This window comes from Manis pentadactyla, chromosome 5 (assembly GCF_030020395.1).
Source record: "Manis pentadactyla isolate mManPen7 chromosome 5, mManPen7.hap1, whole genome shotgun sequence".
Taxonomy (NCBI): Eukaryota; Metazoa; Chordata; class Mammalia; order Pholidota; family Manidae; genus Manis; species Manis pentadactyla.
Window position 1 is genome coordinate 98,473,685 of NC_080023.1, and position 72,089 is coordinate 98,545,773.

The following is a 72,089-nucleotide window of genomic DNA, read 5'->3' on the forward strand; positions in this document are numbered from 1 at the left end:
CGAAGAATTAAGGTGGAAATTACCATTGAGTGGATTAACCCTCCCATAACCCTTGTGATTATGGGGGAACTCTTAAGGTTTGGGACATTTTATGTTGCTGTGTAGTGTTCATGACATGGATGTATTTACTTTATTGAAGTTCAACAAGTTGTACAATTATGGTTATGCACCTTATAGAGGTTACACTGCTGTAGAATGTTTTCTAAAAACATAACACTTGTAAACACACAAAATGCACATGTACAAAAACTATTACATAAAGAATCAAATAACATGCTTTTGAGATAAAAAGGAACCAAAATATCTCCAGCCCTCTGAGAATGTGAGAAATTTCAGGATAGTACCTCAAACAATTTCTTATTTTGAAAACTTTCTATCACTCATCTCAACTTTCTACTAAGCTACTAAAATAACTTTAAGGAAATAGCTTTCCCACCCCTAGCCAGAAGGAGGACTTCTTATTTTATCATCAAAACTGCTTAGAAAATCACTGTTACCAGAAGAAAGTCAATTGGTATCTTAAAATATGAGAAATCATGTTGGCCAAAAAAAAATAAAATATGACGATTACATTTCAGCTCTTTCTCTCCAGTATACCAATACATTTCTATTTGTTTAAACACAATGTTCAAATCCCCTATCCAACACAATGCAACTATTAAATATAAATCAAAATCACACTCAACTCTCTTTCAAGAGAGAAGAGCCAGTTGAATTACTGCTGACAGTAGAAAGTCCAAGATCTCTAAACAATGTGTATTACTTCTTGTTTTGAGTTGCTTCAACCATATTTAAAATACCAAGTGATTTATTTATTAGCCCCATCATATGCTATAAACAGTTGGCTAGGCTTTTCCAGGCCATGTAACCCAAATCTCTATGACTTGCAATATTGGCATTTGGATCTTTCTGGATTGCATTCATACTTTTACACACTTCATGAAGAAGAAATACAGTTTCCTCATAATTTTCACAGACAAATCACAATGTTAACATGATAGCTCTTCCCTAAGCCTATTTGCCTAGTATCTTGATGATTCCAATTATCTAGGTAACCCTGTAAGCTTTCGCTTCAGTGGGGAAAAATGTGCCGGTTATATTTAGTTTCCTCCTTTTTATTAAAACCTCATATTTTGTAGAGCTCCATATTCTGGGAAATTTAAATATGTATATTTTCAATGGGCTATTAGATATAATACTGAAAATTCAGCAGTGAAATTTTTATGTAACAAACAACAGATTTGGGATGAGAAGTCAACAGTTTGATGAGAGATTGCAAATGCAAATGGCAGGAATTCAAAGTCACTTGAGGGGTGATTTGTAATTCAGCAACTTGTATCAACTTTGTATTTATCTAAGCTATTTGGAGCATATCTGATAGCATAATGAGAACCATAACAAAGTATCACAACCTAATTGGGGCTGCAGAAGGACATTGAGTCATTGAGACAGGCATGGAGGTTGTTTCCACCTCTTCTGAATTAACATGAATTATGTTCATAAGCTTTATCACATAGAACTGCAAATATCTTGGTGTAAATGGATTTATGTAATGTCAACATTTTTAAATTTCAGTATCATTTATGTACAATCTTATGCTGGTTTCAAATATAGAACACAGTGGCTCAACAGTTATCCATATTATTAAATCCTCACCCCCTCTAGTGCAGTTACTATCTATCAATGTAGAAAGATGTTACAGAATCATTGATTATATTCTGCATGCTGTATTACCATTCCCATAACCAACTTATATTGTGATTGCAAATTATTGTGGCCCTTTATGCCCCTCACTCTCTCCCATAACCCACCCAAAACCCTCCCTTTGGTAAATACTAGTCAATTCTCAGTGTCTATGAGTCTACTGGTGTTTTAATATCAACTTTTTTGAAAGGTTAAAATAAAGACATCTTGAAAAATTATTTCTTTGGAAGTGGTAGAAACTATACACTTAAGGACTTCTTAATTAGTAGAGCTAGTATTATTGATTTAGAGATAATATACCATATATATTTTATTAGATGATGTTGATTCATTAATAGTGGATTGGTCTCTCTCTTATTCTTGATTTTTATTAGTTGGCTTATCCGCAGACATAACTTTTGCATTGTTGAATCAGTTGCTTTAGTGTTAAAATGGAGTTTATAAAAATAATGTTAGATTTGGCTATATGTGAATAGTACAAATGGAAAATTTCACTTTGTACAAAAGTGAAAAAGAAAATACTATGCTTGGGTCATAGATAAGAGGTCATACTTCTTCCTGTTGCATGAACACTATATGTATATATATATATGGTGGATCTAAGAAATGAAGTCACATTTTTCTCCTATAGAATTAGACTAAATTGATATAACTTTGTAGTGTCTGACATACATATAAATATAGTTTTGCCAAAAAAGATAAAATATTCAATACTGTTGAAGGGATGTAGAAGACTAGTGCAACAAGGTTGTGTACTAAATGTAATGTAAATATATTTAGCTTTCTTATGGTGGAAATATAATTTACAAAACAACATGATTTATACTTAATTTGATTGCCTATCCTGTCATTCTATTTGTAGGAATAATTGAAAATTACATCTGTTTAAATGAGCATGCATAACAGGGCTAAACCAATATAATACAAACCTGTGACCTACACAAGTATATGGACTCTGCATTGCTCTTGGCTAGAGGCATTTCTAATCCCTGGGCATGGGTGGAATAGCATTTGACTATCAAGAGACTGCTTATACCCTAAAGCCAAATTCTTAGAGAGTTAAGAAAACATTAATTAATATAAGTTATTAGGATTTTTTACCCCAATAAAATTATCCTGTACGTTTTTTTTTTGATCTTGTGTATACAATTGTATGTGTGTGTGTGCTTAGATTTGGAAGAATTTGAAAGTGTATTTTACAGTCTCTTGAAATAATTTTCAGGGAAAGAATATTGAGTTAATAATCAATTTAATATCAACTTTTACTTGGAGAAATAGTTGCTTATGTACATTCAAAAATGTTGATATCATAAAATATTATAGATGGCAACTATTTATCAGGTACTTTTCTTTTCCTTTAGTTTAAAAGTAAAACATGTATCTTAAATAAAACCTATAGAGTTACCTCATATTTCTCTGTATTATACTTTCATTTTATTGGAATTCTTTTGTCCCGAGTACTAATTTAAGGTGCAGATAAAATCACCTAATATTTTTATATATTATAGTGTCTCAGATGCTAAAAACAGGAGATAATGATATAGCCTTTGACTATATGACTTTCAGTGGTTAATACTTTTATTGAAAGGAGACATAGAAAGACATCAAAATCTTTTGTAACATTTCTGTGACCATATCAGTCTTCAAATATCTTATCAATCTTCCTATAGTACTAAAGTGGAATAGTGTCTTTGTTAAAATGTAACTGAATAATTGTACTGTTTACATTTTACCAAATAAGATGAAAAATGGTAAGATAGATGTTTACCCTCTCTCTTACAGAAGATAGGAAGCTTGTATGGAGAGAAATACTTTTACCTTCTATTAATTTTGACAATTTTCACTAAGAAAGATATTACAAGTTAAATTGGTATGTCATACAAACATTATTTCTTAAATATTCAATATAAGAACTATGTAATGTTTATGTGTTGAATCAAATATATTATTAAAAATCAAGAAATACATTTTGAAGATTAAAACCAAAATGTTCAAGGGACACTTAGGAAGCATAATTTACTAGTCGTTGTATAACTGGACAGAAGGGTTAATTAAAAAAACAAAATTTTAATTCATTTTGAAAATAATATAAATATTTGTACATGTTTATCTTCACATATACATGCATTTCATATATTAGAACTTTTAATGATATGAAATGAATTTTTACCAACAATATAGGTCAATTTTTTCATTTAATTAGTACATATAATAGACATAATATAGTTAAGCATTCTTTTTTAATGTCCATTTAGCTTATCCAATTTTTCACTATTATAAAAAAATAAACCTCCATTTTAATTAATCCAAAAAATGATTTGGACTTTTGTTAAATGCCTCATTGCTTGTTTAAAATTTTCTTAAAGTCTGCAATGAATTATAATGATAGCTATTATCACATTTGGGCATCCATTCTTGTGAGATAGAAGGAAATTACTGGCAATGTGATCTGGGTGGTGTCAGATGGGGAACATTGCTAGCCGAGATAGAGAACAAGGACCCGGTCATAAAGGCACTGGAGAACCTAGTAAAGACCTTGAGTATACTTATTGGACTAATTTATCTTTTAAATATGATCAGTTGCTTGTGTATGAAGAATAGCACAAAAGAAGTAAAAAGTAGTGATGGAAAACTCTTGGTTAAGGGAAGTAGCTGCAGAGTTTGAGAGGCTGTTGAATTCAGAAATTTGAAACTGAGTCAACAGGATTTGTTAATGGGTTAAATTTTGGGGGTATGAGAGAAAGAAAGTTCAAGCATCACTTTAGTTTCTTGGCCTGAGCAACAGGGTGGATATTGATTGTGATGGGAACTACTTGGAAAGGAGAAGGAATTATAGATGGAACTGTATATGCCTAATTTGACATTTAAGCTAGAATTATAAATTTAAGAGATGCCAAAATATACATACATTTAATTAATGGACTAGATAATGTCACACAGAGGTGAATATAGATACTCTTACTATAGCAGTTTGAGAGCTTAATCTGGGAGCACACAAAATTTCCTAGGTCAGGACATGACAAAGACAGAAAAGGAGTTGGCGGTAGGATAGTAGGAAGTCAAGAAACTTGCTAAGAGGGAAGACAAGTAAACATGTTTTAAGACTGGAGTGATAAATGTTCCTGAAGATTGACCATTTGATTTAGCAGCTTAAAGCCCATTGTTACTCTTGACATACATATATTCAGTAGAGTACTAGGTAAGAAAGTCTGATGTGTGTGAAATTAAGAAAAGATGGAATGTGATCAAGTGAAGACAGTATTTAAAACTCAAGGAGACATCAGTAAAGCCATCAGTAAAAAGATCATTCCAGATTGAAATTTGGGATCAAAGTGACGGCTTCAATTTATTAAACTTAAAGTATCTCTCCTTTATCATCCATCTTTTATAGATTGGAGAGAGCAGTAAAGTATGATAATTTGTATCAGTTTTTGTGGGTACCATTGACTTACCTTTTTGATAGGGACAGAGAACTAGCTGTTGCCACTTAGTGATTCTTACTATAATAATCTTAGCATCATTAGCAAGGAGGCTATCATAGGGTTTTGCTATTGTTTCATATTTGTACTCCAATGACACATTGAAGTAGTGAGAAATGTATCACATGATGGCATCTGCACATGACCAAACCTGTCATGAGATTAGCTCATGTCAAAATTCTTCTTATCACTTCTAGAAGTTTGCCTCTGTCTAGTAAATCACAGAGGACAGGTATACAGAAATTAATGTTTATTTAAGAGTATTTTCCATAATCTCTGAAAGATTAGAGGATTTTTCCTTTCTTTACATAAATAATAGCTAATAGACTCAGGATAATGGCTGAAGGTTTGGAGGAACATCTAGAATATTGTTCTTACATGATTACTGCCGGGTACTACCTCATCTTCACCTGGATTCTTTCTGGGACTGTGGGTTGACCCAGTAAATAATTCAAATGTGGGGGCAGGATTATCTGCTCTGGGAGCCCAAGTCAGACCTGTATTTATATTATCTTGAATGTATTGTTGTTGTTACTTTTCTTTGTTATTAAAAATATTGGTTTTATATTTATTTTGACCCAGTGGTACCAGTAGATTGAGCTGCTCTGACACCACTAAAGTGCTGCCTACATTGGTGATCTTACCTTTTCTGTAATGGTAGTATTTCTACCTGACCATTACTGCTCTGAATGCTATCTCCATTGAAAACTGGGAGCTCATTTCAACTGGCTGTTCCCTTCCAGTCCCCCAGCCACAAACTGCTATTCAAAGATAACAGGGCTATGATCACTGGTATAATTCTCAGTGCTTTGTAAAGGAAATGTGTTCTAGATACTGTTTAGCAATTTATCAAATATTTATTGATTCCTACTATATGCCAGGCTCTATTCAAAGCACAGTCAATAGTGAACAACCCGGATAAAAAACCTTGTTCTCATAGAGTTTATATTCCATTTGAGGGGATAGGATAATGTGCAAAATAGTAAAATACAGAGCATTTTAGAAACTCATATGTACTTTGGAAATAAAGCAGAAAAGGGATGCCTTGGGAGGGTGTGATGCACTTTTAAATAAGATGTTCATGGAAGATCTCACTGAAAATGTGACATTTAAAGCAAGACTTAAAGTGGTGAGAAAGCAAGCCATATAGGATATAGGAAATAGCAAATTCAAAGACCTGAATCGAGATCTTCCTGTCATGTTTGAGGAACAGTTAAGGAGTCAGGTGTGACTGGAGTAGTGCAAGAAAACAGGAGAGGCTAAGTAAGTAAGGAGTCGGTTTGGGGAATAAATCATATTCAAATCATCCCCATTTGTCTCTCTTACTGCCTCACTATTATCTTGGAGAGTTTTAGAAAATTTGTGTGACAACTCCAAACTGACACTGGGACCAGTGAAAGGCTAGCTCCGCCTTTCAAAGCATTTATGAATGTCTCTTTAATTTGACTCCCAAAGGTACGTATGTAACTTTTGGAACTAGCTTTTTCCTATTCATTTGTTGTGTGTATCAATATTGGATTCCGTTTTCCTTCTGAGAAGAAATTCCTCCATGGATTTATCAGTTTTTTAAAGTAGTCACTCATTGAAGGCCATCTGGCTGTTTCCAGTTTGGGTCTGTAAAAAATTCACAGAGTTTGTGTGACTGTGTCTTCATTTCTCTGGAATAAATTCCTAAGAGTACTGGGATGCTTGGCATTTTTGTGTATAAGTTTTTTTTTCTGAGAGGGCATCTCTCATATTTATTGATCATATGGTTGTTAACAACAATAAAATTCTATATAGGGGACTCAATGCACAATCATTAATCAACCCCATGCCTAATTCTCAACAGTCTCCAATCTTCTGAAGCATAACGAACAAGTTTTTAAATGGTGAACAAGTTCTTACATAGTGAATAAGTTCTTACATGGTGAACAGCGCAAGGGCAGTCATCACAGAAGCTTTCGGTTTTGATCACGCACCATGAACTATAAACAATCAGGTCATTTATGATTATTTGTTTGATTTTTATACTTGATTTATATGTGAATACCACATTTCTCCCTTATTATTATTATTATTTTTAATAAAATGCTGAAGTGGTAGGTAGATGCAAGATAAAGGTAGAAAACAGTTTAGTGCTGTAAGAGGGCAAATGTAGGTGATCATGTATGTGCCTGTAGATTAAGTATTAATCCAAGCTAGACAAGGGCAACAAAACATCCACGGATGTAGAAGATTTCTCTCAAAACAGGCGGGGGTGAGGTTCTAAGCCTCACCTCTGTTGCTCCCCAATTTCTCACCTGATGGCCCTCTTGCGACTGTGCCTGTCTTAGGTTGTTCCTCCCTTCAGGGATCTTACCCGTCTCTGGCTAACCAGTCATCTTCCGGGGCCATAAAGGGAAATGTAAAGTTGGCAAGTGAGAGAGAAGCAATATTGTTTGAAAAGGTTAGCTTTTTACTTCTTTGCAGATTTATGCCCTGTGGCTTCTATGCCCAGCATTTGTCTTGAGGTATCTTTACCACTTGGAAGAATTATGATACATGGTAATTTTGATATGCGGCACGAATTCTACTTAGGGGTTGTAATTATGAAGGAAGAAGAGAAGCTATAGAAGTAGCAGATGGAAGAAAACATGGGAAGCTTGATTATTTCTTTGACATATCTTCTTGTAGTGTAACATAAGCATCTATAGGTTTTAAATTACTAATTAAATTGTGTGCACACATTAACATAATAGGAATACAGCTACATAACCAAAGTAGACCTACAATTACCATCCATATCCAGTGAAACCAAGAAAACCACTTAGGCACCCTAGGCATTTGTGAAAACTTATCAATGATATGATGGATATTGTCTAACTGAATTTGAATATTTTGAGAAAAATCAGACAAATTAAAGCAACACATTCCTGGGAGCTGTTCACATCCTATGTGTTCTTTTAACAGTAAATAGTCTGTAGTCGCACGATTTTGGAGCACTGCAACTTGCACTTCTCCTAATTATTGGTTGAGTTCCAACAGTATAGATCCAGTCAAATTTGTTGTTTTACTGTATGCACAGGCCAGCTTAGATATCTCCTTCTTCATTCCAAAGGCAAGTCCAGGAACTGGTGGGATGAATGCAGCTACAACTGCAACAGCACCAGGATCTTTCTTCAAGTTTTTTGATGATCATCTTCTGGAATGACTCTTCCAGAGAATGTTGATGTTGGAAGTTCTTCTTCCTATTATATCTTAATTCGTTTTCTGGGTAGCCAAATTAGGCTTCGATCCTCTGTATAAACACAAACAAACCGCCTGCCCACACTTTGATATGCCCTTTATACCATTGTGAAGAACCTATTGGAGATCACCACACAGGAACTGCCTTTTTCCTTTTCTTTTTCCTTTTTTTAAGACAAAGGAATATTACCAGAAAAATGTACTTCCATAGCTGATCATCTGAAACCCTTTAAATGATCAAAATTAGGGATATTTAAAGCATGCATTAATTGATGATTTGCAGTAAGTTTTATCCTATAAGGGAGTAATCCCCTTTTTTCTCTTTTTTTTTATCATTAATCTACAATTACATGAAGAACATTATGTTTACTAGGCTCTCCCCTATAGCAGGTCCCCCCACAAACACCTTTACTGTCGCTGTCCATAAGCATAACAAAATGTTGTAGAATCACCACTTGTCTTCTCTGTGTTGTATAGCCTTCCCCTTTCTCCCACCCCCTATTATGCATGCTAATCATAATACCCCCTTTCTTCTCCCCCCCTTATCCCTCCCTACCTACCCATCCTCCCCAGTCCCTTTCCCTTTCGTACCTATTAGTCCATTCTTGGGTTCTGCCATTCTGCTGATGTTTTGTTCCTTCAGTTTTTCCTTTGTTCTTATACTCCACAGATGAGTAAAATCATTTGGTATTTATGGTATTTCTCTTTCTCCGCTTCGCTTGTTTCACTGAGCATAATACCCTCTAGCTCCATCCATGTTGCTACAAATGGTAGGATTTGCCCACTTCTTATGGCTGAGTAGAATTCCATTGTGTATATGTACCACCTCTTCTTTATCCATTCATCTACTGATGGACACTTAGGTTGCTTCCAATTCTTGGCTATTGTAAATAGTGCTGTGATAAACATAGGGGTGCATCTGTCTTTTTCAAACTTGAGTGATGCATTCTTAGGGTAAATTCCTAGGAGTGGAATTCCTGGATCAAATTGTAAGTCTATTTTGAGTGTTTTGAGAAACCTCCATACTGCTTTCCAAAATGGTTGAACTAATTTACATTCCCACCAGCAGTGTAGGAGGGTTCCCCTTTCTCCACAACCTCGCCAACATTTGTTGTTGTTTGTCTTTTGGATGGCAGCCATCCTTACTGGTGTGAGGTGATACCTCATTGTGGTTTTAATTTGCATTTCTCTGATAATTAGCGATGTGGAGCTTCTTTTCATGTGTCTGTTGGCCATCTGTATTTCTTTTTTTTGGAGAACTGTCTGTTCAGTTCCTCTGTCCATTTTTTAATTGGATTATTTGTTTTTTGGTTGTTGAGGTGGGTGAGCTCTTTATATATTTAGGATGTCAAGCCTTTATCGGATCTGTCATTTTCAAATATATTCTCCCATACTGTAGGGTACCTTTTTGTACTACTGATGGTATCTTTTGCTGTACAGAAGCTTTTTAGCTTAATATAGTCCCATTTGTTCATTTTTGCTGTTGTTTTCCTTGCCCGGGGAGATATGTTCAAGAAGAGGTCACTCATGTTTATGTCTAAGAGGTTTTTGCCTATATTTTTTCCCAAGAGTTTAATGGTATCATGACTTACATTCAGGTCTTTGATCCATTTTGAATTTAGTTTTGTGTATGGGGTTAGACAGAGTTCCAGTTTCATTCTCCAACATGTAGCTTTCCAGTTTTGCCAGCACCATCTGTTGAAGAGACTGTCATTTCGCCGTTGTATGTCCATGGCTCCTTTATCAAATATTAATTGACCATATATGTTTGGGTTAATGTCTGGAGTCTCTAATCTGTTCCACTGGTCTGTGGCTCTGTTCTTGTGCCAGTACCAAATTGTCTTGATTACTATGGCTTTGTAGTAGAGCTTGAAGTTGGGGAGTGAGATCCCCCCTACTTTATTTTTCTTTCTTGGGATTACTTTGGCTATTTGAGGTCTTTGGTGTTTACCTATGAATGTTTTAACTATTTGTTCCAGTTCATTGAAGAATGTTGCTGGTAATTTCATAGGGATTGCATCAAATCTGTGTATTGCTTTGGGCAGGATGGCCATTTTGACGATATTAATTCTTCCTAGCCATGAGCATGGGATGAGTTTCCATTTGTTAGTGTCCCCTTTAATTTCTCTTAAGAGTGACTTGTAGTTTTTAGGGTATAGGTCTTTCACTTCTTTGGTTAGGTTTATTCCTAGGTATTTTATTCTTTTTTGTGCAATTGTGAAAGGAGTTGTTCTCCTGATTTCTCTTTCTATTGGTTCATTGTTAGTGTATAGGAAAGCCACAGATTTCTGTGTGTTAATTTTGTATCCTGCAACTTTGCTATATTCCGATATCAGTTCTAGTAGTTCTGGGGTGGAGTCTTTAGGGTTTTTTATGTACAATATCATGTCATCTGCAAATAGTGACAGTTTGACTTCTTCTTTACCAATCTGGATTTCTTAGTTTTGTTTGATTGCCGTCGCTAGGACCTCCAATACTATGTTAAATAACAGTGGGGAGAGTGGGCATCCCTGTCTTGTTCCCAATCTCAGTGGAAAAGCTTTCAGCTTCTCGCTGTTCAGTATGATGTTGGCTGTGGGTTTATTGTATATGGCCTTTATTATGTTGAGGTACTTGCCCTCTATACCCATTTTGCTGAGAGTTTTTATCATGAATGGATGTTGAATTTTGTCAAATGCTTTTTCAGCATCTATGGAGATCATCATGTGGTTTTTGTCTTTCTTTTGTGTATATGGTGGTTGATGTTGATGAATTTTTGAATGTTGTACCATCCTTGCATCCCTGGGATGAATCCCACTTGGTCATGGTGTATGATCTTTTTGATATATTTTTTAATTCAGTTTGCTAATATTTTATTGAGTATTCTTGCATCTACATTCGTCAGGGATATTGGTCTGTAATTTTCTTTTTTGGTGTGGTCTTTACCTAGTTTTGGGATTAGGGTGATGTTGGCTTCATAGAATGAGTTTGGGATTATTCCCTCCTCTTCTATTTTTTGGAAACCTTTAAGGAGAATGGGTATTATGTCTTCTCTTTGTGTCTGATAAAATTCCAAGGTAAATCCATCTGGCCCGGGGGTTTTGTTCTTGGGTAGTGTTTTGATTACCATTTCAATTTCTTTGCTCGTAATTGGTTGGTTTTACTTTTGTGTTCCTTCCTTGGTCAGTCTTGGAAGTTTGTATTTTTCTAGGAAGTTGTCCATTTCTTCTAGGTTTTCCAGCTTTTTGGCATATAGGTTTTCATAGTAGTCTTTAATAATTCTTTGTATTTCTGTAGAGTCTGTCGTGATTTCTCCGTTCTCATTTCTGAATGTGTTGATTTTTGTTGATTCTCTTTTCCTCTTAATAAGTTTGGATAGAGGCTTATCTATTTGGTTTATTTTCTCAAAGAACCAGCTCTTGGTTTCATTGATTTTTGCTATTGTTTTATTCTTCTAAATTTTGTTTATTTCTTCTCTGATCTTTATTATGTCCCTTCTTCTGCTGATGTTAGGCCTCATTTATTCTTTTTCCAGTTTCGATAGTCGTGATGTTAGATTATTCATTTGGGATTGTTCTTCCTTCTTCAAGTGTGCCTCGATCGCTATATACTTTCCTTTTAAGACTGCTTTCGCTGCATCCCTCAGAAGTTGGGGCTTTGTGTTGTTGTTGTCATTTGTTTCCATATATTCCTAGATCTCTATTTTAATTTGTTCGTTGATCCATTGATTATTTAGGAGCATGTTGTTAAGCCTCCATGTGTTTGTGAGCCTTTTTGTTTTATTTGTAGAATTTATTTCTAGTTTTAAGCCTTTGTGGTCTGAAAAGTTGGTTGGTAGTATTTCAATATTTTGGAATTTACTGAGGCTCTTTTTGTGGCCTAGTATGTGGCCTATTCTGGAGAATATTCCATGTGCACTTGAAAAGAATGTGTATCCTGTTGCTTTTGGATGTAGAGTTCTGTAGATGTCTATTATGTCCATCTGTTCTAATGTGTTGTTCAGTGTCTCCATGTCCTTACTTATTTTCTGCCTGTTGGATCTATCATTTGGGTGAGTGGTGTGTTGAAGTCTCTTAAAATGAATGCATTGCAGTCTATTTCCCCCTTTAGTTCTGTTAGTATTTGTTTTACATATGCTGATGCTCCTGTGTTGGGTCCATATATATTTAGAATGGTTATATCCTCTTGTTGGACTGAGCCCTTTATCATTATGTAGTGTCCTTCTTTATCTCTTGTTACTTTCTTTATTTTGAAGTCTATTTTGTCTGATATTAGTACTGCAACCCCTGCTTTCTTCTCGCTGTTGTTTGCCTGAAATATGTTTTTCCATCCGTTGACTTTTAGTCTGTGCGTGTCTTTGGGTTTGAGGTGAGTTTCTTGTAAGCAGCATATGGGTGGGTCTTGCTTTTTTATCCATTCTATTACTCTGTGTCTTTTGATTGGTGCATTCAGTCTATTAACATTTAGGGTGACTATTGAAAGATATGTATTTATTGCCATTGCAGGCTTTAGATTCGTGGTTACCAAAGGTTCAAGGTTAGCCTCTTAGTGACTTATTGCCTACCTTAGCTCGCTTAATGAGCTTTTATATACACTGTCTGGAGATTCTTTTCTTCTCTCCCTTCTTATTCCTCCTCCTCCATTCTTCATATGTTGGGTGTTTTGTTGTGCTCTTTTTAGGTGTATTCCCATCTAGAGCAGTCCCTGTAAGATGCCCTGTAGAGGTGCTTTGTGGGACACAAATTCCCTCAACTTTTGCTTGTCTGTGAATTGTTTAATCTGTCCATCATTTTTAAATGATAATCGTGCTGGATACAGTATCCTTGGTTCAAGGCCCTTCTGTTTCATTGCATTAAATATATCATGCCATTCTCTTCTGGCCTGTAAGGTTTCTGTCAAGAAGTCTGATGATAGCATGATGGGTTTTCCTTTATAGGTGACCTTTTTCTCTCTAGCTGCCTTTAAAACTCTTTCCTTGTCCTTGATCTTTGCCATTTTAATTATTATGTGTCTTGATGTTGCCCTCCTTGGGTCTTTTCTGTTGGAAGTTCTGTGTATTTCCTGTTCAATTGAACCTGTAAGTCTGTTCAATTATTTCCTCCCCCTGTTTGGGGAAGTTTTCAGCAATTATTTCTTCAAAGACACTTTCTATCCCTTTTTCTCTCTCTTCTTCTTCTGGTACCCCTGTAATGCAGATATTGTTCCTTTTGGATTGGTCACACAATTCTCTTAATATTGTTTCATTCCTGGAGATCCTTTTAAGTCTCTCTATGTCAGCTTCTATGTGTTCCTGTTCTTTGGTTTCTATTCCATGAATGGCCTCTTGCGTCTTATCCATTCTGCTTATAAACCCTTCCAGAGTTTGTTTCACTTCTGTAATGTCTTTCCGGGTGTCTGTAATCTCCCTCCGGACTTTATCCCTTAGGTCTTGTATATTTCTCTGCATCTCCATCAGCATGTTTATGATTTTTATTTTGAATTCTTTTTCAGGAAGACTGGTTAGGTCTGTCTCCTTTTCAGGTGTTGACTCTGTGATCTTTGTCTGCCTGTAGTTTTGCCTTTTCATGGTGATAGGAATAGTTTGCAGAGCTGGGACGAGTGACAGCTGGAAGAACTTTCCGTCTTGTTGGTTTGTGGCCGTCCTCTCCTGGGATAACAGCGCCCTCTAGTGGCTTGTGCTGGGCAGCTGTGCACAGACAGGGCTTCTGATTCCTGCCCGGCTGCTATGGAGTTTTTCTCCGCTGTTGCTGTGGGCATGGCTTGCCTCGGGCCCCTGCTCCGATATGATGGAGCCGCATTGGAGGGGGAGCTGGCACGAGGCTATTTATCTCCGTGAGGGGCCTCCATGCTCCCTGCTTCCCAGGGGTTTAGAGTGCCCAGAGATCCCCAGATTCACTGCTGTCAGACTAAGTTTTCCAGGATGCTTCCATCCAGTTTTGGGGTCCCTGTCCCTTTAAGACTTCCAAAAAGCACTCGCAAAAAAAAAAGAAAAAATTAAATAATTAAAAAAAAACAACAACCGCTCGCTTTTCTTTTCCTCGGGTGCCAGCCTCAGGGACCCGCTCACAGGTCTTGCTGTCCTGTTTCCCTAGTATCCAGTACCCCACGCATGCACTGTGTCTGCGCTCCGGTGCAGATGGCTGGGACTGGGTGTTCAGCAGTACTGGGCTCCGTCTCCCTCCCGCTCCGACACCTCTCCTCCCACCAGGAGCTGGGGGGAGGGGCGCTCGGGTCCCGCGGGGCTGGGGCTTGTATCTTACCCCCTTCGTGAGGCGCTGGGTTCTTGCAGGTGTGGATGTGGTCTGGATGTTGTCTGTGTCTTCTGGTCTCTATTCTGGGAACAGTTGTCTTTGTTATATTTTCATAAATATATGTGGTTTTGGGAGGAGATTTCTGCTGCTCTACTCACGCCGCCATCTTGGCTCCACCCCTTGTGTATAAATTTTTTAAAGAAACTGCCAAATTGTTTTTTAGAAAAGCGATACCATTTTACATTCTCACTGGCACTCCAGTTTCTCTGCAAACTTGCCAGCATTTCATATTACTACTGTTTATTTTAGCCATTCAGATAGTGTGTGGTGATATCTCCTGTTTCTAAAGAATTTCATGCACTTTATGGATTTTGAGTAGTTTTAAAAAGTTTACAGAAAAATTGAAATTTTCTCATATACTTGCTATAGATTTTTGTATACAGAAAACATTGAAGGGTGAATTAGCAATTTTCAAAAGGTGAATTCATTCCTACAGTGCAACCTCTCTAAAGCATAAAAATCATTCCTCTACATGTTTCTAAGGAATTTCTGTTAACCTTCTTACAGGAGGAGTCATTAAATCCGCATTCAGACAACTAACCACACAAATATAAAATTATGTCTTATTTTAATGCTGGCATGTTAAATTCAGATTTTCAGATAAGTGTACCCATATTGATACATATAACAAATAAAAGTATTTAAGTTAGGTTCTCAGTCTCAAAATCATTTGGAAATTGTATTCTGCACATTTTGCTTGTACAATATATGGACTTTTTTCATGTGTTTTCTGTATAATTCTTTTTATATCAAATTTGGACTTGTAATTGACCTACTGATCCATGCTGATATCTAAATTTTGTTACAGATCTGGATAAATGAGGAGTAGTGGAGATGTTTAACTTCTTCCAGCCTAACCTGCTCAATAGACAATTAGGCAGAATGATCATTGCAACTGAAGCACCATAATTATGCAGTAGGAAGGAAAAAAAATCACTAGCAAGAAAATGTCAATCATGTGTGTTTTTGGATTTCAAATACCCCTTTTATGTCCATTTCAATTTCTGGAATTCTGGTGTTTTTAAATCACTGCCTTATCTTTTATTTACTAAAATTTTGGCTAATGTGATACTAAGTTCTGGCTCAGAATTCCAGGTATGAGAGAAAAATTTGTTTTAGCCTTTATACACCCTCATGCCTTGATGCAAACATTTAGACACCTGAGTTTGTCATGAATATTCTTTTCTTGCAACAGTACTGATTCTTCATGACCTTGATCGTGATCTATGGTGTGGAGATTTCATTCCCCAGGGCTTGCCTGTAATAGGCATTTCATAACTGTAAGTCATTGGTGACCACTAGTTAAGTTTTTTTTTGGAATTTCATGACATTTACTGATGAAACATCCTCTCTGTCTCCCTCTCCACTCTTATTACATGTGTAATTTCTTGGTAATTGAGCCCAAGTTAGACCAGACTGCTCTATGACAGATCTCTTCCTTCTTAGTTAATCTGGTTCTAGTTTGACAATTTACTGTACCAATTTTTATATGAAGCCTTTTATATGTAAGCAACTGAAACCAATGTTTGCAGATTTTAGGGAAGGAATGCTGTATTAGAACTTTCCAGAGAAACACCAACAGAACATTTATGTGTATATATGTACACACACACACACACACACACACACACACACACAGATACACACATACAGATATTTATTGTGGGGGCTGCCTGGCAAGTCAGAAATCTGTAGGGTAAATCAGCAGACCGGATGTACAGGGAAGAGCTGGTTCTGTAAACTGTAGTCTGAAAACAAAATTCTTCCTTCCTCAGCTTCATACTTTGCTTTTAAAGTCTTCAGTTGATTAGATGAGGATAGGGTTATAGAGGATAAATATACTTTACTCAGCATCTACTGATTTAAAGGTTAGTCATATCTAAAGTACCTTCTCAACATCTACTTTGTTATTTGATCAAAAATTGCATAGCAAGGCCTATCCAAGTTGACATATGCAATTCACCATCACAAATATATTAAAATATTCATGTAGTTTACAAACTTATAAGGGGGTATAAAAGCAGATGCCTTAATATAAACCTGGCTGAACTGCAGAGGATGCAGCTTGTCCACCTGCTTTCCTGCCACAGGGACTAATGCTATCCAGGATTACTAATGGCATCAGTCTGTTACTGATGTGACTCAACTTTATCTAACGCCACCACCCATGCTACCTTGCATGACCTGTAGACACAGAAACACTAGGAAGAAACTTTGTGGTATTAGTTTCCATTCATAATTTGTTATTCCATACAGATGTATCCATTGATGATTATATTCCAGAATGCTATTACATATTAGGGTATATGAGATCAAAGCAAAGATTCCTGATCTTACAGAACTAGCATTATAAGAGAGAATAGCAGAAAATAAACAAAATTAGATACATGGATAAGTGCTTTAGAGATAAATAAATTAGGAAATGTGACTGTCAGACTACAGTTTTGACTACAGTAGTGAAGGTGATACTGAATAAAATTGCCACAAGCAAATGACAGAGTGAAAATCAAGCTACTTGTGTTGAGTGCCTAGATTGCTTAAGGCCTTTTAGACCATATTAAGGACCTGGCTCTTCCCTTGAAAAGGCTGGGACAGTGTTTGAAGGCTTTAATCAGATGAGTGGCATGACTTGATGTATGTCGAACACAGCCTCTCTGGCTGCTGAGTGGGGCACACTGAAGGGAAACTGCTGGATTGAAGTGGCCGTGCCAGCACCATAGTGAGGGAGAGGTGTTTATATCAGAAATACATTCTGTGGGTGGGTTGACCAGCATTTGCTGCTGAACTAGATGTAAAATGTGTATAAAGAGTCAGAGATGATCCCAGGCATGTATCCTGAAGATCTGGAAGGATGGAGTTCCCAAAAATGGTGAACAAGAATGATTTTCAGAAGTTCAGCTTGGTATGTTAAATGTGTGATGATGCCAATTAGACATACAAATATAGACATTTAATAAGAAATTGGATAGCCGTCTCTGTAATAAAAGGTAGAGATCCTGGTTTGGAAAACAGCAGCACACAGATAGATGTTAAAGCCAAGGTACTAAATAAAGTCACCAAGTAAGTGAGTGTAGACAGAGATGAGATCCAAAAGCTGGGTCCTAAACTGCATCTTGGTGAAGGATTTAGGAGAAGAGAGAGATACCAAGGAGCCATTTATATATAGCAAGAAACAAAGAGGTCTCTCTTTCAGTATTCACACAGCAGAGCCAGAGGAATACTGTTAAATACAGGTCAGGTCATGGAAATCCTCTACTTAAAATCCTCAACTACAACCTCCATCCTCCTCAGACAGTGTGTTGAAAAGAAAAGCAAGTAACTACTTTAAAATTCTACAGGCAGAAATGGGAGCAAACAATAGTGAAATGTTTGGTTTTAGCAAAACATAGTCATTGCTGAAGTTAGCACGAATGGTTTCAGTGGAGTGGCATTGCAAGAATCCTGATTGGGGTGAATTCAGGAGAAATCAGAGGAGAGAATTTATAGTTGTTTCTGCGAGTATCTATCAATTATTACTTTGAAAGGGCAGTGGAGAACAAAGACGGAGCTTGAAGGTGAAATGGAATTAAACAAGGCTGTCTTTTCACATGGGATAAATCATAGTAATGACCCAATTAAGAAATAAAAATTGGTCATTCAGGGGAGCAAGATTAGCATTGCTGGGATGATATCCTTGTGTTGGCAACTGGACATGTGACCACTAGCAAAAATAGAAGGTGAGAGCTTGGTTAAGATCAGCAGCAGTTCATGCAGTGACAGAGAAAGAAATGGGAGAGTTTACAGGCAAAGATGTAGGGGTTGGTCTTTAATGCCAAGTCTGAAATGAATGTGTGTGATTGGAAGAATTCAGGTCAACATATCTTTACTAGAGTTGTAAGGTAGACTGAGAACCCAATTACTTTACATTTTCAGGGGTCAGCATGTGAACTGTGTTTGACTTCCACAGTCAGATGTCAGGGAAATCTCCAAGGACAAGAATGTAGTTCAGATCCTGAAAGACATAACTGTAAACTTTCTTTCATAGTTGCTATCATGAGCAGAGGAGACCTGATTTCCCAGCAGTGGTTCTTGGTCCCTTCCTGAATGGATTAAGTTTAGCTCCTCTTACCCTGCCACAGCTACTCTGCCTACATTCAGAGTAAAACTGGAGACCCGAGGCCCCACAGCCTGGGTTTTACTTCCCTAAACTATTTATTGTTGGACTAAATTTATGCATACTTAATTGATTTTAACCCAAGCTAATTAATTTTAATAGCTAAAATTTGTTTATAGTTATTCTATGTTTGTTCTTTGATTTCTGTTCTTACATTTTTGAGCCAAGCTATCTCTTCATAATATTTAATTTTTATCTATGATTATTCCATGTACAAGACAAATAGAATGATTCAGAGGTCATCTACTGACTGGAAAATTTGGATATTTTTCTGTTTGATATACCCTAGTTAAACCCTTTGACTAACCTATGCAAACTTTTTTACCTGAAGGTCACCAGCCAAAGGTTCAGGGCTTCATTTTTTGGCTGGTGAATTTCATTAACATAGGGTCACATAAATTTATCTTATATACAATTCAGAATCTCTCTTGCTTTATGTGCCCAATGTATCTTGGCTTGAAACCTTGTTCAAAATATCATGTCTTTGTCATTCTTGGACAAAATAAACATCCATAGCTTTCCTAATTTCTATTCAAAGCCAATTTTACCTAGTAGGGGTGGCTGTGGTATGCATGGATGGAGGAAGGATATTAATATTTTCCGATTGAGACTTTGTAATTGCATTTTCTTAAGTTCTCATTTGGTTTTCCATAGTTTGCTGTGTCCTTTTTTCTTCTTCCTCCTTTCCAAAAAAGGAATCTGTTCAAGGAAGATGGATTTTTTTCCTTCGCCTGGTTTGAGCCCTAACAGATTTTTTTTTTTCTTCTGTATGTGCTTTCTTTTCAGTGAAGATTCCCTAACTGGCACGACTGATATCTCTGCTGGGAACAGTGACATTGAGAGACTTGCAGAATGCATTACTGATAAAAATTGCAGCTGATAAGAGCCAAGAATTTTTGACTTAGAATTTATTATAAGTTGTATTTATACTAAAGAATATTTCATATATTCATGAAATTTATTAAGGTTTATCAAATGTGATGCCAAAAAAATCCCTTTTACAATTGTTTATGCTTATGGAAATGGATGTAAAATGTAGAAACAACTAGGGAGTTGTTTAGAAAAACAGTTATTCAAATATAAAGATATTTTATCTAATTTTTTTTCTAATATGCATTTTAAAAATAGTTTTGTAGTATTTAAACTTCATTTTGACCATCATTAAGTTGTTTTAAAGATGTCTATCCTCCACATTCAAGGTAACTTTAATGACTGTTAAAAAATGAAGATATACAGAACTTTTAAGTTGCAATTTTAGAAAATAAAATTTTGAATAAATTGCCTAATATCTAAATCTACACTAAGAGCTGCAGTTTTCAGTCAATGTATTTCATTTCCACTACAAATTCATAAAGCTAGTGCCTTTTTTTCAGTTTCACTGAGCAATGTACTCATCATAAAATGTTTTAGTCACTCATCTCCATAGGTCATAACTTCATCTCAAATAATAAAAGGGCTAGTGAAAAATAATTTAAATAAGTGTATTTTAAAAGAAGGCATGATTAAAACTAATTTTAATTTAATACAAGTGGAATGAAAACATTTTATTGAAAAGGAAATAAACTTTGGAATGTATAGTTCATGTTACTGTATATAATCATTAGAGTCTGTGTTATAGCATATACATTTATTATTAAATATATAATTTAGTAAAATTGCAACTATTATATGTAATGCATAAAAACTAAATCTTTCCCAGTCATTTAATGATGCATTCGTATTAACTAGATGTATTTTTTAACAAGGTTTTGCTATCAATGGATTTTACTGCTGCTATATTTCCTCATTGTAATTGATGCATAATATTCTTTCAATGGTACAATCATTTTTTTCTCTATAACTTTTCTGGTAAATTTCATATAACTGCTTCAAGTTATATGATTCATTTAGGCTGGAATATGAACACTTATCTGAAAGCATTACAAAACTACCTTACATATTTAAAAGATAAACTCAACATGGAAGAATTGGTTGTATCTTATATTCTGGTGTGAAATGTGAGGTATTAAAATTTAAATATGTTTTAGAAAGAAATAAAATATGTTCCATATTATGGATGGGTTTATTCAAGGAGTATTTTTTATTTTAAACATTATGTATGAAAATAAATCCATTTATCTGATTAATTTTTTAGCTTATTTTCAGTTAAGACACTCAATGCTATTTGATCTTTAAATATGAGTAAATTTATGGAATTAATTAGCTGAAATCATTAGAGCACTTAAACATCATAGAGTACTTTTCCATATAATTATCTCATTAACCTTATTTGATGTGATAAAATAATCTTGCTCTTGACATAAGATTATTACCTTCATATGAGAATACTTTGAATATTCATTTTTTTACAATTTCACCATGAAGATGGTGTAGGAGTTTGAGGAAGCAAGTAAAAATACAGTATAACACAAAACTGATCATTTTGTCCTTATCTGAAACTATTAAGCAAAGTTTCTTCCTTTTTTAATTGATATACAGTAAAGTATGTGTCTTAATAATAATAGATTTTGACTCACTAAGTAAATAAAATGCATGGTAGGTGTTGGAACACTGCAATGTCCTGTCAATATTTAACTTTTTTGTCCACATCAGACTAGCTTCCAACTGCCAGAAAAGTGACTCTTTCCCAGAAGGTGTTGTCTGTCCTCTATAACCTGCTATGCCCATGTCACATGGAAGTACCAGTGAATTAGCATGACCCCTGCAAGCATGCATCTACCTGTGGGTAATGGGAATTGGTATGGATTATAACCCAGGTCCCATGCCTCCAACTAAGTTAACAGAGCTGTGGGCTCTAATGGATACCTTAGCTTCAAAGCAGGATTTATCTTCCGTGACACCCTGTATTGGCTTCTTTGGCTTCCCAAAGAATTTTTCTTCTATCCTACCATTGTTTCCTGGAAACACCTTGCAAATAAACTAACTTTATGCAAGTCCTCCTATCACAGTCTACTCCTGGAAAACCCAAAATAATGCAAACAGCTAAGCCAATACAAGGCTGCAACCAAGCTCCATCCAATAGACCTTGACAATCAATAAGCCACTGGGAAATAGGCTTGTTTCTTTTCAAACAATATTAGAAGAATTTGATCAGCAAATAGCTTGCCCAACTTTAATATCTGTCAGAGAAAACAGAAAAAAGAACCTGGTCAGAAGAGGGGGTTCTCTCATGGATCTCTTTATTTCTGGAAGCTGACAAGTATTCCACTCATCAAATTTCCCTTTTGAACAGAAATTAAAGGCTGATTATATGAATGCTCAGTTAATTTATATGTGGTTACTATAGTTTTCTATAATTTTTACTCTAAAATATGAAATTTGAAGAAGTGATCATTCCCTCAAAATATTCCACTCTTTGCCTTGATTCAGTATCAGGATAAGTTTAGAGGGAATGGGTAGAATTTTTAATTTTCAGCTCATTGCAAGCAATGTGCTGACCTCTAGTTGAAATTTTTTTCCGTAGTAGAAAAGACTCAAATCCGACAAAACCCTAAGTTTCAAGGAGTAAAATAAAATAAGGGAAATTTTTGGATACTAGAAAGAGAATCCACTACTTTCAACTCTTGGCTCCTACCCCTAGTTCTCAACCCCTTGGTCTCCTTGGTTCCGACACCTGCACATTCTGTATGGGACAAGTAGTGCCATACATTGGCTGTTAGTTCAGGACTCTTATGGTGCCTAGAATGTGCTTTGGTAAGTCTCACCACTCAATAATTCTGTCTCTCAGCAGCTAATCCCATAATTTTAGCTACCAACATTTTCAAGGTGATGGACCACTTTATGAACCTGTATCTTTACTTCTTTTGCTTTATTCCAGAAGCAGTATTATGGAGAAGCATGATGGTAAATAATGGATTCAGTCAGTGTAGAAATAGCACTGTCAGGAGCATTGTGAATAGTGCAACAGTTCATTCCAGTGAGAAGAAATCCTCCAATGAAAAGTTGAATGATCTCTAAGCAGCAGAGAAATTCTAGATTTTCTTGCCACAATTGCAGGGATCAGACCTTTAAGAAATCTGTCAGCCCAGGTGGGTTTAGACAGTTTATTACTCATGGTGTAGTAGGAGCTTCATGTTTGTGCCAGTTTCCCACGATCCCTCAAGTTCCACAGGTCTGAATACAGTGAGCCCAGGCAAACGCTATACACAGAGGGGTCTTTGTCAAAGCTGAGGATCACGGATTAGCCATCTCCAGTCTTAGAAGGGGAGGGATAGCAAACAAGCCTGATATTTGCTCTGCGGTATGTTTTTATCTTTGTTATATTGGTTATAAAACAAATCTGCCCTCTGACCCAGAAAGAGATGCTATTCTTAACTTCCAAGGCTGTTTGCTATGGAAACAACCTTGAAAGACATTATTGAAGAAGGGTTGTCATAAGACATGTAGAAACACCATGAAATATTGCTTCACAACACCCTCCAGGATGGAGTCCAGCATAATTAGCTTAGTGCTAGGCACTGAAAAGTTGTGTCATACAAGAGGATAGCTTTGCTCTCTGCTTTTTAGAAGTTGGACACTTGGCAATTAGAAATACCAGATAAATTTTGATGTTCAGAAGCCCATGAAATATTTCAGTTCATTACACTGACCTCTTTGTTAATGATCTTACTGAGTAACACTGAGGTGGAGAAAGATACCAACTGATAGCAGAGAGTTCGAGTCATACTGCTCACCTTATTATTAAGTGCCTCACCGTCAGGGCATGTCCTTTGGTGTTCATCCTTACACCTTGTTCCCGCAATTAAAGGCCCACTTTCACTCCTCTTTCCCAGTGCCCCTTGTCATTGTTCCTTTAGTCTTGTTCTTTCAACACCCTCACTAGACTAACCTTTAGTGACTGTGAATGGATTTATATAGATCCATACTTCTGGTCAACTCTTAATTATGAACAACCAAACATACATCTCAAAGTCTTGCTTATTCCACTTCAGATTCATCCCTGAATAGGGGGATAATTCTCCTGAAGTCCATGTGCACAGTGCTAGCATTCCTCAGACAACTGTACATAGGAAACCCCTGAGGCCAGTAGGAGTGAGTTGAGGGAAAGGTATTATTAGGGGCAGTTTGCAGTATTAGTACCTGAGGTACTTGATTATGCTAACAGGATCTGTTTAAATCCAATCCCCTATGTTTTACTTGCATGTAATATTGAAATGTTGTTGTATATATTTCACATTTTATCTTGATGGATCAGTTCATGAGGATCAGTTGAGATTGTCAAGTCAGAGCCTGGGGGCTATATCTCAAGAACAGAATACTTACCTGGAGAAGTCTATAAGTTTTCATTATAGCTTTCTGTAAGCACCATACAGCAACCATATCTGCTACAAAAAATGTGAGTAACATTGTATTTGTGAGTTAAACCAATTAAAGGCCCTCTTTCATACCTCTTTCCCAGTGTCCCTCGTCATTGTTCATTCAGTCTTGTTCTTCCAACAACCTGACCATCGAGGCTAAACATTCATTAGTGACTGTCAGTTAAGCCAAAGAGACAGAATCCCTACCTTACTGTCTGAGCCTGCAGAAGACCTTTCTCTTGCGTTGGTCCCAGCAAAAGCTAGCAAAGTAGCCTTCTCTAGGATCTTTGAAAGATTGTCACAGGAAGCCCAGGTTATAAGGTCCAACCTAAATAAATCCATCAACTTCCCCTCCCCCTGCTTGAATTGCATAGAAAGGAATAGTATTGAACAAGTAAGTTCAAACCATAGTTTTACCCTTGGAATAACCACAAAGGACAGAAAAATAAGTGGAAAATTTTAAGTAGGCCTAAGCCAGGAATCCCTCAGTATGGCCAAAAAATAAGAGTAAATACAAACTAGTGGAAGAAGGAAGTGGAGTTTCAACAAGAGAATAGTTGCTGTGGAAAAAAATAGGCACTGATCCTACATTTAAAATTTTCTGAAGTGGATATATCATGTTAATTTCTTTTTTAATAGCTCACTGGCACAAACAAATAATGGAGCCTTAATAGTCTTACTCCATGACTTTAGTCATAGTAATTCTATAATTTTACACAAAATATGAAAATAAATTTCTCATCAAAGAAAGGTGAATAGTGCAGTGTGTCCAAAAGTATAGCTTACACAGCTCTAGCCACACAAACACCACTCACACATACACATAAAGCCATGTGCAGGATTAGCAAATCGGTGATTCAGATTAATGCATATTGGCATAGTGTATGTCTTGAAGTTTGATGAAAAAGCTTTTAATCTTGTTAATCCTATAATTTGAAAAGTTTTTGAGGGCATAGAATCTGTTAACAGTGCACTCCTATTAATTTGTGACTAGAAACTTTGAGAACTTTAGAAAATACTGAATAGATGATATTTTCATTGCTATATGGAATTATTATGTGAAGCAATTATCTGTAAACACTTATCTATCTGGTGTCTGATACCAGTGGATAACAATCCAGTGGTTTATTAGAATAATTTGTAGAAAATAGTCTGTCCATGCCCCAGTACCTATGAGTGTGATATATAAATACAAAAGTGAAAGCTGGGTTGGAAAAAATCATACATATATTTAATATGTGTGTGATTTAACTATCATTTTTTCAAGTGCATGAGGTTTTAAGGTTATATGAATTTTTAATCTTTAGCTAACATTTCTTCCATATGATAAAATATATAATTTTAAATGGAAGTAAGTGCCTTAATGCAAATTTATGTGATTCATTACCATGTGTCACAGAAAAAAACTAATAGCTGTTCATGACATTCAAAGCAACTGCTGAGTCTTTCTTGATATCCATTTACAGAGTTTGTGCATCACTGGAACACAACATTCAGAGGCCTGTGAAACTGCCTTAATGATAACTGCTCATGCACTCGGTGCTTCAGATCCCTATGAATATAGAAATCAATTATGTGAACAGATGCAATGAAGTTACTAGGCTTCATGCTTACTGGGATTTCACAAATATTTAAATTTGATAAAGTTAATCCACAAATAGGTACCTTTATACACAACAATAAGTTAATATACATTCATGAAAATGCAAATATAGAAATCAAGGCCTAGAGAGTGATTAGGATTGCTTTTTAGCAAATTGATATATTAATATTAGGCTCATGCAAGATTCTTTCTAAGATAGAAACAGCATTGAAGCAAAAAAAGAGTCTGAATCATTTTCACTAACCACACATCATTTGCTGATGTGAAATTTGGTTAGTCTTGTTAATAAGAAAAGTAAAAGCCAAAAAAAAATAGTTTTCTTGAATCAAGCCCTTTAAGAACCCATGCAATATGGCAAAATCTGTGATTCATTTTATCAAAATTTAAGTAAAATTAAATTTCAGAAAACTGGTTTCTTTTATTGACATGAAGAAAAGTGTTTTTAATTTGTAATAAAAAAAACACATATAATAGGACTGTATTGATTCTGCTGAGTGTGATTGACTGAAATATTCCTAAGGAGAAATGATAGAAGTGTAAGTAAAAAAAATTAACAGATGGATTAGCTTTATTGAACTTAATATTGTTGAAGTACCTCATTACTTCCTTAAGTCTAACAATAATACTTTTGTATAAGTTCATTTGACATAAAAAGAAAAATTTTAGAAAGATAATATAGTTATTATGTAAATAATGTAAGAAGTGTAACTTCACTGTGTTCTTTTATTTAAATAATACAATTAGAATATGTAAAGTATTTAAATTGAGTGCCCTTTAAATTGAAATTTTTCTAAAAGTATTCCAAACTCTATACAACTTATCTATAAACCTTACTAGGGTTTACTAAAACAGAAAAAAAAAAAAGTACCATGTCCTCAAATGTCTTTGGGCCAGGATTCTCTCTATCTTATCTTTGGAGTCAAAGCAATGTGAGACAATTCTAATGTTTTTAGATGTCCTCTTATCTGATAGAGTGGGTCTAGGAAATATGCTGTTTGATCGATCATTGGAGGTCTCAATAAGGCAAGTATGGCTTTATACTTGGTATTCCTTTGCTGTTATTCATTTATTAATGTGTATAATTTTTGCAGGAAGTAATAGGAGAGAAGTAATTTTATTATTGTACCCACTAAGTCCTAGATGCTTTTTATTTCTCTAGCATCTGCCCGATACATACACTGTTCTTTTCTCCTTCATCTACCACAATCTGTACTTTCTCATGTGCAAATACATCAGTTCTAATTTAAACATAATGCATGGAAATCCTCTAAACCAAGCATGCTGCTTAGCCCTTTTGCTGTTACCACAGGTGACAGTGTTGCCATGGCATTATGTAACATGGACCTTTTTTACCTCTGGCCTCTAACAGAGATTTACTCAGTGTCTTCAGTACTTCACCAATGGTGTCGTTGAGGAGCTTCCAGTTTTCATTTACTGCTCAATTCTGAGACTAATGTCACGTATATAAGTTTTGTTGTGGCATCTCATCCCACTTCCTGTTACCAGTTTCTGCTTGAGCTTCCAATGGCTTTGTAACAAAACAGCCTGATAGTGAGTGGTCTAAAACAGTGCTTGTCTCCACAGTTCTCTGAGTGGACTGGGCTCAGCAGGGAGGTTCTTGCCTGAGGTCTCCAGTGTACTTTTTGTCCAGTAGTGGTCAGTGCTGGTAGCAATGTAAACATGCTGTGGGAAACAGTGTGGTAGTTCCTCAAAAATTAAAATTTCCACATTATCCAGCAGTTGCACTTATGGGTATATACCAAATGAATTGAAAGCAGAGACTAGAACATATGTGTATAGCTTTCTTCATTGCAGCATTTTTCACAATAGCTAAAGGTAGAAACAACCCAGATGTCCATCTATGGATGAATGGATAAACCAAATGTGGTAAATGCAGACAATGGAACAGATTTCAGCTTTAACAAGGAATGTAATTCTGGCACATGCTATAATAAGTATAAACTTTGAAGACATTATGCTAAGAAAATATGCCAGATGCACAAAGGACAAATATTGTATGGTTCTACTTAAATGAGTTACTTAAGATTCATAGACAGTGGTGATTGCCAGGGGTGGAGAGGAGGGAGGAATAGAAAGTCATTGTTTAATGGGTAAAAATTTCCACGAGGGAAAACAAATTCTGGAGATGGAAGATGGTGATGGACAGACAATGTGATGTACTTAATGCCACCAAAATGTACAGTTAAAAAGGATTAAAACATTAAAGTTTAATTATATGTTTTTTTGACCACAATAAAGAAGAAACTGTGAAATTGGTAGATCTGTATGTTCTCACATGAAAAAATGTTTAAGAAATTTAAGTCACATGATTTATTTTTCTACTTCCAAGTAGATGGACAGTTTTCCTTTTGTATGGAGAACCACAAAAGGTAAATACTAGATGTAAGACATTGATCAAGAAAAATGGGCATGAAACTGCTGCTACTTTTTAAAAACCCCTCAAGCATAACCTTTCTCTAATACTCAAAATTTTGATTTTTTGGAAACTGGAAAAGGAAAGAAAAAATTAGGAGGGAGAGCTAGTGGCAAAGTTGAGAAATATTAGGGACTTTAGCCTCATATGAATCATAGGACACAAAATGTCAGGGGACTTCAATACCAAATCAACTTTTATGTTGTAATTGTCACCATGTGTTTGCTGCCCTCAGTGGAATAGTTGAAAAACTGTGAAGGAAATAATATTCTTAAACACACCAAGTTTATTTAAATGAAGGCCCTTTACAAATGAAGATGTCAGGCCCTTGCTCTACTTGGATCATTATGCCTGAGTATCTTGTCAACCCTTCTAAACCCTGTTTAATCTGAGGACATACTTCTGTCTACTTATATTCTTGCTAAATCCATTTGATACAGTCCTCTCCCTAGAGAAGCTCTCTTCAGAACCCCTGCTTCCAAAGGACCAATAAAACGTTTTGGCTCTTAGTTAGTGTTTCTGCCTTGATGGTATCAGGGGTGGAGAGTTTCTGTCAAAAATAGCTCATAAGTTTTCATAGTTTATATCCTACTAATCATTGTGTCAAAGAACTGGTGTACTATTATGGATACAACATATAATTTATGGATACAACATATAAAAGCATATCAATGTTATTTTGTTTATTGTACATCATTATTTCAATGATGTAAGTTTAGGGAAATAAAGGATTTCAATAGCACTTTGGGCATTTATATTATTTCAATTCATGTTATTTTAGTGGCAACTCTGTCCCCATGTAACAATAATGATACATTCCAAAAGTATTAAATGTAGAATTGAGAGCTACTTTCTAAGGAAACAAGAATTGCATGAAAAGATTTCTTTCACTGAAAGAGCCACCTTGTCCTATTTAAATAATGTGGTTCTAACTGGTTAAAATGGTAAAGTACATTGATGAGGAAAACTTTAAAGTAAAAATACCAGTTTAAACTAATAAACCTTTCTCAACACTGCAGCCCAGAGGCAATTAAAATAGACACAGTCTCTCTTTCTCTATCTTATATACGTGCACACACATGATCCTAATATTTTACAGATATAAAGATAAGCATCAGAAAGTTATCAGTACAGAGCAGAATCACTCTTAACTAACCACTTTTAACTAAACAGGTTTTGTGACACATTAATATAATTTCTCCATTTTCTCTCCAAAGCCTGATAGTTGCTCATAGCATGCTGAATGACTGTGTCATTTGTTATAGGCCAAAAGCAAAAGAGTAATCAAGGAATGTATATGCCCTGGAATTTCAGACTCCAGCAGTTAAATTCTAGAATTAGCTACAGTCAGTTATATTTATTGGTAAATGAAATTTTTTTAAATGTATGCATTTATTTATTTTAACTTTTTTTGGTATCATTAATATAAAATCACATGAGCAACATTGTGTTACCAGATTCCACCCATTATCAAGTCTCCACCACATATCCCATTACAATCACTGTTCATCAGCATAGTAAGATGCTATAGAGTCACTACTTGTCTTCTCTGTGCTATACTGCCTGCCTTGTGTTCCCCCTACTATGTTTTGTGTGCTAATTGTAATGCCCCTTATTCCCCTTTTCCATCCCTTCTCCCACACCCTTCAGTCCCTTTCCTTTAGGTAACAGTTAGTCCATTCTTGGGTTCTGTGCTTCTGCTGCTGTTTTGTCCTTCAGTTTTTGCTTTCTTCTTATGCTCCACAGATGAGTGAAATCATTTGGTACTTATCTTTCTCCACGTGGCTTTTTTCACTGGGCATAATACCCTCTAGCTCCATCCATGTTGTTGCAAATGGTAGGATTTGTTTTCTTCTTATGGCTGAATATTATTCCATTGTTTATAAGTACCACATCTTCTTTATCCATTCATCTACTGATGGACACTTAGGTTGCTTCCATATCTTGGCTATTGTAAATAGTGCTGCGATAAACATAGGGGTGCATTGGTCTTTTTGAAACTGGGATCCTACATTTTTAGGGTAAATTCCTAGGAGTGGAATTCCTGGATCAATTTCTAATTTAGTTTTTTGAGGAACCTCCATACTGCTTTCCACATTGGTTGAACTAGTTTACATTCCCACCAGCTTCGTAGGAGGGTTCCCCTTTCTCTGCATCCTCTTCAGCATTTGTTGTTCCTAGCTTGTTCTATGTTGGCCATCCTAACCAATGTGAGATGATATCTCATTGTGGTTTTAATTTGCATTTCTCTGATGATTAGCAATGTGGAATATGTTTTCATGTGACTGTTGGCCATCTGAATTTCTTCTTTGGAGAAGTCTCTGTTCATATCCTCTGCCCATTTTTTAATTGGGTTGTTTGCTTTTTGGGTGTTGAGGCATCTGAGTTCTTTATATATATTTTGGATGTTGACACCTTGTTGGATATGTCATTTACAAATATGTTCTCCCATACTGAAGGATGCCTTTTTGTTCTGTTGATGGTGTTCTTTGCTGTACAGAAGCTTTTTAGCATGATTTAGTCCCATGTGTTCATTTCTTATTGTTTCCCTTGCCCAAGGAGATGCATTCAGGAAAAAGTTGCTCATGCTTATATTCAAGAGATTTTTGCCTATGTTTTCTTCTAAGAATTTTATGGTTTCAAGACTTACATTCAGGTCTTTGAACCATTTTGAGTTTAATTTTTTGTATGGGGTTAAACAATAATCCAGTTTCATTCTCTTGCATGTAGCTGTCCAGTTTTGCCAACACCAACTGTTGAAGAGGCTGTCAGTTCCCCATTAAATAACCATGGCTGCTTTATAGTATATTAACTGACCATATATGGTTAGGTTTATATCTGGGCTCCCTACTCTGTTCCATTGGTCTATGGGTGTGTTCTTGATTGTCTTGATTACTGTGGCTTTGTAGTAGAGCTTGAAGCCGGGCACATAATTCCCCCAGCTTTATTCTTCCTTCTCAGGATTGCTTTGGCTATTAGGGGGCTTTTGTGGTTCCATATGAATTTTAGAACGATTTGGTATAGTTCATTGAAAAATGCTGTTGGTATTTTGATAGGGATTGCACTGAATCTGTAGATTGCTTTAGGCAGGATGGCCATTCTGACTATTAATTCTTCATATCCATGAGCACGGGATGTGTTTCCATTTATTGGTATCTTCTTTAATTTCTCTCATGAGTGTCTTGTAATTTTCAGAGTGTAGGTCTTTCACTTCCTTGTTTATGTTTATCCAAGGTATTTTATTCTTTTTGATGCAATTTTGAATGGAATTGTTTTCCTGATTTTTCTTTCTGCTAGTTCATCATTAGTGTATAGGAATGAAACAGATTTCTGTGTATTAATTTTGTATCCTGCAACTTTGCTTAATTCAGATATTAGATCTAGTAGTTTTAGAGTTGGTGCTTTAGGGTTTTTTATGTACAATATCATGACATCTGCAAACAGGGAGAGTTTAACTTTTTCCTTGCCTATCTGGATGCCTTTAATTCTTTTGTGTTGTCTGATTGCCATGGCTAGGACCTCCAGAACTTGTTAAATGAAATTTGTAGGTGTTCAACAAATAGAATTACATTTTTGATCGATATATTGTGCTTATAAAAAATAAACATACTCATATCTGAGTTATTAAAAGAAAGTTTACAAGGTAGCAAAGAGAACTGTATAAGTCTGAAAATTTCACAAAAGCTGGGGGAAATTTAAGAACAGTTTGCAGGCAGGAGGCCTTGTTCTGTTGTCTACCTTTGTCCCAGAAGCCTTGTGTTCTGTTTGGTCCAGGGTGATTATAATGAGTCTCTTCTCTTGTTAGTGCTAAATTTAGAAGTAGACAGTAACGTAGCTCTAGCTTTCAAAAAATTTTTTTGTCACCCTTAAAAAGAGATGAACACAGAACAGGAGGCACTTTATCCCTTTGGGCTTTGCTGTGTGAGAATGTAGCCACTACTTCTCTTTTTTGAACTCAAAGGAGGGAGCCAGAACTACAGAGGATGGTGAAGGGCAAAATTAGGCTGTATTTGAAGACATCCTTGGGCCTCTGAGTTAACCAAACCCTGTTCTAGTTAGGAACATCTTGTTACCTGAAACAATATGTCTTCTCCACATTTTCTATTACTCCTCACTGAAATGATCCTACTTGCACATTAATAGTAATCAACATTTGTCAAAGTTGGCTGTATATTGTACTCACTTGGAACATTTTTACAGAAAAGAAAAAAGAAATGCAGTATCCAATCTGCATGCTCTAAAAAGTAAATTATAACCTCAAAGAATCAGTAATTTCTAAAGTCCTCCATTTAACTCTAATGCACAGTGAAAGTTGAGGGCCCCTGTGGTAGACAGGTGAGCTCTCACTGCAGTCCTGTCTTTCAGCTGCCTCTTCAGTAAAGCAGAACTGGTTCTGGAGTGACCAAGTCAGCAGTCGTTCCTCAGGGTTAGGGGAGAATGCTACTCCTTTGCTTTTTGTCGCAGACGCTTTACCTTTTATCCCACTCGATTCATTGAGCAAGTATAAGTTAACAGAGGCCCTTTCTGGGTTTTCCCTCTGGTAACATCACTAATGGGCAGTGTTCACTTTAAGATAATAGTGGTTTGTGCTTTAATTGAGTGGCATACCACTTCTAATAGCAGTGGTGGGGAAGGGAGGGACTGAAACAAGACTGCCATATGTTCATTAGGAAATAATTAATCTTGTTACTTGATAATGATGATTATCCTAAGTGCCTTAAAGTCCGTCCCAGCTTTCTTTTTTTTTTTTTTAAACAAACAAGAAAATTCACATGAATTCTGCTGGAGAAGAAAACAAATCTGCAGTTACCTAATCAGCAACTTGAGTTATGGCACCTCTAACTCCAACTTTTATGGAAATATAATCCTTATTTTCTAGAAATATCCCAAGTAACTTTCCATTGATTGTTGCTCTTCTTTAGAAACTGTTAACTTGTTTGTGTATTTATATCTTCACTGCCAATTCAATTAGATTTTTGGAAGGAGTGTGATGAAGGTACATTCTGTTTATGTCTTTGAAATCTTTTTACGTTCCATCTTATAAAGCAAAATATAACTACAGCCACAACCATAATGATATCAGGGATAACTAGCACCTATAACTAGTTGTATATGTACATATTGTATGTATGTATGTGTATATATATATATATATATATACACACACATACACACACAGACACATATATGTTATGAATACACTAATATAAAGTAGGTAGGTTGATGAATAACAGAATATATACTTATTTACCCCATCATCCATCTATCTAGAGTTTCTTTTTTCTTAATGAGGAGGCATATCTCCATCTCTTCAGGCAAGTTATTTTCCCGCATATTACTTGGGAAGATTTACTTTGGTACCTGCAGCTACTTTAATGTCCAGTTTATTTTATTGAAGGCAAAGTCACAGTAAGCTATTTGGATATATATTTATTTTACAACAACTCAGTGGCTGTGAAGATAGAACTGGAGCATCTCTCTAATCACTTTGGGGTGTGTGCAGAAGCAATAAGACTGAAGCCATATTTCTTTATTCATCTTTCCGTTTCTCCTTGTTGAAAGGCAGGTACATGGTGTGTATGTGCCTGGCCTCCTTGGCAGAGCTGGCCACATCATGCGAGAGTTCTGTGACACCAGGTGTATTCTGGCTTGGCTGATGGCCCTCTGCTAAAACTGTACACATATGGTGCTTTTCCAGGGCACCTGGCCAACAGGTTGACTGCAGTGCAGGAAGAGCTCCAAGCATACTTATTTACATCTGTTTTTGAAGTTGGATCCTGCGTGGCTCCACTTTGGAGTTACCATAGGGCTTTTTAGGGTTATTTTATTTTTTCCATGATTCAACCATTTTGATGGAGGGATATTCCATATTGAGTCTTGGTGCCTTTCTTAAATTTGCATAGTGCATGAGAAATCATAGAAGTCTGTGGATTGTGGAATGCAACTGCAGGTTTCCTACTTTAATATTCTCTAGTAATTTGTATGGTTACTTGAGAGCACAAAAGAGATATCTCTAGGCAAAAGTTTAATATTTGTGGTGTTCTTATACTCATTTATCATTCTATTGCACATATGTATTTTCTTATTTTTGAATGTTTCACTTAATTCTTTGCATTTAAAAATTATGTACTTCTCATTTCTAGAGTTATGGCCTAGGAGAGTATCCATTTACCTTCAAATTTATTTTTGCTATAGAATATTATCCTCTTTTGTTTAGATATTGAAATTATCTCACTTTTTCCCAAAAAGACTCTATAAGTAGACTTTTGTATTTGTATTTATAATCTATATAAATGAGTAAATTTTTTAACAAAATGTTAATATACCAGTTAATAATATATACTTATTAATTCAGTGATAATATAAGGGTTGAAGTTTTTTCAACATTATGTTTATTTATTTTGTACATATTAAATTTTTTAAATTATTTTCACCACTCTATTTTATACTTATTCATTTTGAGTTCATTATGATACATTTCAAATATATAAAATTAATCTAGACTATTTTAATTAATGTTATACACACGACTCAACAAAAACCATTATTCTTTATTGTAGTTAAAACCCTATTGTGCCTTTCCTACATATTTCCTTTCCTATCCCTACCTAAATATAGTACCTTCAATTTGGAGTTTCTGATAAACATTTTTGTTTAACTACTGAAAAAGGAATTCCTGTTAATATATGGTATTGTTTTGCATGCTATAAACATTTTAAACAACCCATCTATATTTTCCAGAAAGAATTTTTTATATTTGGGTGAATCAGATGAACTAATTCATTAATTAATAGTTGCTTACTTTGTTTGCATTGAAATACTACAGTTCATTTTGATGTATATTTTTTAATTTGCCTCATTCCTTTAATTAATTTGTTAATTGAGGTATATTTGACATATTATATTAGTTTCAGGTGACCAACATAGTGATTCAGCCTTTACAGACATTATAAAATGATCACCATGATAAGTGTGGTTACCATCTGTCACCACACAAAGTTATTACAATATTTCTGACCATATTCTCCATGCTGTATTTTACATTATTTTGGCTTACTGTTTTTATAACTGGAAATTTGTACTTCTTAATACCCTTCATCTATTTCACCTAACCCTCCACCACCTCCTGTCTGGCACTGCAGCAGATTTTTCTCTGTATTTATTACTCTTTTCCTGTCTTGATTTTGTTGTTGTTGTTCATGTGGTTTTTAGATTCTAAATGTACAGGAAAAAATCACATGGAATTTTTCTTCCTCTGTCTGACTTATATCACTTAGCATTATGTCCTCTAGGTCCAACCATGTTCTCACAAATAGAAGATTTCATTCTTCTAGTGGCTAATATTCCACTATGTATATATGTACTTACATACATATATATATATATATATATATATATATATATATATATATATATGTATATATATGTGTGTGTGTGCGTGTGTGTGTGTATGTGTATCATGATTTCATTATTCATTCATCCATAAATGGACACAGGTTACTTCCAGATCTTGACTATTATAAAAAATGAACATAGGGGTGCATAAATATTTTTGAATTAGTATTTTTATTTTCTTCAGACTAATTCTTAGAAGTGCAATTGCCAGATTGTACAGTATTTCTATTTTTAATTTTTCGAGCAATGCCCATATTGTTTTCCACAGTGGCTACACCAATTTACAATCCCACAAATGGTGAATGCAGCCCTTTTTCCACACCCTTGTTAACAATTGTTATTTCTTGTCTTTTTGACACTAGCTGTTCTGATGGCTGCAAGGTAATATCTCAATGTAGTTTTGATTTGCATTTCCCTGATGATTAATGATGTTGAACATCTTTCCATGTGTGTGTTGGCCATCTGTATGTCTCCTTGGAAAAATGTGTATCAGGCCCTAAAGACTCCACCCCAAAACTACTAGAACTGATATCGGAATACAGCAAAGTTGCAGGATACAAAATCAACACACAGAAATATGTGGCTTTCCTATATACTAACAATGAACCAACAGAGAGAGAAATCAGGAAAACAACTCCATTCACAATTGCATCAAAAAAAATAAAATACCTAGGAATAAACCTAACCAAAGAAGTGAAAGACTTATACTCTGAAAACTACAAGTCACTCTTAAGAGAAATTAAAGGGGACACTAACAGATGGAAACTCATCCCATGCTCGTGGCTAGGAAGAATTAATATCGTTAAAATGGCCATCCTGCCCAAAGCAATATACAGATTTGATGCAATCCCTATGAAACTACCAGCAACATTCTTCAATGAACTGGAACAAATAATTCAAAAATTCATATGGAAACACCAAAGACCCCGAATAGCCAAAGCAATCCTGAGAAAGAAGAATAAAGTAGGGGGGATCTCACTCCCCAAATTCAAGCTCTACTATAAAGCCATAGTAATCAAGACAATTTGGTACTGGCACAAGAGCAGAGCCACAGACCAATGGAACAGACTAGAGAATCCAGACATTAACCCAGACATATATGGTCAATTAATATTTGATAAAGGAGCCATGGACATACAATGGCGAAATGACAGTCTCTTCAACAGGTGGTGCTGGCAAAACTGGACAGCTACATGTAGGAGAATGAAACTGGACCATTGTCTAACCCCATATACAAAAGTAAACTCAAAATGGATCAAAGATCTGAATGTAAGTCACGAAACCATTAAACTCTTGGAAGAAAACATAGGCGAAAACCTCTTAGACATAAACATGAGTGACCTCTTCTTGAACATATCTCCCCGGGCAAGGAAAACAACAGCAAAAATGAGTAAGTGGGACTATATTAAGCTGAAAAGCTTCTGTACAGCAAAAGACACCATCAATAGAACAAGAAGGATCCCTACAGTATGGGAGAATATATTTGAAAATGACACATCCGATAAAGGCTTGACGTCCAGAATATATAAGGAGCTCTCACGCCTCAACAAACAAAAAACAAAAACCCAATTAAAAAATGGGCAGAGGAACTGAACAGACAGTTCTCCAAAAAAGAAATACAGATGGCCAACAGACACATGAAAAGATGCTCCACATCGCTAATTATCAGAGAAATGCAAATTAAAACTACAATGAGGTATCACCTCACACCAGTAAGGATGGCTGCCATCCAAAAGACAAACAACAACAAATGTTGGCGAGGCTGTGGAGAAAGGGGAACCCTCCTACACTGCTGGTGGGAATGTAAGTTAGTTCAACCATTGTGGAAAGCAGTATGGAGGTACATCAAAATGCTCAAAACAGACTTACCATTTGACCCAGGAATTCCACTCCTAGGAATTTACCCTAAGAATGCAGCAATCAAGTTTGAGAAAGACAGATGCACCCCTATGTTTATTTCAGCACTATTTACAATAGCCAAGAATTGGAAGCAACCTAAATGTCCATCAATAGATGAATGGATAAAGAAGATGTGGTACATATACACAATGGAATACTACTCAGCTATAAGAAAAGGGCAAATCCAATCATTTGCAGCAACATGGATGGAGCTGGAGGGTATTATGCTCAGTGAAACAAGCCAAGCGGAGAAAGAGAAATACCAAATGATTTCACTTATCTGTGGAATATAAGAACAAAGGAAAAACTGAAGGAACAATACAGCAGCAGAATCACAGAACTCAAGAATGGACTAACAGGTACCAAAGGGAAAGGGACTGGGGAGGATGGGTGGGTAGGGAGGGATAAGGGGGGGAGAAGTAGGGGGTTATTAAGATTAACATACATGGGGGGGTAGGAGAAAAGGGAGGGCTGTACAACACAGAGAAGGCAAGTAGTGATTCTACAACATTTTGCTATGCTGATGGACAGTGACTGTAAAGGGGTTTATGGGGGAGACCTGGTATAGGGGAGAGCCTAGTAAACATAATATTCATCATGTAAGTGTAGATTAGTGATACCAAAAACAAAGCAAAAAAAAAAAAAAAAAAGGGCAGTTCCTGTGTGGTAACCTCCAACGAGTCCTACACAAGGGTATAAAGGGCATATAAAAGTGTAGGCAAAGGGTCTGTTTGTGTTTATACAGAGGATCAAAGCCTAATTGGGCTACCCCGAAAATGAACTAAGATACGATATGAAAAAGAACTTCCAACATCTGCACCCTCTGGAAGACTCATGCCAGAAGATGATCATCAAAAAACCCCAACAAAGATCCACGCACTGCTACAGCTGTAGATGCACTCATCCCACCAGTTCTTGGACTTGCCATGGGAATGAAGAAGGAGATATCTAAGCTGGCCTGTGCATACAGTAAAACAACAAATTTGACTGGATCTATACTGTTGGAACTCAACCAAGAATTTGGAGAAGTGCAAATTGTAGCGCTCCAAAGTCTTACAACTACAAACTATTTATTGTTAAAAGAACATATGGCATGTGAACAGTCCCCAGGAATGGGTTGTTTTAATTTGTCTGATTTCTCTCAGACTGTTCAAGTTCATTTGGACAATATCCACCATATCATAGATAAGTTTTCACAAATGCCTAAGGTGCCTAACTGGTTTTCTTGGTTTCACTGCAGAGGGCTGGTAATTACAGATATGCTTTGGTTATGTAACTATACTCCTATTATGTTAATGTGTGTGTGCAATTTAAGTAGTAGCTTAAAACCTATACATGCTGAAGTTACTCTACAAGAAGATATATCAAAGAAATAATCAATCTTCCCATGTTTTCTTCCGCCTGCTACTTCTATAGGTTTTCTTCTTCCTTCCTAATTACAACCCTTAAATAGAATTTGTGCCTCATATCAAATTTACCGAGTATCATAATTCTTCCAAGTGGTAAAGATACCTCAAGACAAATGCTGGGCATAGAAGCCACAGGGCATAAATATGCAAAGAAGTAAAAAGCTAACTTTTTCAAACAATAAGGCTTCTCTCTCACTTACCAACTTCACATTTCCCTGTATGGCCCCGGAAGATGACTGGTTAGCCAGAGATGGGTAAGATTCCTCAAGGGAGGAAAAACCTAAGACAGGCACAGTCGCAGGGGGGCCATCAGGTGAGAAATTAGGGATCAACAGAGGTGAGGCTTAGAACCTCACCCCCCCGTTCTGAGAGAAATCTTCTGCATATGTGGATGTTTTATTGCCCTGGTCTAGCTTGGATTAACACATAGTCTACAGGCACACACCTGATCATCTACATGTGCTCTCATACAACACTAAACTATGTTTTCTACCTTTATCTTGTATCTACCTACCACTTCAGCATTTTATTAAAAATAATAATAATAAAGAGAGAAATGTGGTATCCACATATAAATCAAGTATAAAAACCAAATGAGTATTCATATTTGAACTGACTGTTTATAGTTCATAATGCATGAGCAAAACCGAAAGTTTCTGTGATGACTGCCCTTGTACTGTTCACTATGTAACTTATTCATTATGTAAGAATTTGTTCTACATGTAAAAACTTGTTTGTTATGCCTCAGAAGATTGGAGACTGACAAAAATTAGGCTTGGGGTGCAATAATGATTGTGCATTGAGCATTGACTCCCCTATACAGAATTTTATTGTCGTTAACAACCATTTGATCAATAAATATGAGAGATGCCCTCACAAAAAAAAAAAAAAAAAAAAAAAGGACAGACTTCCAATGGTAAAATAAATTAGTAACCGGGATGTAATGTATAGCATAAGGAATATAGTCAAGATATTGTGACAGCCTGGTAGGGTGATAGCTGGAACCTAGAATTATGTATATAAATGATCTACCACTGTGTTGTACACTTGAAACTCATGTAATGTAATACTGTGTGTCAACTACCCTTCAATAAAAAATAATTATTATAAAAAAAAAAATGTGTATCAGGTCATCTGCTCACTTCTTAACTGGATCATTTTTGTTTTTTACTATTAAGTTGTGTGAGTTTTTTAATATATTTTGGTTATTAACCCTTTATTAAATATATGATTTGCAAATATCTTCCCCCAATCAGGAGATTGCCTTTTTGGTTTGTTAGTGGTTTGCTTCAATGTACAAAAGCTTTTTAGTTTGATATAGCCCAATTGTTTAATTTGTTTTTGTTTTCCTTGCCTCAGAAGACAGACCCAAAACAATACAGCTAAGACTGGTGTTCAAGGGCTTACTACCTTGGTTTTCTTTTCTTTCCTTTATTTTTTTTACAAATATTTTATTAAGGTATTATTGTTATACACTCTTATGAAGGTTTCACATGAAAAAACAATGTGGTTACTACATTTACCCATATTATAAAGTCCCCACCCATACCCCAATGCAGTCACTGTCCATCAGTGTAGTTAGATGCCACAGATCCACTGTTTGCTTCTCTGTGCTACACTGTTTTCCCCATGACCCCCACACCATGTGTACTAAACATAATACCCCTTAATTCACATCTCCCTCCCTCCTTTCCTGCCCTTCCACACCCCTCCCCTTTGGTAACCACTAGTCCCTTCTTGGAGTCTCTGAATCTGTTGCTATTTTGTTCCTTCAGTTTTGCTTCATTGTTATACTCCACAAAAGAGGGAAATCATTTGGCACTTGTCTTTCTCCACCTGGTTTATTTCACTGAGTATAATATCCTCCATCTCCATCCATGTTGTTGCAAATGATAGGACTTTTTTCTTTCTGATGGCTTTATAGTCTTCCATTGTGTATATGTACCACATCTTCTTTATCCATTCATCTACTGATGGACAGACACTTAGGTTGCTTCCATATCTTGGCTATTGCAATTAGTACTGCAATAAACATAGGGGTGCATCTGTCTTTTTGAATCTGAGAAGTTCTATTCTTTGGGTAAATTCCAGGAGGTGGGATTCCTGGGTCAAATGGTTTTTCTATTTTTAGTTTTTTGAGGAACCTGCATATTGCTTTCCACAATGATTGAATTAGCTTACATTCCCACCAGCAGTGTAGGAGGGTTCCCCTTTCTCTGCATTCTTGCCAGCATTTGTTGTTCTTAGTCTTTTCGATGCTGGCCATCCTTACTGGTGTGAGGTGATATCTCATTGTGCTTTTAATTTGCATTTCCCTGAAGATTAGTGATGTGGAGCATCTTTTCATGTGTCTGTTGGCCATATGAATTTCTTCTTTGGAGAAATAACTCTTCATTTCCTCTTCCCATTTTTTAATTGGGTTATTTGCTTTTTAGGTGTTGAGGCATGTGAGTTCTTTATATATTTTGGATGTTAACCCCTTGTCGGATATGTCACTTACAAATATATTCTCCCATTCTGTAGGATGCCTTTCTTTTCTGTTGATGATGTTCTTTGCTGTACAGAAACTTTTTAGTTTGATGTAGTCCCATGTGTTATTTTTGCTTTTGTTTCCCTTGATTGAGGAGATGTGTTCTGGAAGAAGTTGCTCATGCTTATATTCAGGAGATTTTTCCTGTTGTCTTCTAAGAGTTTTATGGTTTCATGACTTACATTCAGGCCTTTGATCCATTTCGAGTTTATTTTTGTGAATGGGGTTAGACAATGATCCAGTTTCATTTTCTTACATGTAGCTGTCCAGTTTTGCCAATACCAGCTGTTGAAGAGGCTGTCATTTCCCCATTGTATGCCCATGGCTCCTTTATCATATATTAATTGACCATATATGGTTGAGTTTATATCAGAGCTCTCTAGTCTGTTCTGTTGGTCTGTGGGTCTGTTTTTGTGCCAGTACCAAATTATGTTGATTATTGTGGCTTTGTAGTAGAGCTTGAAGTTGGAGAACATAATCCCCCCTGCTTTATTCTTCCTTCTCAGGATTGCTTTGGCTATTAGGGGGCTTTTGTGGTTCCATATGAATTTTATTATGATTTGCTATATTTCACTGAAGAATGCTGTTGGCATTTTGATAGGGATTGCATTGAATCTGTAGATTGCTTTAGACAGGATTGCCATTTTGACAATATTAATTCTTCCTATCCATGAGCATGGGATGTGTTTCCATTTATTGGTATCTTCTTTAATTTCTCATGAGTGTCTTGTAGTTTTCAGAGTATAGGTCTTTCACTTCCTTAGTTAGGTTTATTCCTATGTATTTTATTCTTTTTGATGCAACGTGAATGTAAATGTTTTCCTGATTTCTCTTTCTTCTATATCGTTAGTGTATAGGAATGAAACAGATTCCTGTGTATTAATTTTGTATCCTGCAACATTGCTGAATTCAGATATTAGATATAGTAGTTTTGGAGTGGGTTCTTTACATTTTTTTATGTACAATATCATGTCATCTGCAAAAAGGGACAGTTTAACTTCTCCCTTATCAATCTAGATGCCTATTATTTATTTGTGTTGTCTGATTGCCATGGCTAGGACCTCCAGTACTATGTTGAATAGAAGTGGGGAAAGTGGGCATTCTTGTCTTGTTCCCGATCTTAAAGGAAAAGCTTTCAGCTTCTCGCTGTAAATAAAATGGTGGCTCTGGGTTTTTCATATATAGCCCTTATTATGTTGCATTTTTTAATTTGGTTTACTAATATTTTGTTGTGTGTTTTTGTATCTATGTTTATCAGGAGTATTGGTCTGTAATTTTCTTTCTTTGTGGTGGTTTTGGTATTAGAGTGATGATGGTATTAGAATGAGTTTGTAATTATTCCCTCCTCTTCTACTCTTTGTAAAACTTTAAGGAGGATGGGTATTAGGTCTTCACTAAATGTTTGATAAAATTCAGTGGTGAAGCCTTCTGTTCCAGGGGTTTTGTTCTTAGGTAGTTTTTTGATCACCAGTTCAGTTTCATTGCTGATAACTGATCTGTACAGATTTTCTGTTTCTTTCTGGGTCAGCCTTGGAAAGTGGTATTTTTCTAGAAAGTTGTCTATTTCTTCTAGGTAATCCAGTTTGTTGGCATATAATTTTTCATAGTATTTTCTAGTAATTCCTTGTCTTTCTGTGCTGTCCATAGTGATTTTTCCTTTCTCATTTCTAATTCTGTTTATGTGTGTAGACTCTCTTTTTTTCTTGATAAGTCGGTCTTGGGGTTTAGCTATTTTGTTTATTTTCTCAAAGAACCAGCTCTAACTTTCATTAATTCTTTCTATTGTTTTATTCTTCTCGATTTTATTTGTTTCTGCTCTAATCTTTTTTATTTCCATGTACCTTGGTTTTCTTTTAGGAGTTTTGTGATCTCACATCTTATATTTAAGTCTTTAATCCATTTTGAGTTTATTGTTGTATATGGTATAAGAATGTAATCCAGGTTCATTCTTGGCAGTAGCTGTCCAGTTTTCTCAATGCCATTTATTGAAGAGACTGTCTTTTCCCTGTTGTATATTTTTGCATGCTTTACCATAGGTTAATTGAGCATATAAGTGGAAGTTTATTTCTGGGTTCTCTATTCTATTGTGTTGTGTCTGTTTTTTGATAGAATGTTACTGTTTTGATTATTATACCTTTGTACAATTATTTGAACTCAGAAAGCATGATACCACCAGCTTCCTTCATTCTCAAGATTGCTTTGGCAATTTGGAGTATTTTGTGGTTCTATACAAATGTTAGGATTGTTAACTATAGTTCTGTGTAAAAAGCTATTTGTATTTTTATTGGGATTGCATTGAATCTGCAAATTCCTTTGTTTAGTGTGAGTATTTTAATATTAAACCTTCCAGTCTCTGAGCAATGTATAGCTTCCATTTATTTGTGTTGTCTCACTTTATTTAATCATTGTCCTATAGTTTTTAGAGTGCAGGTTTTTCACCTCCTTAGTTAAATTTATTCCTATGTTTTATTCTTTCTAATGCAATTATTAATGGATTGTTTTCTTATATTTACTTACTGAGAGTTTGTTATAGTATATATAAATGCAGCAGATATATGTATATTAATTTTGTTCCTATGACTTCACTAAATTAACTTATTCTCATAGTTTTCTGGTGGCATTTTTAGAGTGTTCTCTATAATATTGTTTTAATACTTCCTTACTAATTTGGATCTCTATTTTTCTTTTCTAAAGTATTTGGCTAGGTCTTCCAGTAATATGCTGAATAAAAGTGGTGAGAATGGGCATGGTTGTCTTTTTCCTGTCTGAGAAGAAAATCTTTCAGCTTTTCACTGCTAAGTATGATGTTAGCTGTGGGTTTGTCATATGTGGTCTTTATTATGTTGTAGTATATTCCCTCTATACCTACTATGTTGAGAATTTTTGTTATAAATGGGTGTTAAATTTTGTCAAATGCTTTTTCTACATGTATTGAGATGCTCATATAATTTTATCCTTCATTTTGTTAATATATATTATATTGCTTATTTTGCAAATATTGAGCCATCTTTGCATCCCTGGAAAAATAACACACACCATGGTCTATGATCCTTTCAATTTATGGTTGAATTTTTCTTGTTAATACTTTGTTGGAGGATTTTTGCATCTACACTCATCAGGGTTATTGGTCTATAATTTTATTTTTTTTAATAAACTCTTTGTTAGAAGTTGGTATCAAGGTAATACTAGTCTTGTAGAGTGAATTTGGAAGCATTCTTTCCTCTTTAATTTTTTGGAATACTTTATGGAGGATTGGTTTTAATTCTTCCTTAAATGTTTGGTAGAATTCACCTGTGTTAAGCTGTTTGGTCCTGGCATTTTGTTTAATGGGAGTTTTTTTTTTATTGAACCAATTTCATTACTAGTAATAGTTCTGTTCAGATTTTCTATTTCTTTCTGATTCTGTCTTGGAAGATTGAGTGTTTCTATGAAAGTATCCATTTCTTCTATGTTGTTAAACATCTTGGTATATAATTATCTGTAGCAGTCTCTTATAATCTTTGTGTTCTGTGGTGTCAGTTGTAATGTCTCCTCCTTCATTTCTGATTTCATTTATTTGGACCTTCATTTCTTTCCATGATGAGTCTGCTAAAGGTTTTTTCAACATTGTTTATCTTTCAAAAATCTAGCTGTTAGTTTAATTGGTCTTTTCTATTGTTTTGTTGTCTGTAATGCATTTATTCCATCTCTGATCTTTATTCCTTTATTCTATAATTTTAGGCTTTATTTGTTCTTCTTTTCCTAGTTCCTTTAGGTATAAGGTCAGATTGCTTGAGATTTTATATGTTTCTTGAGGTAGGCCTGTATTGCTATGAATTTTCTTCTTAGAACTGCTTTTACTGTGTACCATAGATTTTGGATCATGGTGTTTCCATTTTCATTTGAGTCAAGGTATTTTTTATTTCCTTTTTGATATCTTCATTGATCAATTGGTTGCTTAATAGCATGTGGTTTAGTCTTCACATGTTTTTTTCCAGTTTTCTTCTTGTAATTGATTTTTAGTTACTGTTGTGATTTGAAAAGATGCTTGATATGATTTCAGTCTGCTTAAATTTATTGAGCCTTGTTTTATGGCTGAACATGTGAGCTATCCTGGAGAATTCTCCATGTCTTGAAAAGAATGTGTATTCTGCTGTGTTTGGATGGAGTGTTCTGTATATATCTATTAGACCATGTAATCTAATGTGTTATTCAAAGCCACTGCTTTGATTTCCTCATTGATTTTTTATTGGATGATTTATTCTCTGATGTAAATGGGGGTGTTAAAATCCCCTTATGTAAGTGTGACACTGTTAATTTCTCCCTTTATGTCTGCTAATATTTGCTTTATATATTTATCTGCTCCTATCTTGGGTGTAAGATATTTAAAATTGTTATATCCTCTTGTTGGATCAGTCACCTTATCATGATATAATGTCTTTCTTTGTCTCTAAATGCTTTAAAATGCATGTTGTCAGCTCTAAGTACTGCTACCTGATCTCATTTTATTCCACTTGAAAATCATTTTTATCTCTTCACTTCCATTCTGTTGTGTTTTTAGGTTTGAATTGAGTTTCTTGTAGGCAGCATATTGATAGGTCTTATGTTTTGTGTGTGTTTGTTTTTTTCAATATATTCTCCCGCTCTGTTTTGATTGGAACATTTAGTCCATTTATATTTTTAGTAATTATTCATAGTTACTCACTTATTGATATTTCGTGAATTGTTTTCTTGTTGCCTTTGTAGTTCTCTGTTCCTTTCTTGTTTTCTTCCATAGTAATTTGATGACTTTCTTTAGTGTTATGTATGACTTCCTTTCTCTTTAATTTTTTTTTATTGTTACAGGTTTTTGATTTATGATTTTCATGAGGGTCAGATATAACACCTTATGTATGTAGTGGTCAATTTTAAGTTGATGGTTGAATAATTCAAACACATTCTAAAAGCACTACATTTTTTTCCCCCTCATCACATTTTTAGACCTTCTTTTACTCCATTTAATTTTGTGTATCCCTTAACTAATTATTGTAGATATGGTTGACCTTACTAGTTTTTTTCTTGTAACCTTCTTACTAGCTTTATACATAGTTGATGCACTTACCTTTGTAGTTGTTTGCTTTTACCTGTGAGATTTTTTTTTCCTTTCATAATTTTCAGACCCTTAATTATGATCTTTTCTGTTTAAAGAAGCTCCTTTATCCTTTCTCATAAGACTGGTTTACTAGTGATGAAGTCCTTTAAGTTTTCCTTGTCTGGAAAATTCTTTCTTTCTCCTTGGATTCTAAAAGAAAACCTTGCTGTATAGAGTATTCTTGGTTATAGTTTTTTGTTTTTGTTTTTTTCTTTCAACATTTTCAATATATCATTCTACACCCTTCTGTCATGCAATGTTTCTGCTGAAAACTCAGCTTATGAGGGTTTCCCTGTATGTAATTAGGTTTTCTCCTTCTGTTGTTTTTAATAGTCTCTCTTTATATTAGTTTTCAACATTTTATTATGTGTCTACACGTGGAACTTATTTGGTTCATCTTGTTTGGAGGCCTTTGTGCTTCCTGGACTGGAATAGCTCTTTCCTTCCCAGGGTAGGGAAGTTTTCAGCTATTATTTCTTCAAATACATTTTCTGCCTTTTTTTCTGTCCTCCTTCTGGGACTCCTATAATGTGAATGGTAATACACTTGATATTGTCCCACAGTTTCCCCCAGTTCTATCCTCCTTTTTTTTTTTTCTCTACAGCTTGGGTGATTTCCACTACCCTGTCTTCCAGACCATTGATGCATTCTTCTGTGTTGTCTTATCTGTTGTTGAATCCTCTAGTGTAGTTTTCATTTATGTTCATCAGCTCAGATTAGTTACTTTTTATATTTTCTTTCTCTTTGTTGAAATTCTCATTGTATTCAACCATTCTTCTAATCATAAAGATTAATATCTTTATGACCATTATTTTGAACTCTTTCTCAGGTAGACTGCTTATTAGTTTATCTGTTTTGTTTAGTTCTTTTTATGAGTTTTTTTCATTTGTAATTTACATCTCGGCCTTCTCATTTTATGTGATTATCTGTGTTTTACATGTAGTAGGTAGATCAGCTGTCTCCTAGTCTTGAAGGAGTACCCTCATGTAGGAGGTGTCCTAAGATTCGTAAGAAATTGCAATCCTCCCTGGTTTCCAGAACCAAGCATTCCAGGGGTGTTTCCTGTGTGGGCTGCATGTACTTGTCTATTGTGCTTGGGCCAGGACTGCTGCAGTTGTGATAGTGGGTAGGGCTGATCTCCAGTGAAGCTGGGTGTGAGGCCCAGCCTTGACTGATGTGGGTTTGCTGGTGAGCAGGGCTGCCCTCCCTAGCCAGAGCTACTTTGGGGGTGTTGATGCCACCCATTGTGTGTGGCAAGGTGGGAGCTGCTTTGGAGGGGCACCTGCCAGAGCAATTTGGTCGGTTTGGGTGAGTCCACAGGGGACCACTGGGATGGTGTGAGCTCTGCTAGCAAGGTAAGTAGAAAAAGTCATAAATGGCACCCACCAACACTGGAACAGCTCGATAGAAGAAAAGTAAGAAAAATGGTACCCTGTAGTGCTTCTGTTTTTGGAGAAAATTTCTACAGATACCTGCCCCTCAGGCATACAACTCATAATTACTTAATAAATCTCCATTTTTGGTCCAAGTGCTTTTCAAATACCTCCTCTTTTCTCATTTTGAAGTGAGTTTGTGCATTTGCCCTTTAAGAACACAGTTCCAGTTTCTTATTGCCCTTCAGCTTCCTGGAGCTGAGCCCCTCTGATTTTCAAAGCCAGATCTTATGGGGGCTTGTCTTCCTGGCTTAGGTCTGCAGAGTGAGGGTGCCCAATATGGGTACTGATTGTCTTGCTCCTCAGGGTGGACCTCTGTGTTTCTGATATCGCTTCCATTTGTGGGTCAGTGTGCCTGTGGTGTGAGTCCTAAGTAAAACATGTCTCCTTTTCCTACTGGTCTCAAGGCGGCTTTTTCACCATGTGTTTAATTGTGGGAGAGATAGCCTTTAGGTTCTTCTCAGAGATAGTTGTTCTATAGTTGTAGTTTAATGTTTGCATGGGAGGAGGTGAGCTCAAGATCTTTACTCCACCATCTTGATTCAGAAATTTTTTTTTTTCATTTAAAACAATGCAATGTTGCTATAATACTATACTTCTCCATTTGCACATTATGAGACTTATGCTGTGGTATGTAAATTGAAGACTTATTTTTTAAATTTAATGTATGCATATTTGTGCATGTTAAATTTCAATACATTTGCTAAATTCTGTCTTTAAAGACATTAAGTTTTTCCAGTTTTATAAATGTAAAATATTGTCCCACTTTAGTTTTAATTTTCAACTTACTTGTTACTAGTGAGGCTTACCACATTGTTATTTTCCATCTAAATTTCTCTTTTGCTTGTTTATTCATAATTTTTGCCCATTTTGACTTTTTTATTGATATATGTATTTGCATATGTATTTATCATTTTTGTGCATATGTTGCAAGCATCTTAACATTAGGGTCTTTTTGTCTCATATCCAGTACTTTCTAATAGCAAGGTAGGCTAAATTATCAATATTCTCTATTCATGATTTTTGCTGTTTGTACTTTAGCAGTATTTTCTCTGAATCTAGGTCTCATAATTTTCCCTAAACATTTTAAACTTTTGCCCGCACATTTAATTTATAGTATGTACCATTTATTGAGTTACCTATTCTTGCTTCTCTGGTGTTTGAGGGTACTTATATGAATTTTCTATATATACTTAAATCTGCTTCTGGACTCTGTCCCTGCATTGATACCACACTGACCTTATTAACAGAGAATCATAAAAATCATGCTATTAGGAATGAATGTTTTCCCTCATATTTTGCCTTCCTTAGGGAAGAAACTCTCCATTTATGCACCTTCATTTGAATTTCATCATTTATTTTTTAAGTTACCTGAATAATTCTTTAGTATTGCTTTGGAATTTAATTTAATAGATCAGATATATTTATAACATACAAGTTTAAAATTGTTATATCTTCTTTGTGAAGTATTCCTTTGATTTTACTTATCTCAAATTTCTAAAAGAACTCATAAATAGAAATCTTGATTCTTTTTGGTTATTATTTATCTTGAAAGTACTCTTATTATATTTACTCTATGTTTCTTTGTTATTGAAGTGTAGTTGACATAAAATACTAGTGTCTGGTGAATTAACATTTTATACATTATGAAGTGATCACTGCAATCAATCTAGCTACAATTTGTCACCAAAGTTGTTAAGCATTATTAATTATATTTCTGGTTGTGTACATTGCATCCCCATGTTTTATTTTAAAACTGGAAATGTGTTCATTTTCACCTCTTGCCCCTATTTTGCCCATCTCCTTACCTCCCTATGTTTACAGCATCTCTAAGTCTGTTTCTGTTTTGTTTTGTTTACTTATTTTGGTTGTTAGATTCCACACAAAAGTGAAATATACAGTATTTGTCTTTTTCTTCTGGCTTATTTCACATACCATATTACCATCTAGGTCCATCCGTGTTGCCAGTAGCAAGATTTCATTCTTTTTTTATAGCTGTGTGTGTATACATACACATATGTATGTATACACATACACATATCGCATCTTTTTTATCCGTTCATCTATCATAGACACTTAGGTTGTTTCCAAATTTTGGCTGTTGTAAATAATGCTACAATAAACAGAGGGGTGCATATATCTTTCCAAATTAGTGTGTGTGTGTGTGTGTGTGTGTGTGTGTATGTGTGTGTATTTTCAGAAAAATACCCTGAAATGGAATTGCTGAATCATATAGTATCTTCATTATTAATTTTTTGAGAAACTTCCATTCTATTTTCCATAGTATTTTGAGGAACTGCACCATTATGTATTCGCACTGACAGTGCCAGTGCACGAGGGTTCCCTTTTCTCCATATTCTCACCAACATTTGTTATTTATTGCTGTTTTGATATTAACAAAAGGTGTGAAGTGATATCTCATTGTGGTTTTGACTTACATTTCCCTGATGAATAGTGATGTTGAGCATCTTTTTATATATCTGTTGTTTCATCTGTATGTTATCTTGGTAGAAATGTCTAGTCAGATTCTCTGCCTATTTTTTAATTGGATTGGTTTTTGATGTTGATTTATGTGAGTTCTGTGTTTATTTTGGATATTAACCCCTTATTTACTTTATCATTTGCAGATGATAAAGTTCTTCTTTCATTTAAAAGGTGCCTTCTAGCCTTGTTGATGGTTTTGTACTGTTTCTTTTAATTCTAAGGAACTATCCCATTTGTATTTTGAACAATTTTGCAATCTCTACCTTGTAAAATATTAGTTAACCCCATTTATAGTATTGAGATTTTTGATATACATAAACTTTTAAAAAATTATTAATTAATTAATTTTTTTTTTTGAAGAACATTATGTTTACTAGGTTGTCCCCTACCCCAAGTCCCCCCAACAAACCCCATTACAGTCACTGTCCATCAGCATAGTGAGATGTTGTAGAAACACTAATTGTCTTCTCTGTGTAGCAAAGCCCTCCTCTTTCCCCCACCCCCCACATTATACATACTAATCATAATACCTCCTTTCTTCTTCCCCACCCTTATCCCTCCCTACCCTCCCATTCTCCCCAGTCTCTTTCCCTTTGGTAACTGTTAGTCCATTCTTGGGTTCTGCGATTCTGCTGCTGTTTTGTTCCTTCAGTTTTTCCTTTGTTCTTATACTCCACAGATGAGTGAAATCATTTGGTATTTGTTTTTCTCCGCTTGGCTTATTTCACTGAGCATAATACCCTCTAGCTCCATCAATGTTGTTGCAAATGGTAGGATTTGTTTTCTTCTTATGGCTGAATAATATTCCATTGTGTATATGTACCACATCTTCTTTATGCATTCATCTACTGATGGACACTTAGGTTGCTTCCATTTCTTGGCTATTGTAAATAGTGCTGCGATAAACATAGGGGTGCATCTGTCTTTTTCAAACTAGAGTACTGCATCCTTATCATAAATTCCTACACGTGGAATTCCTGGGTCAAATGGTAAGTCTATTTTGAGCATTTTCAGGAACCACCATACTGCTTTCCACAATGGTTGAACTAATTTACATTCCCACCAACAGTATAGGAGGGTTACCCTTTCTCCACAACCGTGCCAACATTTGTTGTTGTTTGTCTTTTGGATGGTGGCCATCCTTACTGGTGTGAGGTGATATCTCATTGCGGTTTTAATTTGCATTTCTCTGATAATTAGTGATGTGGAGCATCTTTTCATGTGTCTGTTGGCCATTTGAATTTCTTCTTTGGAGAACTGTCTGTTCAGCTCCTCTGCCCATTTTTTAATTGGATTGTATGCTCTTTCTTGAGGAACAGGAGCTCTTTATATATTTTGGATGTCAAGCCTTTATCAGATCTGTCATTTATGAAAATATTCTCCCATACTGTAGGGTACCTTTTTGTTCTATTGATGGTGTCCTTTGCTGTACAGAAGCTTTTCAGCTTGATGTAGTCCAACTTGTTCATTTTTGCTTTTGTTTTCCTTGCCCGGGGAGATATATTCATGAAGAAGTCACTAATGTTCACATCCAAGAGATTTTTGCTGATGTTTTATTCTGAGTTTTATGGTTTCATGACTTACATTCAGGTCTTTGATCCATTTTGAATTTACTTTTGTGTGTGGGGTTAGACAGTGATCCAGTTTCATCCTCTTACATGTAGCTGTATAGTTCTGCCAGCACCATCTGTTGAAGAGACTGTCATTTCACCATTGTATGTCCATGGCTACTTTATCAAATATTAATTGACCAAATATGTTTGGGTTAATGCCTGGAGTCCCTAATCTGTTCCACTGGTCTGAGGCTCTGTTCTTGTGCCAGTACCAAATTTTCTTGATTACTATGGCTTTGTAGTAGAGTTTGAAGTTAGGGAGTAAGATCCCCGCCACTTTTTTCTTCTTTCTCAGAATTGCTTTGGCTATTCTGGGTCTTGGTGTTTCCATATGAATTTTTGAACTATTTGTTCCAGCTCGTTGAAGAATGTTGTTGGTAATTTGATAGGGATTGCATCAAATCTGTATATTGCTTTGGGCAGGATGGCCATTTTGACAATATTAATTCTTCCTAACCAAGAGCATGGGATGAGTTTCCATTTGTTAGTGTCCTCGTTAACTTCTCTGAAGGGTGTCTTATAGTTGTCAGGGTATAGGTCTTTCACTTCTTTGGTTAGGTTTATTCCTAGGTATTTTATTATTTTTGATGCAATTGTGAATGGAATTGTTTTCCTGATTTCTCTTTCTATTGGCTCATTGTTAGTGTATAGGAAAGCAAAAGATTTCTGTGTGTTAATTTTGTATCCTGCAACTTTGCTGTATTCCAATATCAGTTATAGTAGTTTTGGAGTGGAATCTTTAGGGTTTTTTTATGTACAATATCATGTCATCTGCAAATAGTGACAGTTCAACTTCTTCTTTACCAATCTGGATTCCTTGTATTTGTTTGTTTTGTCTGATTGCCATTTCTAGGACCTCCAGTACCAGGTTGAATAACAGTGGGGAGAGTGAGCATCCCTGTCTTTTTCCTGATCTCAGAGGAAAAGCTTTCAGCTTCTCACTGTTCAGTATGATGTTGGCTGTGGGTTTATCATATATGGCCTTTATTATGTCAAGGTACTTGCCCTCTATGCCCAATTTGCTGAGAGTTTTTATCATGAATGGATGTTGAACTTTGTCAAATGCTTTTTCAGCATCTATGGAGATGATCATGTGGTTTTTGACTTTCTTTTTGTTGATGTGGTGGATGATGTTGATGGATTTTTGAATGTTGTACCATCCTTGCATCCCTGGGATGAATCCCACTTGGTCGTGGTATATGATCCTTTTGATATATTCTTGAATTTGGTTTGCTAATATTTTATTGAGTATTTTTGCATCTACATTCATCAGGGATATTGGTCTGTAGTTTTCTTTTTTGGTGGGGTCTTTGCCTGGTTTTTGTATTAGGGTGATGTTAGCTTCATAGAATGAGTTTGGGAGTATTTCCTCATCTTCTATTTTTTGGAAAACTTTAAGGAGAATGGGTATTATATCATCTCTGTATGTCTGATAAAATTCCGAGGTAAATCCATCTGGCCTGGGGGTTTTTCTCTTGGGTAATTTTTTGATTGCCGCTTCAATTTCATTGCTGGTAATTGGTTTGTTTAGATTTTGTGTTTCTTCTTTGGTCAGTTTTGGAACGTTGTATTTTTCTAGGAAGTTGTCCATTTCTTCTAGGTTTTCCAGCTTCTTAGCATATAAGTTTTCATAGTAGTCTCTAATAATTCTTTGTATTTCTGTTGGGTCTGTCATGATGTTTCCTTTCTCATTTCTGGTTCTGTTGATTCTCTTTTTCTCTTAAGTCTGGCTAGAGGCTTATCTATTTTGTTTATTTTCTCAAAGAACCAGCTCTTGGTTTCATTGATTTTTTTCTATTGTTTTATTCTTCTCAGTTTTGTTTATTTCTTCTCTGATCTTTATTATGTCCCTCCTTCTGCTGATTTTAGGCCTCATTTGTTCTTCTTTTTCCAATTTTGATAACTGTGACATTAGACTATTCATTTGGGTTTGTTCTTCATTCTTTAAATATGCCTGGATTGCTATTTACTTTCCTCTTAAGACTGCTTTTGCTGCGTCCCACAGAAGTTGGGGGTTTGTGTTGTTGTTGTCATTTATTTCCATATATTGCTGGATCTCCATTTTAATTTGGTCATTGATCCATTGACTATTTAGAAGCGTGTTGTTAAGCCTCCATGTGTTTGTGAGCCTTTTTGCTTTCTTGGTACAATTTATTTCTAGTTTTATACCTTCGTGGTCTGAAAAGTTAGTTGGTAGGGTTTCAATCTTTTGGAATTCACTGAGGCTCTTTTTGTGGCCTAGTATGTGGTCTATTCTGGAGAATGTCCCATGTGCACTTGAGAAGAATGTGTATCCTGTTGCTTTTGGGTGTAGAGTTCTATAGATGTCTATTAGGTCCATCTGTTCTAGTGTGTTGTTCAGTGCCTCTGTATCCTTACTTATTTTCTGTCTGGTGGATCTGTCCTTTGGAGTGAATGGTGTGTTGAAGTCTCCTAAAATGAATGCATTGCAGTATATTTCTTCCTTTAGTTCTGTTAGTATTTGTTTCACATAAGCTGGTGCTCCTGTGTTGTGTGCATATATATTTATAATGGTTTTATCCTCTTGTTGGACTGAGCGCTTTATCATTATGTAATGTCCTTTATCTCTGGTTACTTTCTTCGTTTTGAAGTATTTTGTCTGATACTAGTACTGCAACACCTGCTTTTTTTCTCCCTATTGTTTGCATGAAATATATTTTTCCATCCCTTGACTTTCAGTCTGTGCATGTCTTTGGGTTTGAGGTGAGTCTCTTGTAAGCAGCATATAGATGGGTCTTGTTTTTTTATCCATTCAGTGACTCTGTGTCTTTTGATTAGTGCACTCAGTTCATTTACATTTAGGGTGATTATTGATAGGTATGTACTTATTGCCATTTCAGGCTTTAGATTCGTGGTTACCAAAGGTCCAGTTTACTTTCCTTACTATCTAAGAGTCTAACTTAACTCACTTAGTATTCTGTTACAAACACAATCTAAAGGTTCTTTTCTATTTCTCCTCCGTTTTCTTCCTCCTTCATTCTTTATATATTAGGTATCAGATTCTATACTTTTCCTCTATCGCTTGATTGCCTTTGGGGATAGTCAATTTAATTTTGCATTTGCCTCACAATCAGCTGCTCCACCCTCCCTACAATGATTTTACTACCTCTGGTGACAGCTGTCCAACCCTAGGAACACTTCCATCTATAGCAGTCTCTCCAAAATAGACTGCAGAGATGGTTTGTGGGAGGTAAACTCTCTCAGCTTTTGCTTCTCTGGAAATTGTTTAATCCCTCCTTCAAATTTAAATGATAATCTCGCCAGATAAAGTAATCTTGGTTCAAGGCCCTTCTGCTTCATGGCATTAAATACATCATGCCATTCCCTCCTGGCCTGTAAGGTTTCTGCTGAAAAGTCTGTTGTTAGTCTGATGGGCTTTCCTTTGTATGTGATCTTATTTCTGCCTCTGGCTGCTTTTAACAGTCTCTCCTTATCCTTGATCTTTCTCATTTTAATTACTATGTGTCTTGGTGTTGTCTTCCTTGGGTCCCTTGTGTAGGGGGATCTGTGGATCTCCATGGCCTGAGAGACTATGTCCTTCCCCAGATTGGGGAAGTTTTCAGCAACTACCTCCTCAAAGACAATTTCTGTCCCTTTTTCTCTCTCTTCTTCTTCTGGTATCCCTATAATGCGAATATTGTTCTGCTTGGATTGGTCACACAGTTCTCTCAATATTCTTTCATTTTTAGAGATCCTCTTTTCTCTTTGTGCCTCAGCCTCTTTGTATTCTTCTTCTCTAGTTTCTATTTCATTTATTGTCTCCTCCACCGTATCCAACCAGCTTTATTACCCTCCATCGTGTTCTTCAAATCTTGGACCTCTGACCTGAATTCATTCCTGAGTTCTTGGATGTCTTTCCATATCTCCATTAGGATGTTGATTATTTTTATTTTGCACTCCCTTTCAGGAAAAGTCACGAGGTCCATACCATTTAAATCTTTCTCTGGAGTTGTATTAACAATTTTACTCTGGACAAGGTTCCTTTGGCGTTTCATGTTTGTATATGGCGCCCTTTAGTGTCCAGAAGCTCTATTCTGGAGCTGCTGAGCCCCTGAAGCAATGTCGGGGGTCGCAGGGAGCGGTACTGGGGGTAGGAAAGAGGCGTTCTCCGCCTCCTGGCTCCTGTGCCTGTCTCCACTGCCTGAGCCAGTGGGCCAGGCACACAGGTATAAGTTTTTGTCCCAGAGCAGCCAGATATGGATCCCTGCTTTCCACAAGCAGCCAGAATCCCAGTGTCCCCAGGAACTCTGCCTGTATTAACTTTCCAACCCAGTAGTCATGCGAGTCTCATGAAAGCACCATGAAATGTAGGTTTGTGCTCCAAGTGCAGATTTCCGGAGCTAGGTATTCAGCAGTCCCAAGCCTTCCACTCCCTTCCTGCTCTGTTTTTCTTCCTCCCCATGGTGAGCTGGGGTGGGGGAGGGGCTCAGGTCCCACAGAGCCACAGCTCTGGTACGTTACCCCGTTCGGTGAAGTCTGCTTTTTTCTCCAGATGTGTACAGTGTGACGCATCCTCTTTCCTGTTGCTCTCTCAGGATGAGTTGCGCCAATTAAATTTTCTAATTGTATCCAGTTTTAGGAGGAAGACTCTTCTCTCTGCTCACGCTGCCATCTTTTGTTAACCTAAACTTTTAATATCATCATATGAGTATTTGTTTATTCAGTTTATTTTTCTTGTTCTTGCTGTCTTGGAAATTGAATAAGAACTTTTTTTGTTTTTCTTTCTTGTTATTTCTTCTCCCATACAAATGGCACAATTTATATGATTTTTATTGAAATTTTTACCATTTACATTTAAATTTGCAATATCTAAAACATCAATATTTTACAGACATGCTTTCCTAGCAGCTAGGATATTTAAAATTATATAATTCCTTCTCTTTTGATATGTATTATTATTAGTACTTCTCCCTTTGAACTCAAAAATTACAAAATTAATATAGCAAGCTTTCATGGGATAAATCTATGTTATTGAAATTTTTTTACTGTCTTTTCATTTATTTCAGAATTTTCATTATTGCTTTAGTAAATACTGTCAATTTTCCAAATGGAATAGTGATTTTATTTATAGAGTATAAAAGTTCTTTTCTTTCTATATTCTTGAAAAACCTTTGAATGTTCCATAATTTTCCATTTAGAATACAATGTAGTAAAAATATAATGGCATCTCACTATTGATTTAATCTGCATTACCCTGAAGATGTTGAGCAACTTTTCATCTTTTAATTGGCTTTTGGTTGTTTCTTTGTAGTGTTTGTTCAATTATATTGTTTATTTTATAATATTGTCGGTCATCTTGGTGATTTGTGCAATGTATTTTTTTTCCAACCAAGTCTTTTACTGAGTATCTGTATTGTGAATAATTTATTCTTCCTTTCTGTGGGTTGCCTTTCATTCTCTCAGTATTTTTTTCTGATAAATGAAGATTCTTAATTTTGTTGTCCAATTTAGAAGATTTCTTTAATGGATAGTGTGTCAAGCTGGAGTTTAAGAAAAGGTTCTTAAATGGAACCCCATGCAGTTGAACCATCAAGGAACTGTTCCTAGGAGAAAACAGTGTAGGAGGAGAGGAAACAGGACAAGAGTGTTGAAGAAACAATGCAAGTGTTTGAGATGGAATAAAGTTCTATAGTGAATAGTTTCATCTTGTTCCCCTAATGGATACATGGAGCATAAGTTATAGCTCAGAGCTGTTCAAATATATGCAAGATAATTGCATGATTTGTGAAATAATTTGAACCTGTCAATCACTAGTTAAGAGAAAACAGGAAGAAGGAGGGTTGTAAGTGCCTCCAGACTTACCTTTTGTAGGCCATTTAGCAAAAAGTAGATCATTAATCACTGTCCTCAGACTCTGTTCTCCACCCAGTAGATGACAACTAAAGTTTTCTACACTTAGAGAACTTCTTACCACTGAATTTAGATGGTGCCCCTGAAGGCAAGTATAGAATAGTAACTGTCCAGTTTGGGCTTGTACCAACATACAAAATTTACTTAATGGGAAAGTGGCCAGGTTTTTTTTTCCTTATCCATTAACTGGTCATAGAGACATACCCATCAGTGTATTCTGAGGAAGAACATCAGCTGAAAGATTTATAAATGATATGGAAATCTGGGTCATCTTCTTGAGAAGTCCTTGTGGACTTGTTAAGACCAATCCTTCACAGATATACCACTATTATAGTAGTCGGTCCTGTGAGAGCTCTGGTCACATTGTCATTTGCAGTGCAGTTCTCTGTTGTGGGCTAAATGATACTGTTACAGGTATCCTTCTCACTGCGGGGTTTACTGGGTCGTAGAATGGAAATGACAGAGCCACTGTGGCACAAACTGTATCTACTGGAGAACCCTCTCTTGGTCAGACAAAAATTGGCAGCCTTCTAAGTAGTCCAATAAATGAGTCAGAATTATATTTCCAAGTTAGTATATTCTTCCTAAAAATTCCTAATTGTCCTAATAATATGTCACCCTTTATTAGTCGTTTTAGAATCTTAGTGTTTAATGATTAGTCTTTACCTTGGAGGAAATAGACTGGGATGTTCTGGACTACCAGATCAAGACAAACTTTATCAGTATGATAGCATTCTGCATTTTTTGTCGGGTTTGCTTTTACCATATGTATGGGTCTTACCAGAATATACAGACTACTTCTAACGTCCATTTTTCAAGTCCAATTAACATGATGTTATCAGTATAATGGTTCAAATAATGCTGAACAAAATTACTAGAAGATTAAATTCTCTTTGGATTTTATTGTGACAGAAAGTGAGGGTTAACCTAGCCCTGTGGCAAGAGCACCAATGTATCTCTCCCAGGAGAATGCACACTGCTTTTGCTCCTCCTTTCTGATGGGTATGAGGGGAAGGAAAGCTATGAGATCAACAGCATCACAGCGGTGACCTTTCCAGAGGCTATGTTGGTTTGTTCTAGTAAGAATACTGCAGCCAGCATTGCATCTGTGACCATGGCTACAATGATTTTTTAATGTACTTTGCTGTGATGTATCTGTATTTCCCCATAGGGAGCCATATTGTCAAATGAGCTAGAAAATAAGAGGAGCCACAATTTCCACACTTATTCATATGAAAATTGCACCAAGTTTATTTCTGCTATTCCTCCTAAGATGCAATATTGTTTTTAATTGACTGTTTCTGTGTGTGTGTGCTGTTGCAAGTGGGCTGCTTCAGCCTTTTCCTTTTGCTTTTGGTACCGTGATACCTCCTGCTTCGTAACCAGTGTAAGACTTCAGTAGCTGGTAAGTATTTCAAACCCAGTTATACTTTTAAGAAACAGACATTGAAAGTTGGGTGTGTCTCTGTACCTATTTGGTCTACTATATGGCAGCTAGGGACAGGCCTTCATTTCTTTCCTATGCTTCACTGGAACACAGGGGCCAATGCTGGCTTAGCCCAAAGCTCAGGGTCACACTCTTTCCTATTAGGGCCCTAATTTTGGTGTAGAATTTTTGCCAAGATGTGCATTATGGATTTAGCATTTCAGAAGTTCTTCTCTTTTTCCAATCAAATCCTAGACTGGCCTACCTGCTGGAGTAAACGGCAGTGCTTTGGTGATCACAATTATGTTGGGTACTGGCTTAGTTGAACCTATCATTTTCTTCAAAACAAAGTTGTGCTTCCAGCAACCACTCAATTCCACTTAAAATTCTATTCAATTCATTCTTAAAATTGGCATGTAAAACACGATGAGTCAGCACAGTTCAATTTACTTTCACATCCCAGGTTACTACACTAAATTTTAATCATTTGTAGTGCATTGGGCTGGGATTATCATTCCACTTAACCATCAAGAACATGGTTCTATTGTCATCTAGCTAATGACCGATTGAAATAAAAAAATCTCATCCTTGATGTTCAATTCCTGGATCATTTTCAGTACCAACTCTTAGGTCAGGTTCCCTTGAGATGATTTCTTCAGAAAGTGTTCCCAGTACACGTTCATAAAGGAGTGGAGATAGCAGGATAGCAAAAGGAGGAAGTGAAACAGTGGTATAATCTAGGAGGGACAGCTTCAGCCTGATCCTGCTGGGGAACTATGAAACGTAAGCCCTTAGAGTTGTCCTGATCCAAGTCAAGGTGACCAGCTTTCAATCCTCACAGCCGTCAGATAGTGAACAGCAAAAACACCACGTGGAGGAAATGTACAGTCCGAGGGCTGCTAGCTTTCTCTACTCATGACCCAAGTGGACTTCAATACCTGTTTCAACTCTCCCCCATTATACATTCCCTAGATGATTGCTTTTGGAAGAAAATTAGATTTGGTGACATGAAAAATCATTATAAAGGATGTAAGTTAATCTCAGGAAAACATAAACATAGTCTTCTACAATTAGTACAGCATTTTTTATATGTGTTCCTAAGAAATATTTACCTATTCACGGTCATTTTTATATAGTTCTATGTGTTCTAAAAATGCATTTTTTTACCTTTCACATATGGAATCGTACTCAGTCTGAAACTGATATTTTCAAATGGTTTGAGTCAGGTCAAAATACATAATTTTTCATATGAATGTTTACTAACCTAACACTTACCATAAATGAGACGATTAGCCTTTATTCATTGTCATTAATGCCTCTCCCCAACCTGGGGTTTATAGCGAGAAGCTAACAAGGACATTTAAAGGGAAAAAAAAAAATGAAAAGTGCATCACTGTATGCAGAAGCAATGCCGTGTCAGGACTGTGTACTCAGGAGAGCCGTGTGTAGGTGTCCCCTTCCCTCCCGGAGGGCCAGAGCACAGAAGCAGTGTCTTCTGAGAGGGAGCAAGAGTGAAAGCAGGAACTGGAACCTGAGTGCTCTCTGGCAAAAGAGCATCACAGCTACAGTATCCTGCAGAAAGTGGGGAGCATTGTCTTCAGGTTGTGTCATCTGAGTGGCAGAGTGCAGCCTGTTCATAAAAGCACACGTGCTTACGCTTGGTCGGGGACATCTGCAAGACTCCATTTTCATCTTTCCAATAAAACTGAGGAAGCCACTGGTGAAGTCATTAGACATAGACTTTTCAGTTAGGTCATTTTTATATGACCTTAGTTTTGCTGTCTTTCACTTGTTTGTGTGATAAATATTTGAACATTCAGGAGAGAAAATTAAGAAAGAAAATTGTTTATTCAAATTAGTAGACTGTCTTGTTTAAGTTCTCTGGAATTCCTTGTTGGATCCTATAAATAGAGAGTAAAAGGTAATTGAGAAGTTTCAAGTCCAGACTACATGGACATCCTCAAAATATTCAAACTTTGGTCCTTGCAGATGAGAAAACAGAGGGGGAAATTATGAACAAACATGTGAGGGACAGAAGGTGCTGGAAGTGACAGAAGGTGCTGGAAGTGATACAGAGAGGAAGTGGGCTATCTTGAGAACATAAAACTCCTAGAAGACTCAGGAGAAAAACTCAGGAAAAAAGAACTGGATGTGAAAAGGGGCCTGCCTACTGAGCAGTGTAAAAACATAGGGTCTAATTGCATTGATGTGCATGTATTTAACAGGAAACAGGTCTGAGCATCGGCTTTGAATCACTCATCCTCTTGTGGGCCTGTGAACCAGTCTTTACTGACTTCTTCTTGCTTTGGTGCCCTTTTATGTTGTTATCAAAGGGTGACACTATGACCCAGCACTGGCCAACTGATGTCCACTGATGTCTCAGTTTAGAAAAACATACCAAGCACATCCACAACTGGTTAAGCTGCCTCCTTCATACTTTTCAACAAGAAATGAATTGTCTTTTTATTGACCTGCTAATCTTGGAAAATATGAATCCATTATTGTATGTGTGTACTTAACCCATTGTATAGGACTAAAGGCAAGTAAAATTGAGAAGTCAGAATCTTGACATTATTTGAGTCTCATGACACAGACTTTTTCAAGTCAGGTCCCTCCTTGTACTCAGCCACCAAAAAACTCTCAGTTTAGAATAGCATTTTTTAAATTGCATCCTGCCTGATATACTCCTAGTGGAATTTGGCAAATGGCAAAATCTATAATATAGATATACAAAAGTCAAAATAAGAACTAAGCCTACCTGAAAACTTGCCTGAGAAATCTCTTTTGATTTTTAATTAAATATCATATAACAACGAATACCTTTGTCCTTAACAAACAACCTATTAATAAATAAAGCTTATAATATGTTTACTCAGGCATATACAACTTCCTTAACCCAAAGGAAAGCAATAATACCAATATATATTTAAAATTATATTACTTTACTCATGTATAATCTCTGCATATAGCAGGAAGAAACACATAGTGTTTATAGTACAGTTAAGCAGCTGAAAAAAATTGTGCTTTGCTTGCCCCCCTCCTATGCATTCACCACAAAAGCACACACCATATACCTTTTTGAACTGGAAGAATTAAGGGCTTAAAAAAAAAGTACGGATGAAAGATTATGCTGTCTCCTAGGCCTTATTAGGGAGATAAGCTCCAGAAATCAATCTCTCCACCAAAATAGTTATTAAGGTAGGAAGAAACAGACATATTTCATTTTATTTTGCTTCACCTTACTACATTTTGCAGGTATTGCATTTTTACAAACTGAAGGTTTATGGCATCAGTGCCATTTTTTCCCATAGGCACACTTCATATCTTTGCATCACATTTTGATAATTATTGAAACATTTCAAACTTGCTATCATTTTATTGGTTATGGTGATCTGTGATCAGCAGTCTTTGACATACTATGGTAATTGTTTGGCCACCACAAACCATTCAAAGACAGAAAACTTAACTGATAAATGCTGTGTGTGTTCTGTTTCAATGACCAGCCATTACCCCATCTCTCTCCCTTTCTTCAGGCCTCCCTATATGTTCCGTGAGACACAAAAATATTGAAATTAGACCAATTAATAAACTTGCAATAGCCTTTAAGTGTTCAAGTGGATGGGAGAGTCACACATCTCTTACTTTAAATCAAAAGCTAGAAATGACTAAGCTTAGTGAAGAAGGTTTGTCAAAAGCTGAGATAGGCTGAAAGCCAGGCTTCTTGTGCTAAACAGTCAGCCAAGTAGTGAATGCAGAGGAAAAGTTGCTGAAATGAATTGAAAGTGCTGTTCCAGTGAACACATGAATGATAAAGAAATGAAACAGCTTACTGCTTATATGAAGAAAGTTTGATTGGTCTGGATAGAAGATCAAACCAGCCACCACATTCCCATCAGCCAAAGTCTATTCCAGAGCAAGGACCGAATTCTCTTCAATTCTGTAAAGACAGAGAGGTGAGGACGCTGCAGAAGACAGTTAGAAGCCAGCAGAGGTTGATTCATGTGGTTTAAGGAAGGAAGCTGTCTCTATAACATTAAAGTGCAGGTGAAGCAGTAAGTACTGGTATAGAAGCCACAGCAAGTCATTCAGAAGATCTAGCTAGTTAATCAATTGTCTATTTAAGATAATTAATGAAGGTAGATACAATAAACAACAGATTTCAATATAGACAAAACAGCCTTCTATTAGAAGAAAATGTCATCTAGAACTTTCATAGCTAGAGAGGAGAAATCAGTGTCTGGTTACAAAGCTTCAAAGGTCGGGTTGACTCTCTTCTTAGGGGCTAATGCAACTGGTGATTTTAAGTTGATGCCAGTGTTCCTTTACAGTACTGAAAATCCTGGGACCCTTAAGAATTATGATGAGTCAACTCTGCTTATGTTCAATAAATGGAAAAACAAAGCCTGGATGACAGAACATCTGTTTGCAACATGGTTTACTGAATATTTTAAGCCCACTGTTGAGACCTACAGATCATAAAAATATCTTTTCAAAATATGACCAGTCATTGACAGGGCACTTGGGTCCCCTAGCACTGTCATGGAGAGGGACAAGACTATGTTTTCATGACTGCCAACACAAAATCCATTCTGAAGTCCATGGATCAAGGACTCATTTCAACTCTCAAGTCTTACTATTGAAGAAATATATTTAATAAAGATACAGCTGCCATACACAGTGATTTCTTTGGTGGATATGGGCAAATAAATTGAAAACCTTCTGGAAAAGATCTACCATTCTAGATGTTATTAAGAGCATTTGTTATTTATGGGAAGAGGTGAAAATATCATTAAATACAACATTATCATGAGTTTGGAAGAAGTTGATTCTAACCTTCAGGTATAACCTTGAGGAGTTTAAGACTTCAGTGGAAGAAGTTACTGCAGATGCAGTGGAATTAGCAAGAGTTCAAATTAGAAGTGAGCCTGACAATGTGATTGAATTGCTGTAATCTCATGATAAAACTTGAATGGATGAAGAATTACTTCTTATGGATGCAAAGGAATATGGAAACTACTTCTGGTAAAGTTGATGAGAAGGTTATTGAAACGACAAGGGATTTCAAATCTTACATAAACTTACTTGATGAATCAGTGGTAGTATTTAAGAAAATTGACCCCAGATTTGAAAGAATATATACCGTGGCCAAAATGCTATCAAACTGCATCTCATGCTACAGAGAAGTCACTCATGAAAGGAAGAATAACTTGGTGTGGCAAACTTCACTGTTGTCTTATTTTAAGAAATTTCCATAGTAACCCTGACCTTAAACAACCACTAACCAAATCAGATCTGTCACATGTTCTCAAAATGGCTGACAAGGTCTTTTTTTTCACAGGTGAGGATGTCTAAGGGTCATGGATTGGAAAAATTAATATTGTTATAATGTCCATATTACCCAAAGCAATATGTACCTTCAGTGCAATCCCTATCAAATAGGCAATGAAATTTTTCACAGAAACAGAGCACACAATCCTAAAATTTATAAGGAACCATAAAATATTCCAAATGGCCACAGCAATTTTTAAGTTGGAGGCATCACACGCCATAATTTCAAACTATATTATCAAGCTATAGCAATTAAAACGGTATGGTATTTTCCTTAAAAGAAGCATGAAGATCAATTAAATAGAATAGAGAGTCCAGAAATAAACCCACATATATATGGTCAAATAAGACTAATACAATGAGGAACAATTTCCTCAATGAATAATGTTAGGAAAACAGAACAGTCATATGCGAAAAAAGGAAAATGGACTGCTATTTTATGCCAAAATGGAAATTAACTCAAAATTGCTTAAAGACTTGAACATAAGACGTGAAACTACAAAACTCTTAGAAGAAAACATAAGTATGCTATTTGTCATAGGTACTGGTGATGATTTTTTGAATCTGACACCAAAAACAAAAGCAACAAAAGTAAACCAGTAGGATGGCATCAAACTTCTGAAGAGTTTCTGCAAAACAGAGGAAACCATCAGCAAAATGAAAAAGTAATCTGGATGGGGGAAAATATTGGCAAATCATATATCTGAGAAGGGTCTAATATCCAAAATACCTAAAGACCTGATATAATTGAAGACCAAAAAAAAAAAAAAACACTGATTAAAATGGGCAGGAGATATGAATAGGCACTTTTCCCATGGAGACATACACAAGGCCAACAGGTACATGAAAAGATGCTCTTCATTATTAATCACCACGGAAATGCAAATCAAAAACCACAATGAAATATCACCTATCACCTCCCATTTGTTAGAATGGCTATTATCAAAAAGACTAGAAATAACAAGTGTCGGTCAGGATGTGGAGAAAAGGGAACCCTTGTGCGCTGTTGGTGGGAATGTAAATTGGTGCAGCCACTATGAGAAACAGTATGGTGGCTCCTAAAAAAATTAAAAACACAATTACCACATGATCCAGCAGTTCTAATTCTGAAAATTTATCTCTCCCTCTCCCCACTGCTCTGGGTAAATACCTAGCTGGGTATTTACTATATCCACAAATCTTTAATTCATGCAGACTGATTCCTCTCTGTGTTCTTTTTCAAAATTTTATCAGCTATTCAAGTTCCTCTTTTTTCTCTGTATACTTTAGAAAAATCATGCTTACATATACAAAAATCTTTATACAATTTTATAGAAATTGTATTAATTCTTTGTCAATTTAGGGGGAATTGACATTTTTCTTAGTGTAATCTTCAATGCATGAGCACATTGTATTTATTTACATCTTCTCAGATTATTATCATCCATATTTTGTAGTTTTAGATTCTAAGTTTTGTATATATGTTGTTAAATTTTTACCTGAAAATTTTATTTTTTCTGAGTAAATTATAAATCCCTGTCTTGGGTCTGCTCTTAGGTACATAGTCTTTCACTAATTAAACATGATGCTAAAATTGTAGAGTTTAAAAAGAAAATACTCTATCAAATTGAGGATATTCCTCTCGATTCCTTACATTTTAATTTTTTAATGAATGTACGCTTATATTTGCAAAATGTTTTTCCTTAGAATAGCAGCTTTTAATTTTGATATACTTCTATTTAATTTATATAGTTTGTTTTGTGAGTTACCTAAGATATTTTCATATCTCAAGATCATAAAGCATTTATCATTTTATCCTAGAAATTTTTCAATTGTAGGCTTTATATTTAAATAATAATTTTTAGATAATTTATATATATGAAGTGAGATACTGTTTGAGATTCACTTTTATACATGTAGAGGTCCAATTGTTCTGATATTATATAATGGCTGTTTTCTACTGAGTTACCTTTACCCCTTTTATGAAAATCCATTGTGTTGATAAATGTGATGTATTTCTGTATACTCAGTTCTGTTTCATACTGGCTTGATGACTGTAGTTCTCTAAGAAGTCTTAAAATAGATTCTTGGATTTTTTTAACTTTATATGAAAATAAAAAATTATATTGTAGAGATATAAAATATGTTTGTGTGTTCCTAGAGTACCCATACAAAATTGTTGCCTAAATTGTTCTTTTTAGAGATTGTTTTGATTATTCTAGTGGTTTTGCTTTCCTATATAAATTTTAGAATCTACTTCTTGGCTTGTATGAAAACTATTGTATGAACTTTGAATAGGATTACATTGACTCAACAAATGCATTGGAAAATGGCATCATAATAATACTGAGTGTTCTGCTTCATAGCTATGGAATCTCTCTACATTTATTTAAATCTTTGATTCCTCTCAAAGTTTTGCTAATTTCTTTATAAAAATCTTATACATAATTTATTGGATTTGTACCTATATATTTCATATTTTTGTGCAGTAGTACATATTTCTATTTCAATTTTCACTTTATTTCTAATAACAGAAAAAATAGATTTTAAATATAATCTTGTATTATTGTGTTAAATTCACTTAATTTTGGTGTATTCTAAATAGTTCTCTATAAAAACATGCTATTTGCAAATATGGGTAGTTTTATTTCCTCCTTTCTAATTGATTTACCGTTTTTTAATTTTAATTTTTTTTCATTCGTTGATCTGGCAAGGAGATCCAAAACAATTTTGAATAGGATTGGTGAAAGGGGACATATTGGTCTTATTTCAAATATTGATAAAGATTTTTAGTAAATTACCTTTAACAGATTGGAAAAATATACTTTTATTATTAATTTATGTAGAGATTTTACTTCAATGGCTGCTAAATGTCTTCAATTTTTAGACACCTATTGATATTATATGTTTTCATCATTTTTAGTCTGTTGATACAATGAGTTATATTGATTTTGAATATTGAAACAATCTTGCATTCCTGGGATGAACTTGGTTATGATGTATAACCTTTTTTATGTATTTCTATTTGATAAGCTAGCATTTACATAAGTATTTGAAGTTATTTCTGTAATGAGTACTGATAACTAATAATTTCCTTGTGATATCTGTGTCTTTTTTATATGTTTGGATGAGTTTATATAAATTTGGCATTTTTTTTCTTTCTTAAAATATTTGGCAGAATTAACCAGTAAAACTTTCTGGTCCTCAAGTTTTCTTTTTGAGATTACTTATTATTATTTTTTTTGTAGATAATTATTTTTTATTGAAGGGTAGTTGACATACAGTATTACATTACTTTCAGGTGTACAACACAGTGATTCAACATTTATATACATGATAATTCTACCTACCAGCTATCACCATACAAAGTTGTTGCAATATTTCGACTATATTCCTTAGGCTATACATTACATCCAGGTTACTTATTTATTTTACAATTGGAAGTGTGTAATTTTTTTTTTTTGAGAGGGCATCTCACATATTTACTGATCAAATGGTTGTTAACAAAAATAAAATTCTGTATAGGGGAGTCAATACTCAATCCACAATCATTAATCCACCCCAAGCCTAATTTTTATCAGTCTCCAAACTTCTGAAGCAAAACGAACAAGTTCTTACATGGAGAACAAATTCTTACATAGTGAATAAGTTACATGGTGAACAGTACAAGGGCAGTGATCACAGAAACTTTCAGTTTTGCTCACGCATTATGAACTATAAACAATCAGTTCAAATATGAATATTCATTTAATTTTTATACTTGATTTATATGTCGATACCACATATCTCTCTTTATTATTATTATTTTTAATAAAATGCTGAAGTGGTAGGTAGATACAAGATAAAGGTAGAAAACATAGTTTAGTGTTGTAAGAGAGCAAATGTAGATGATCAGGTGTGTGCCTGTAGACTATGTGTTAATCAAAGCTAGACAAGGGCAATAAAACATCCACGTATGCAGAAGATTTCTCTCAGAACACGGGGGGGTGAGGTTCTAAGCCTCACCTCTGTTGATCCCCAATTTCTCACCTGATGGCCCCCTTGTGACTGTGCCTGTCTTAGGTTGTTCCTCCCTTGAGGAATCTTACCCGTCTCTGGCTAACCAGTCATCTTCCGGGGCCATACAGGGAAATGTAAAGTTGGTAAGTGAGAGAGAAGCCTTATTGTTTGAAATGGTTAGCTTTTTATTTCTTTGCATATTTATGCCCTGTAGCTTCTATGCCCAGCATTTGTCTTGAGGTATCTTTACCACTTGGAAGAATTATGATACTCGGTAAATTTGACATGAGGCACGAATTCTATTTAGGGGTTGTAATTAGGAAGGAAGAAGAAAAGCTATAGAAGTAGAAGGCAGCAGAAAACATGGGAAGATTGATTATTTCTTTGACATATCTTCTTGTAGAGTAACTTCAGCATGTATAGATTTTAAGGTACTACTTAAATTGCACACACTCATTAACATAATAGGTGTATAGTTACATAACCAAAGCATACCTGTAATTACCAGCCATCTCCAGTGAAACCAAGAAAACCAGTTAGGCACCCTAGGCATTTGTGAAAACTTATCAATGATATGATGGTTATTATCTAACTGAATTTGAATAGTTTGAGAAAAATCAGACAAATTAAAACAACCCATTCCTGGGCACTGTTCACATCCCATATGTTCTTTTAACAGTAAATAGTCTGTAGTTGTAACATTTTGGAGCACTACAATTTGCATTTCTCCAAATTCTTGGTTGAGTTCCAACAGTATAGATCCAGTCAAATTTGTTGTTTTACTGTATGCACAGGCCAGCTTAGATATCTCCTTCTTCATTCCCATGGCAAGTCCAGGAACTGGTGTGATGAGTGCATCTACACCTGTAGCAGTGCATGGATCTTTCTGGGGTTTTTTGATGATCATCTTCTGGCATGAGTCTTCCAGAGAGTGCTGATGTTGGAAGTTCTTTTTCATATCGTATCTTAGTTCATTTTTGGGTTAGCCAAATTAGACTTTGATCGTCTGTATAAACACAAACAGACCCTTTGCCTACACTTTTATATCCCCTTTATACCATTGTGTAGAACTCATTGGAGGTCACCACACAGGAACTGCCTTTTTTTTTTTTTTGGTATCATTAATCTACACTTACATGACGAATATTATGTTTACTAGGCTCTCCCCTATAAAAGGTACCTCCTATAAACCCCTTTACAATCACTGTCCATCAGCATAGCAATTGTGAATGGAGTTGTTTTCCTGATTTCTCTTTCTGTTGGTTCATTGTTAGTGTATAGGAAAGCCACAGATTTCTGTGTGTTGATTTTGTATCCTGCAACTTTGCTGTATTCTGATATCAGTTCTAGTAGTTTTGGGGTGGAGTCTTTAGGGTTTTTTATGTATAGTATCATGACATCTGCAAATAGTGACAGTTTAACTTCTTCTTTCCCAATTTGTATTCCTTGTATTTTTTTGTTTTGTCTGATTGCCGTGGCTAGAACTTCCAGTACTATGTTAAATAACAGTCAGGAGAGTCGGCATCCCTGTCTAGTTCCCGATCTCAGAGGAAAAGCTTTCAGCTTATCGCTGTTCAATATAATGTTGGCTGAGGGTTTGTCATAAATGGCCTTTATTACGTTGAGGTACTTGCCCTCTATTCCCATTTTGCTGAGAGTTTTTATCATGAATGGATGTTGAACTTTATCAAATGCTTTTTCAGCATCTATGGAGATGATCATGTGGTTTTTGTCTTTTTTTTGTTGATGTGGTGGATGATGTTAATGGACGTTTGAATGTTGTACCATACTTGCATCCCTGGGATGAATCCCTCTTGGTCATGGCGCACGATCCTTTTGATGTATTTTTGAACTCGGTTCGCTAATATTTTGTTGAGTATTTTTACATCTACGTTCATCAAGGATATTGGTCTGTAGTTTTCTTTTTTGGTGGGGTCTTTGCCTGGTTTTGGTATTAGGGTGATGTTAGCTTCATAGAATGAGTTTGGGAGTATCCCCTCCTCTTCTATTTTTTTGAAAACTTTAAGGAGAAGAGGGTATTATGTCTTCCCTGTATGTCTGATAAAATTCCGAGGTGAATTCATCTGGCCCAGGGGTTTTGTTCTTTGGTGGTTTTTTGATTACTGCTTCAATTTTGTTGCTTTTAATTGGTCTGTTTAGATTTTCTGTTTCTTTCTGGGTCAATCTTGGAAGGTTGTATTTTTCTAGGAAGTTGTCCATTTCTCCTAGGTTTCCCAGCTTGTTAGCATATAGATTTTCATAGTACTCTGTAATAATTCTTTGTATTTCTATGGGGTCCATTGTGATTTTTCCTATCTCATTTCTGATACTGTTGATTTGTGTTGACTCTCTTTTCCTCTTTATAAATCTGGCTAGAGGCTTATCTATTTTGTTTATTTTCTTGAAGAACCAGCTCTTGGTTTCATTGATTTTTGCTATTGTTTTATTCTTCTCAATTTTATTTATTTCTTCTCTGATCTTTATTATGTCCCTCCTTCTGCTGACCTTAGGCCTCATTTGTTCTTCTTTTTCCAATTTCGATAATTGTGACATTAGACCATTCATTTGGGATTGTTCTTCCTTTTTTAAATATGCCTGGATTGCTATATACTTTCCTCTTAAGACTGCTTTTGCTGTGTCCCACAGTAGTTGGGGCTTTGTTTTGTTGTTGTCGTTTGTTTCCATATATTGCTGGATCTCCATTTTGATTTGGTCATTGATCCATTGATTATTTAGGAGCATGTTGTTAAGCCTCCATGTGTTTGTGAGCCTTTTTGCTTTCTTTGTACAGTTTATTTCTAGTTTTATGCCTTTGTGGTCTGAAAACTTGGTTGGTAGGATTTCAATCTTTTGTAGTTTACTGAGGCTCTTTTTGTGGCCTAGTATGTGATCTAATCTGGAGAATGTTCCATGTGCACTTGAGAAGAATATGTATCCTGTTGCTTTTGGATGTAGAGTTCTGTAGATGTCTATTAGGTCCATCTGTTCTAGTGTGTTTTTCAGTGCCTCTGTGTCCTTACTTCTTTTCTTTCTGGTGGATCTGTCCTTTGGAGTGAGTGGTGTGTTGAAATCTCCTAGAATGAATGCATTGCATTGTATTTCCACCTTTAGTTCTGTTAGTATTTGTTACAGGTATGCTGGTGCTCCTGTATTGGGAGCATATATATTTATAATGGTTATATCCTCTTGTTGGACTGAGCCCTTTATCATTATGTAGTGTCCTTCTTTGTCTTTTGTTACTTTCTTTATTTTGAAGTCTGTTTTGTCTGATACCAGAATTGAAACACCTGCTTTCTTCTCTCTGTTGTTTGTATGAAATATCTTTTTCCATCCCTTGACTTTAAGTCTGTGCGCTTCTTTGGATTTGAGGTGAGTCTCTTGTAAGGAGCATATGGTGGATCTTGCTTTTTTATCCATTCTATTACTCTATGTCTTTTGATTGGTGC